This window comes from Leopardus geoffroyi, chromosome A2, assembly GCF_018350155.1.
Source record: "Leopardus geoffroyi isolate Oge1 chromosome A2, O.geoffroyi_Oge1_pat1.0, whole genome shotgun sequence".
Classification (NCBI taxonomy): Eukaryota; Metazoa; Chordata; class Mammalia; order Carnivora; family Felidae; genus Leopardus; species Leopardus geoffroyi.
Genome location: NC_059331.1, coordinates 11,027,161 through 11,091,042, shown reverse-complemented (window position 1 = coordinate 11,091,042; position 63,882 = coordinate 11,027,161). Strand labels below are relative to the sequence as shown.

At 40.6% G+C, this 63,882-nt stretch overlaps 4 protein-coding genes and 1 pseudogene across 4 annotated transcripts; 2 read left to right on the top strand and 3 right to left on the bottom strand.

Moving 5' to 3' along the window:
* Positions 1-7,417: 7,417 nt before the first annotated feature.
* On the top strand, positions 7,418-7,877 carry LOC123607566 (annotated as a pseudogene).
* Positions 7,878-9,625: 1,748 nt separating this feature from the next.
* Positions 9,626-10,495, bottom strand: LOC123604921 (olfactory receptor 7A17-like). Its single transcript, XM_045491067.1, has 2 exons — positions 10,141-10,495; positions 9,626-9,855 (listed from the first exon to the last, which is right to left on the bottom strand). The coding sequence occupies exons 1-2, from the start codon at positions 10,493-10,495 to the stop codon at positions 9,626-9,628; spliced, it is 585 nt and encodes a 194-aa protein (XP_045347023.1).
* Positions 10,496-27,356: 16,861 nt separating this feature from the next.
* Positions 27,357-28,185, bottom strand: LOC123605436 (olfactory receptor-like protein OLF4). The gene is given in 2 exon segments (XM_045492306.1): positions 27,357-27,410; positions 27,412-28,185. Coding segments are annotated over 2 exon segments (828 nt in total).
* Positions 28,186-38,424: 10,239 nt separating this feature from the next.
* LOC123605435 (olfactory receptor 7A17-like) lies at positions 38,425-39,393 on the bottom strand. The gene has a single exon (XM_045492305.1). It carries the CDS (start codon positions 39,355-39,357, stop codon positions 38,425-38,427), a length of 933 nt encoding a protein of 310 aa, XP_045348261.1. The 5' UTR covers positions 39,358-39,393.
* Positions 39,394-52,977: 13,584 nt separating this feature from the next.
* LOC123604920 (olfactory receptor 7C1-like) lies at positions 52,978-54,547 on the top strand. The gene has a single exon (XM_045491066.1). It carries the CDS (start codon positions 53,582-53,584, stop codon positions 54,545-54,547), a length of 966 nt encoding a protein of 321 aa, XP_045347022.1. The 5' UTR covers positions 52,978-53,581.
* Positions 54,548-63,882: the final 9,335 nt, after the last annotated feature.

Sequence of the window (63,882 nt, the reverse complement as noted above, 5' to 3'; positions counted from 1 at the left end):
ATAAAACCCTGGGAGACTGTGCAGACATTTACAAATATTAAAATACATGGGGCACCTGGATGGCTCAGTCGGTTAAGGGTCTGACTTCAGCTCAGGTCATGATCTCACGGTCCGTGGGTTTGAGTTCCGTGTTGGGCTCTGAGCTGACAGCTCAGAGCCTGCAGCCTGCTTCAGATTCTGTGTTCCCTCTCTTTCTGACCCTCCCCTACTAACGTTCTGTCTCTCTCAAATAAACATTAAAAAAATACAGATATTCTTAGGGCACCTGGCTGGATCACTTAGTGGAACTCACAAGCCTTGAGCTTGGGGTTGTAAGTTCAAGTCCCATGTTGGGTGTAGAGATTACTTAAAAAATAATACTTGTTGGGATGAGCACTGGGTGTTGTATGTAAGCCAATTTGACAATAAATTATATTCATAAAAAAAGATAATAGTAACAATATGGCAACCATTAGACTTTTAAAAAATTAAAAAGATAGTGTCTTAAAAAATACACATATTCTTTAACTCATGATTTCTCAGTCTCTGCAGTGTGGACATTCCGGACCAGATCCTTCTCTGTAGTGGGGTGTGTCCCGTGCATTGTAGGACGTTTAGAGCATCCCTGGCCTCCGTGCACCCCTCCCCAGTGTGACAGCCCAAAATGTCTCTGAACATTGCTCATTATCCCCTGGAGGACAAAAAACCCTTTGGTTAAGAAACATAGTTTATCCATTTAAAAATATTTTGTAACATTGATATAATAGTAATTTAATGAGAAAAAATATGTGACACTGTCAAAAGTGTAAATGGCACAGCCACACCATGAAATGTCCTGCCAGTGTTGAAATCATGAATCAGGGGGGCGCTTGGGTGGCTCAGTCGGTTGAGCGTCTGACTTCGGCTCAGGTCACGATCTCGTGGTCCGTGAGTTTGAGCCCTGCGTCAGGCTCTGAGCTGATGGCTCAGAGCCTGGAGCCTGCTTCCGATTCTGTGTCTCCCTCTCTCTCTGCCCCTCCCCCGTTCATGCTCTGTCTCTCTCTGTCTCAAAAATAAATAAACGTTTTAAAAAAAAATCATGAATCAGGGGCACCAGGCTGGCTCGGTCGGCAGAGTGTGCAAGGTGTATGTGTGCATCACATAGAAAAATTTCAAAAGAAATGAAGACTTTTGAAAGAAACAGAAAGAGTGAAAAGGCACTTCGGGTAAGCAGAATGGCTCAAAACCACTGCATGAAACAAAATTGAAGGAAGACCCTAAACCAACTTCTGAAGAAAGCGAGTTAAAAGAATAATAATTTAATGATCTAAATTAGATGGCCAAGGACTTGGGATAAAAGAGTATGAAAAAGTCTTTTCACGTGGAGAGAAAGCGATATCTAAAGTTTTAATTTTATCTCATATAAACATATGTGGACCAATCATGTTTATGGAGGGTAAAAGTGATTCATCAAACATAAAAAAAATGCCTTCCAAGTGATGTACTTTCAATTTTGGAAATAGACCCAATAACAAAGGGCCAAAAAGAACAATAGAGGAATACAGAGTTGTGAAAACTAGTTGGAAATATGTAGAAAGGGTATTTTAAGAGCATAGGTATGCAGAAAGACATTTACTGTCATTTTTGTGGAAAGGAGCTCTGCACAAGTGAAGAATGTTAAGGTGACAGTATACTTCTTTCAGAAAAAAAAAGAAAAAAGAAAAAAAAAAAGAGAAAGAAAAAAAAAAGCAGCGGAGAGAGTATATTATGACTAAGTCACAGAGTTTACCACACAAAATTTACACACTCTCACACATTCTTCACAAATAATTCTACACATCATAAAAAAGCAAAATGTCAAGGAGCCAAGTTGGTGAAAAAAATGGCAATTTTTTGTTTGAAAGAATGGAATAAAAACCAGGAATAAAACCACTCTGGCCCCACTATGCAAACAGCAAGGATTCCCACAGACAATTTTCAATAGAGAAAGTGAGTGGCTAGCTAACCCAGAATATATTCAGACTCATAGGTATTGAGCTAATTGTAAAGGAAGCTCTTTAGCATATCCCTTTTCACACGATTCATTTAAAATTTTTTCTTTTTAAAAAAGTATTTGTTTATTTTGATAGAGAGATAGACAGAGAGAGAGAGAGAGATTGAGAGAGAGAGAGAGAGAGAGAGAGAGAGAGAGAGAGAGCTAGTGAGCACAAGCAGGGAATGGGCAGAGAGAGAGAGAAGGACAGAGAGGGGCTCTGTCAGGGCAGAGTCCAACTATGGGACTTCAATCCTATGACACCTGAGATCACGACCTGAGCCAAAATCAGGTCAGACACTCAACTGACTGAGCCACCCAGGTGCCCCTAAAAATTTTCATTTGAATACTCAAGAGAGAGAAGGTGCTGTGATATGCCTGCTTCATGTAGGCATGATGTACCCCTTTTGCAGGATGTACTTGGGAGAATTCTTTCATCTGGATTTTTCTCATCAGTACGGAAATGTAATCTACTATGTCCTACCTTAAAAATGAAAAGACATGTCCTCACTCAGTGTATGTCCCTCCACAGCTCATACTTGACTTTTCTACTCTGGTTAATTGCAAAGATCCTTGGTCTTAGGTTCTACTTTTATGTTTCCCATGCCCGGTCTGGGTGGGTTTCCATTATTATCATTTAGTTGTTAATGTTGAACCTTGCATTTCTGAGTTTAATATTTACTTCTATTTATAGCATCATAAATACAACAATCAATCAATTTACTAATCAAGCCAGCAAACAACTACAGCAAAGTCTCAGCTCTGGCCAGGCTAGATTGGCTCTCAGGTGACCTCAGGAAAATGTTCTTGACTTTCATTCTCTTGACCTTCTCCTGCAGTACTTACTGGGATGTAAAACTCATCTAGATGGGGTCTCTGAGAGGAGGGTCTCTACATGCAACTGAAAACAGCTACCTCATTGGATGGTGGAGGATGAAGCTCTGTCCCAGACGCGACAGCAGGGATGGGTCAAACTTCCGTGTCCCATCCAGACTTAGGACTGCAAAAGAAACGACCATGTCTTGTCCAGCCCGAGGTTGTACACACTGTGGGGCTGCAACAGAGGAGGTATTTGCAGCCTCTTAATTCTGCTCATTAGGCACATTTCACTGTTGTTTCTCTCACCTTTAGGCACATGATTCCCCTGTGGGACACCTATGTGGACAGAGGTAATTATTCCTGTTGAATTTCTGTTCCTAGGAGACCAGGCGATAAGCCATCCGAAGCCAGTCTTTCTTACTCTTTTTCTATTACTTCTTCTGCCTTTCAGAGATCTAAACTCTCAGTACCTTATCCCAATCCACAATGAACATTTTCTCCTGTTGAAGACTGAGAAATAGGTCTTAACTAAGGTCCCTTGGATTCTTCAAGGCATTGATTGTGGTGGAGACACAGCCCCTGACATCTCTAGAAAGTAACATTTCCCCTTTTCAACAGAGATGTTAAGTTTGTTCCTTTGATACAAAACCTCAGGCACTACACCCGTGGGCTTCATGACAATTTTTCCCAAACAATTAGGGATTTCACACTTATATCACAAGTTCAGAGCCAGTACTTAAAATGCCATTATAAAATGTTTGTTTATTGTAAGAGATATATTCAGATCTTTTTATACACTATAATCTGGATTCAGCAGCTTCTAGGAATTGTCTGATTTAATTTTTATAAAAGTCTACTTTGTGAGGAAGTACTATTGTGAACTCCATTCCCCATGGGGAAATGGGGCTTGAAGAATTTAGTGATCTTCTCAAGGTTATGGTTGCAGAAAGGGGTTGGTGTTGATTGGATTTTGTCAGGGTGCTCCATTTTTCAAACTCTGTCCCATATTTCCCAGCCAGCGATGAGTTTTTCCCCCTGGGCATATTTAACAATGTCTGAGGGATGCTGCTAAACACCTGTGGTGAGCAGGACAGCTCCCAACACAAATAATCATCCTGCCTCAAAGGCCAAATTGAGAATGTGTGAAAACCTACTCTAGCCCAGTGCTCCTCCAACTTCAAGGTGCATATGAATCCCCTAAGATCCTAGTTGAAATGCAGATTTTGATTTTGCAGGTGATGGTGGGCCCAGGATATGGTGTGTCTAACAAGCTCCCGAATGATGTTGATACTGTAGGTCCTGGTCCGTGGACCACTCTTTGAGTAGCAAGGCTGCGGTCCTGGGATAGAGCAAGGTGCAGGTGGTTGTAGGTCTTCTTCACAAAATAAATTGTGTTTGCATAAAATTTGGAATGACAAGCGTATCCGGTCATTCTAGGCGCTGTGATAAATTCCGTGTTTGTTTCTTTTATATAAGGGCCGTTGAATGACACCAAATAAAATACTTTTGGAAAAGACTTTCTAGCAGGCAGAATGAGAGCCTCCTGAAGGTGTCCACATTCCAATCCTTGGAAACTTTGAATAAGTTATTTTTTAGAGTAAAGGGGGAGAATAGAGTAGCAAATAGAACAAGACTGGTAATGAGCTGACCTTAAACTAAGATTGACCAAGATTATGCAAGTGGAACTAACATAATCACCATGGTCCTCCAAACATAGGAGAGGGAGGCAAAATAGTTGGGTCAGAGAGAGATGTGAGGATGCCATTTTGCTGGCTTTGAAGATGGAGAAAGGGCAATGAGCCAAAGGCTGCTTGTTGTCCCTAAAAACCACAATAGGAAAGAAAACAGTCTCTCCTTGAGCATCCATGAAGGAACCAGGCTCTCCAGACATCTTGATTTTAGCTTGTGGAGACTTATTTCAAGCTTCTAACCTCTAAACTGTAAGAGCATAAGTTTGTGTCTTTTGAGCCTCTAGTGTGTTATTTGTTAGAGCAGAAATAAGAATGTAATATAGATATTCATGTAATAAAATTGTTTTGGAGGAAAGTGAATTTCATTCTCTCAGTTAATTCATTTTTCTTTTCTTGGGTGAGGGAATTTTGTGTTGAAATCCAACCTTAACTGGAGGGGAAAAAAGTCAATTTGGAGCTTCTGCTTCATTGCTTAAATGGAATGGAAAAAGTGAACTCCCCATTGCTAAAATATAAACATGACTCACTCACACATTCACTCACTCACTCACTCACTCACTCACTCACTCATTCACTCTATCTATCCATGCATCTATTTATTTATTTTAAACATAATTTCTATGCCCAATGTGATGTTTGAACTCATGACCCTGAGATAAGGAGTCACATGCTCAAGGCACCAAGTTGACTCATCCATGAATCACATGACTCTTGATCTCAAAGTTGTGAGATCAAGCCTCACGTTGTGTGTAGAGATTACTTGAAAATAAAATCTTATAAAAACGAGGTACATACCCCACAAACTGAACCAACTAGGCATCCCTCGATTTTAGTCTTAAATATGAATTCTCACTTTGAGACCTTTGTGCTTTAAGATAAGAAAAAGTAATTCATTACTAAAATTAAGTTCATCCATTCTACTTAAAATTTTATTTTAATGTTTATTTATTTTCAAGAGAGAGCGAGCGAGCAAGTATGATCAGGGGAGGGGCAGAGGGAGAGAGGGAGACACAGAATCTGAAGCAGGCTCCAGGTTTGGAGCTGACAGCACAGAGCCCGATGTGGGGCTCAAACCCACGAACTGTGAGATCATGACCTGAGCTGAAGTCAGACCCTTAACCGACTGAGCCACCCAGATACCCCTCACCCATCTACTTTAAATTTTGTCTAAATTTCTACATTGTTTTAATTCCATGCTAATTCAAACATTCACTGTTTTGATTTCTATCCTCTCCAAATGTCCTTTCAATATAAAAGATAGGGTTATTGTGTCTGTGTCATACATTCATGCGTACGAGTGTATTTGTATGAAGTAATGTACAAATGCATACATATGTACAGGTACATACACTCCCTACCTATGAAAGACTTGTTGGATGCACCAAATAGTTCCAGATACTTATTTATTACTAACAACATCTACTTGAATTAGGTTTATAAATCCACATCACCATCAGAAAGAAGAAAACAGAGGTTTCAGGTTGATTACAGTTTTTACAATTATGTAACAGAGCTTTAAACGTTTGGGCACTTTCTTAAATTATATTTAAAAGGACTTACTCAGTATGTACTCTTAATTTTTGTATGATTCCTTTAATTCAGAAAATTTTGCATTTGGTTATTTTTTTTTTTATGTTAAAAATGTTTATATTTTAGTTTGAAAGAGAGAGAGCAGGGGAGGGGCAAAGAGAGGAGACAGAAGATTTCAAGCAGGCTCTGTGCTGTCAGCACAGAGCCCAATGTTAGGCTCGATCCCATGACTGTGAGATCATGACCTGAGCCGAAATCAACAGCTGGTTACTTAACTGACTGAGCCACCTAGGTGTCCCCAGAAATTGCTGCATTTAAGTATGTTTAATTTATTGTATGTCATTGTATTTCAACAAATTATTTATGAGAAAAAATATGTTATAACCAATAAATGAATTCAGCAGGGCACAAAGTCAACATACAAAAATTGGTTGCATTTCTGTACACTAATAACAAATGACCAGAAAGAGAAATTAAGAAAACAATCCCTTTTACTACTGCATCCACAAGAATAAAATATCTAAGAATAAACTTAACCAAGGAGGGAAAATACCTGTACACTGAAAAGTATACGACATTGCTGAAAGAAATTAAAGAAGACACACACAAAGGATAGGCCCTGCTCATTGATTGGAAAACTTACTACTGTTAAAATGTCCATATACCCACATTCATCTGTGGATTCGGTACAACCCCTGTCAAAATTCCAACATCACTTTTTAGAGAAATAGGACAAACACTTGTAAAATTTGTATGGAATCACGAAAGACCCCTAATATCGAAGCAAACTTGAAACAGAAGAGCAAAGCTGGAGGCATCATGGTCCCTGATTTCAAACTATATTACAAAGCTATGGTAACCAAAACAGAATGATATTGGCATAAAAAACACAGATCAGTGGAATAGAATAGAGAGCCCAGAAACAAACCCACATATATATCATTAATTTGTTTACGACAAAGGAGGCAAGAATATTCAATAAGGAAAGAACAGGCTCTTCAGCAAATGGTGTTGGATAAACTGGAGAGCCTCATGCAAAAGAACAAAACTGGACCACTGTCTTACACCACAGGCAAAAAGTAACTCAAAATGGACTGAGGACTTAAATGTAAGACCTGAAGCCATAAAGCTCCTAGAAGAAAACATATTGGTCTTGGTAATGATTTTTAGGATTTGACATCAAAAGCAAGAGAACAAAAGCAAGAATAAACAGGGTCTACATCAAACTAAAAACTTGTGCTGGCACAGGAAACCATCAGCAAAATGGAAAGAAAACCTCCTGAATGGCAGAGAATATTTGCAAATCATATATCTGATAAGAGGTAACTATCCCAAGTATATAAAGAACTCAATAGCAAAGAACAAACAGGGAGCCTAGCTCAGCAAGATGGCACCACCCATGCTGTTGTGTCCCTTCTCCAAGTTGCTGGATCTGGTCAGGCTCTCAAATGGCTCTTTAATACCATCAAAGTTCTATGTTCAGGAGCTGCCACAGGACAGACCTGACTGGCTGAAAGTTGGACTGACCTTGGGCACCTCCACCTCTTGTGGATCTATCTGATCAAACAACATAATAAAGATGTTTTAGAGTATAAAAGAAGATGTAGGTTAGAATAAGTGATTGAAACACTAATACAATATACTCTGTATAGTGATGGCACCAGTCCTTTTGGATTCACCAACCTGTTGAGTTGTGAAGACGAGAGAAAATGTTGCATGTGGATGAATATCCAATTAGCATTTGTGAATGAAGAATAATGAAGTGAAAAAATAAAAACAAAAACAAACAACCTGATTAAAAAATGGGGAGAAGATCTGAATAGAAATTTTTCCTATGAAGACATACAGATGGCCAACAGGTACGTGAAAAGATGCTGAACATCACTAATCCTAACCTATACAGGATGCATCAGCCAGATCTATTATAGGTACATGAAAAGATGCTGAGCATCACTAATCCCCAGGGAAATAAAAATCAAAACTACAATGAGATATCAACCTCATGCCTTTTAGCATGGATAGTATCAAAAAAACAAGAAACAACAAGTGTTGTTGCGGCTGTGGAGAAGAGGAATCTCTCATGCCCTGTTGGTGGGAATGTAAACTGGTGCAGCCACTCTGGAAAACAGTGTGGAGGCTCCTTGAAAACTTAAAAATAGAACTACCATGTGATTGAGCAATTCTACTTCTGAGCATTTATCTGAAGAAAACAAAAACACAAATTTGAAAAGATATACACACCCCCATTTCATTGCAGCATGGTTTACAATAGCCAAGACATGGAAACAAGCTAGATGTTCATTGGTGGATGAATGGATAAAGAAAGTGTGCGGTACTGGGTAATGTATGGAAGTGTCACTAGACTGTATGCCTGAAAATAATATAACACTCTGTTAACTATACTGGAATTAAAATAAGAAAGAAAATAATAGAAATTGTGATACACACACACACACATATTATTCAGCCATAAAAATTAGTGAAATCTTGGACAACTGATGGACCTTGAGGGTATTATGCTAAGTGAAATAAGTCAGACAGAGGAAGATAAATACCATATGATCTCACTTACATGTGGGATCTTAAAAATAAGACAAAACCAAATCAAGCTTATGGATACACAGAACCCATTGGTAGTAGCCTGAGGTGGGTAGTATCCTGGGGAGTGGATGAAAAGGGCAAAAGTGTCACAAGGTACAAATTTCCAGGTATAAAATGAATAAGTCAAGGGGATGTCATGTACAACCTGGTGACTATAGTCAACAAACTATTATATATTTGAAAGTAGCTAGAAGAGAGGATCTTGAAAATGCTCATGATGAAAATAAGTTTGTAAGTAAATACTGTGATAGATGTTAACTGAGTTTATTGTGATCACTTTGCAATATATACAAATATTGAATGATTACATTGTACACCTGCAACTAATACAATGTGATGTCAATTACACTTGAACAAGATCAACAACATCAATGATGATGATGAGGGACAGTGCATCCATAACATTGGCGCAGGTATGAATCACAAGTATCATGGACCCAGATGTGTACTGCGGGCATTCTTAGCCTGTGGCATCATTGTCAATACATTGAGGCTTACGGGGACAATGATAAAATCAACGTTATCAGGAAGAGTGGTTAAGGAGTAAACAAGACTGATGACAGAGCCAAAGTGAAAATCGTGACTTCCTATTTTCCTCTATGGCGAAATTACATAAACGGACTTAGATGCCAAGTGTAGTTTTATCCATCTGAATAAAACAAATCAGGATTGATTATTCCTTCAGGAAGTCTAGACAAATTGTACTTGGCATGATATATGTCATTTATGAAGTAACCGTTTTTCAGAAATCAAAGTTGTCCTGTAAAAGACACGGAAATTTTCAAATATGTCCGATCCAAAGTCAGAACTGTGGGAAGGTATGAAAATGGACCAAGGGAAAAACTTGTATGTGTCTTAGAGCAGAAAGCTCAGTAAACTGAGTTTTCTGAAATTGTATAGAGAAGCTGACTTCTAAGAAATGGAAATTTCAGGAAATACATAAGAGCAAATTCTGTGTCACAATGATCAAAGAATCATGGCTTTGACCCTGCAATCAAGGGCACTTCTTCACCAGCAGGACGATGGTCCCTTTTGTCCCTGCCATCCCGAAGGATCTCCTCAGAGCCCCCTTTATGTCTTTGTTCCTCAGGCTGTAGATGAAGGGGTTCAGCATGGGCGTGACCACCGTGTACATCACCGAGGCTGTTGCACTTGAGTGGGAGTTCTGCGTAGCAGAGGAGATAAGGTACCCTTCCAGGACCGTGCAATAAAATAAGGAGACAACTGAGAGGTGAGACGCACAGGTGGAAAATGCTTTATACTTGCCCTGAGCTGATGGGATTCTACGTAGAGAGGAAATAATCTTAGAGTAAGAGTAAAGGATCCCAGCAAGGGGACCACCGGCCAGCAACACAGTTGAAATATACATCACTGTGTCGTTCAGAAAGGTATCAGAACAGGCAAGCTGGGTCATCTGATTGAGTTCACAGAAAAAGTGAGGGATTTCTGAGTTTGTACAGAAGGACAATCGCAGCACCATTAAGCTTTGTAACAAGGAATTCAGGACACTCGTGATCCAGGACACCAGAGCCAGCAGTCCACAGAGCCGGGAGTTCATGATGACCGTGTAGTACAGGGGGTGACAGATGGCCACGAAGCGGTCATAGGCCATCACGGCCAGGAGAAAGTTGTCCCAGCCTGCAAAGAGTGTGGAAAAATAGATCTGGCTGATGCATCCTGTATAGGTTATAACTTTAGTCTGTGTCTGTATATTTACCAACATCTTTGGGATGATGGTAGAGGTGATACAAACATCCACAAAGGACAGGATGGAGAGAAAGAAATACATAGGCGTGTGGAGGTGGGAGGCAGAGCTGACAGCCAGGATGATGAGCAGGTTTCCAAAGACACTGATCAAGTACATGGAGAAGAAAAGTCCAAATATGAGGGGCTGTAATTCTGGTTCATTTGATAATCCCAGAAGAAAAAATTCTGAAATTTGGGTATCATTGCCTGGTCCCATGTGGTGGTGGTGGTGGTGACTAGAAATCAGGGAAAAAATATTAATGTTAGCACAACCAGACACTAGTAACAGGGCAAAAAGGCTATAAGTACAATGACATGTGGGAAAACAATCAGGCATAAAAGAAAGCGATGGGGTGTTTTCTTTACAGGGAGCTCAGAAAGATCTACGCACAAGGTGACATTTGAAGAGAGACCTCATTGAGAGAGACCATGTGGTTATCAGGCTTTGCCCACCTCCAGCTACAGTATTTAGGAAAGAAAGGGTATTAGTGAAGCTCTCGACATCAAGTTATCATTACCCTAAAGAAGATAGAAAAATATCCAAATTCCAATTGGTAAGATTCCTATGAACGTGTAAATGTGGCATTCTATTTTAATATGACCATTCTGTCCTGAATTTAGAGAAGTATAAAAAAGCTCAAAAGGAGACAGAGGAAAGGAAGAGGGGGCAGAGAGATCTCATAAACCCAGGTGGTCCCTGAGAGATCTTGATGACGAGAAATCTTCCTTGGTTCTCACTGCTTTGTAACCCTATCAATAGCCACTTGATGTCCAAGATAACTAATAAAGCAGCAAAAACCAATTTCTCTCAAAGAGAGATGAGTGATATACTGATGGTGTCAAGACACCTTTACGTATGAACATCCACTTGAAATTTGAGTAAAAGGAATGAATCCCCAATGGACAATAGGAAATATACAGCATACAAATTAGTGGGGATTTATCAAGGTGAAATGGTGACAAACTTTCCTAAGTGATATTAGATGCACAATTTTGGAATCGGTAAATGAGCTTTGAATCTTGGATCTACCACGTTGGATTCAAACGTTAGCTGTTTGAATTTGGGAAGACAACTAGTTCATTCTAAAATGTTGATATTCTCACTGAAATAGTGGGAGTACTGGTATCTGTCCTCTTAACGTGGTTGACAGATTGAGTGACTATAAATAAAAAGTTCAGCATAGATCCTTCCTGTTAGCATATGAATGGTTATTCTCTTTGTTCAGTTGTGTGTGTATGCATGCGTGTGTGTGTGTGTGTGTGCATCCATGTGGATTTGCATGTTTGCATGTGCACACATGTTTGATCATAATTCAAAGGCATGTCTATTGTGGACACTAAAAAAATTGGAATCCACTGCTATAATGGGAAAAATAGTTTTAGTAGAAGGCCATTGTCTGCTCATGTGGGAAAAAAGCAGTGTGAATGGGGAGTCCATTATAGGAGCCTGGTTGCCGAGAGAAAATGTAGTGAGTGTGGGTGCTGATGTTAAGTCAGACTCCAGGGAGCCCGGGCTGATGACTCCACTTGCCTCGTCATGGTATCCACCTCAGGCCCCTGACCTGATTGTTATTAATGTACCTATTCCCTGTCTATTTGACCACGCTTGTTTTTATGTGTCCCAACAGTGGATGTGGCTGGCCCTTTCCTCACTTTCCTTGGTGGTATTCTTTCCTTTGTTATCTCCGGATAACAACAATAAAACAACAATAAAAACACTCAGAGCCTGGTACAGAAAAGCAACATACTTGCCAAAAAATTTGCATATAGGAAGTAAGTAGCTAACAAAGTCTAAAATCTATTCAGCCTCCTTGGTAACAAAATAATGGCTAAAATGTTCCTTGGCATAGCCCTTCATGCGTAGTAAGTCTGTATTTTTTTTTCTGTTGAATATCAATGGGAGAGTTGATACTGTGATTATATGTCTCACAACCTGCTGTCACAAGGGAGTATTTACCTTCAGGAGCGCATATCCTTCTGATAAATACAGAACAAGCCAAATGCACAATTTTCATGCACAATGAAAAAAATTGTAAAATGCTCCCACTCCACTGCTCGTATCTCCAAGCCTATACTCCGTTTTGCTACCTCCGTAGCTACAAAACTCCTTGAATATGTTTTCATTTCACTGGAACCACTTTATACCCATCCCCCCATTCCTTCCTCAGTCTCATCCAACTGGACTTCCACTCTCACCACTCATTGTCAACAATGATCCCTGTATTGCTGAGTCCAGTGAACACTTATTTTTAAAAATCTTTTAAGTATAAAACATAAAAAGTAAAAATACAACAAAAATTAAAAAAGGGGGCTCCTGGGTGGCTCAGTTGGTTGAGTGCCCAACTCTTGGTTTCAGCTCAGATCATCAACTCACAGTTTGTGAGTCAAGTCCTGTGTTGGCTCCACACTGACAAGTGTGGAGCCTGGTGGGAATTTTCTCTCTCTCTCTCTCTGCCCCTCCCTGGCCCACTCTCTCTGTCTTTATCTCAAAATATATAAATAAACTTAAAAATTTTTAAAAAATAAATTAAGTACATTATTTTCAAATTTCGTAGTCAACCTAGTAAAGAAAAATCTCTCGGCTCTGGGACATGCTGGTTAGGCTCTCAGGTGACCTCAGGGAAAGGTCTCAGGTTCCATTCTCTCTGACGCTTTCCTGAAATACCTGCTGAGCTCTTGGACTCAAGAGTCTATAAGAAGAGCATCTCTGATTGGAGGTCTGGAATTTTCCCTGGATGGTCGATGATGGAAACCAAGGCTCTGTTCCCAGACAGGACAGCAGGAAGGAGTGAAGCATTGGTCCCCCAGCCAGACTTAGGAATCCGAGAGCAACAACCATGTCCTGTCCTGCACAAGGAGCACCATGGTTAGGACGGCAGAGGAGATATTTACAGCTCCCTGTGTCTGCTCATTAGGCGCTGTTTCCATTGTTAGTCCCACGCCGGAGCACCTTGTTTCCCTCTGGGCCACTGGTCTGGACAGAAAAGAATTTTTTTTCCTACTAATTCTCTGCTCCCAGGAGACCAGATTAGAAGTCAGGTGAATCTGGCTTTTGTTATGTCTTCTCCATGCTCTTGCCGGCCTTCCAGAGGTCTAACCTCCTTACACCTTACCCCAATTTTGAGTTAACGTTTTTCTCCAAATCTAAGACTGAGGGACCTGCCCAACCAGGTCTCATGGACCTCCAAAGTATTGTCTTATGGCAGAGACGACTTCCCGGTTTCTCTAGAAAATTGCTATTCTCCTCTCAATAAGAGAGAGAGAGGTATGTTAATGTGCAGTAAGCAAATGGGTACCGTGCTCTTGTGTTCATGATGTTTTTGACTAACCAATGAAGTGATTCATGCTGGTGACACAAATTGAGAGCTGCCATTTGGTGCTCCATGTAAAAAGTTTGTTAATTATATGATATATTTAGATCTTTTTATGCACCATACACTGAGCTCAGGAACCTATGGCGATTCCTTATTTCATTTTTACAAAATCCACTCTTCTTAAAAAAAAATTAGATTTTTTTTTAGTTCACATACAGTGTAATAGTGGTTTCAGGAATAGAATTTGGTGATTCTTCACTTACATAAAACACCCACTGCTCATCTCAAAGCGTCCTCCTTTATCCCTGTCACCCATCTAGCCCATCCCCCACTTTCTTCCCTCCTTCATCCCTCATTTGTTCTCTATAGTTAAGATTCTCTTCTGGTTTGTTTCCCTCTCTTCTCTCCCCAACCCAAATGTGGGTGGAGCTAGAATGCATTATGCTGAGCAAAGTAAGCCAATCACAGAAAGACAAATACTGTATCATTTCACTCATGTGGGATTAAAGAAAAGTCCACTCTTATTAAAGTAAAGTTGTAAAAGTGGGGCTCGGAAGTGTGGAATGACCTGCCCAGAGTTATGAACTGGGGCAGAAGGATCTTTGACTGGAAATCCACCAAGATATTTCCAGTTCTCAAGCGCTGGGTCAGTGGCTCTCAACCAAGGGCGATTTTGCTTTCAGACAACACTTGACAAGATAAGGGAGAAAGTTTTGGTTGTCGTAACTAGGGAGGTGCCACTGGCACCTAGTGGGTTCAGGCCAGGAATGCTGCCCCATGTCATGCAGTGCACAGGACGGCCCCCACCACAGAGAATTATCTAGCACAGTGTCAACAGTGGAGAAGTTGAGAAACACCACGCTAGACCAGAACTTCTCCAACATTAATGTATTTATGAATCACTTGGGGATCCTGTTCAAATCTGGACTCTGATTTGGCAGGACATGGGTGGGGCTCAGAGATCCTGTATTGTAACCATTTCTCAGTAGGTACTGATGCCACCCATCTGGTCTGTGGAGCCATCTTTGAGTAGTAAGGCTGTGGTTCAGTGTTTGAGTCAGGGGTAGGTGTTTTTAGGCCTTTCCTACCAAGAACTGGAGCTCTACCTCCAGGTCTGAGGTTAGGTGGTCCAATGATGGACTCAGTAGGCGAGCTTGTGCATGCTCAAGTTTATATGTGTCTCTTGAGTAATTCCCTCATGAGCTGTGCTGCCTTTGGGGAGAGATGATGCCAGATAGAAGAGATGCACAGGGTAAGGTATGGGGAGAGGGTGTGGAGCTTCCATTCCTTCTCCAGGCATGCCACTCTACCTGTCTCCATGTGTTTACCAACCTGAAAACTCTCTGAACCCTCCTTTTGGGTTTTATGGAAGCTTCATGATGTAGACACAACTGATTATATCATTGGCTATTGCTGCTTAGATTCAGTCTCCAGAGACTCTCCCATCCCTAGAGGTCAGGGGGTGGCATGTGAAGTTCATCTTCTAATCATATGATTAGTCCTCCTGGCAAGCAGCCCCTCTCCTTAGATGTTTTCCCAAAGCCACTCCATTATCCTGACAGAAGACATCTTTCTTTTAAAGTTTATTTATTTATTTTGATGGAGAGAGAGAGAGAGAGAGAGAGAAAACATCCTCATGTTAGAGGGGCAGGGGCAGAAAGGGAGAGGGCAAGGGAGAATCCCAAGCAAGCTCCACACTGTCAGAGCAGAACCCAATGTGAGGTTCCAACTCTTGAATGGTGAGATCTTGACCTGAGTCAAAATTATGAGTTGATGCTTCACTGACTGAGCCACCCAGGTGCCCCTCTGATGGAAGACGACTTCACAACTCTCATCACTTACGATATTGGAAGAATTTTAGGAGCTATGGATCAGAAATGGGGATGTAGACCAGTTTTATATATATATATATATATATATATATATATATATATATATATATATTTGTTTTCTTTTTAATTTAAATCCGAGTTAGTTGACATATAGTATAAAAATGATCAGAAATAGAATTTAATGATTCATTACTTATATAGAACCCCAGGGCTCATCCCGGCATTGCCCTCCTTAATGCTCACCACCCATTGAGCCCATTGCACCACCCACCACCCCACAAGCAACCCTGTTTGTTCTCTGTATTTAAGACTGTCTTTAGTTTTGTCTTGCTCTCTGTTTTTATCTCATTTTTGCTTCCTTTCCCCTATGTTCACTCATTCCACATGAGTGAAGTTATATGATATTTGTCTTTCTCTGACTGACTTATTTTGCTTAGGATAATACCCTCTAGTTCCATCCACATTGTTGTAACTGGCAAGATTTCGTCCTTTTTGATTGACGAGTAACATTCCATTGTATATATACACCACATCTTTTTTTATCCATTCATCAGTCAGTGGGCATTTGGGCTCTTTCCATACTTTGGCTATTGTCGATAGTGCTGCTATAAACATTGGGGAGCATGTGCCCCTGGCACTTTTGAACCCTTTGGATAAATGCCTAGTTGTGCAATTGCTGGGTCATAGGGTAGTTCTATTTTTAATTTTTTGAGGAATCTCCATCCTGTTTTCCAGAGGGGTTGCACCAGTTTGCATTCCCACCAGCAGTGCAAAAGTATTCCTCTTTCTCCACATCGTGGCCAACAACTGTTGTTGCCTGAGTTGTTAATGTTAGCCATTCTGACAGGTGTAAGGTGGTATCTCATTGTAGTTTTTATTTGTATTTCCCTGATGATGAGTGATGTTGAGAATTTTTTTTATGTGTCTGTTAGCCATCTGGATGTCTTCTTTGGAGGAGCGTCTATTCATGTCTTTTGCCCATCTCTTCACTGGATTATTTGTTTTTTAGTGTCGAGTTTGATAAGTTCTTTATAGATTTTGGATACTAGCCCTTTATCTCATATGTCGTTTGCAAATATCTTCTCCCATTCCATCGGTTGCCTTTTAGTTTTGTTGTTTCCTTCACTGTGCAGAAGTTTTTTTTATCTTGATTGGGTCCCAATAGTTCATTTTTTCTTTTGTTTCCCTTGCCTCCAGAGACATGTCAAGTAAGAAGTCGCTGCGGCTGAGGTCCAAGAGGTTGTTGCTTGTTTTCTCCTCTATGACTTTGATGGCTTCCTGTCTTGTGTTTAGGTCTTTCATCCATTTTGAATTTATTAATGTGTATGGCGTAAGAAAGTGATCCAGGTTCATTCTTCTGCATGTCACTGTAGAGTTTTCCCAACCCCATTTGCTGAAGAGTCTCTCTTTTTTCCAATGGATATTCTTTCCTGCTTTGTCAAAGATTAGTTGGCCATACATTTGTGGGGCCATTTCTGGGTTCTCTGTTCTGTTCCATTGATCTATGTGTCTGTGTTTGTGCCAGGACCATACTGTCTTGATGATTATAGCTTTGTAATACAGCTTGAAGTCTGAAATTGTGATGCCTCCAGCTTTGATTTCCTTTTTCAGGATTGCTTTGGCTATTTGGGGTCTTTTCTGGTTCCATACAAATTTTAGAATGGTTTGTTCTAGGGACACCTGGGTGGCTTAGTTGGTTAAGCATCTGACCTTGACTCAGGTCATGATCTTGCAGTTCATGGGTTTGAGCCCCACATTAGGCTCTGTGCTGACAGCTCAGAGCCTGGAGCCTGCTTCAGATTCTGTTTCTCTCTCTCTCTCTCTCTCTTACACACACACACACACACACACACACACACTGTCTCTCTTTCAAAAATAAATAAACATTAAAAAAGGATTGTTTGTTTAACTCTATGAAGAATGCTGGTGCTATTTTGATTTGGATTGCATTGAATTTATAGATTGCTTTGGGTAGAATTGATATTTTAACAATATTTGTTCCTCCAATTCAGAGGCATGCAATTTTTTCAGGGTTTTTTTTTGTGCCTTATTCAATTTCTTTCATAAGCTTTCTGTAGTTTTCAGTGTATAGATTTTTTACTTGCCTAGGTATTTTATGGTTTTTGGTGAAATTGTAAATGGGATCAATTCTTGATTTCTCTTTCTTTGGCTTTATTATTGGTGTATAGAAGTGCAACTGATTTCTGTACATTGATTTTACGTCCTGTGACTTTGCCGAATTCATGTATCAGTTCTAGCAGTATTTGGATTTTCCACATGGAGTATCATGTCAGCTGGGAAGAGTGAAAGTTTGACTTCCTCCATGCCCATCTGGATGCCTTTTATTTCTTTGTGTTGTCTGATTGCTGAGGCTAGGACTTCCAACACTATTTTGAATAACAATGATGAGAGTGGACATCTCTGTCATGTTCCTGGTTGAGGGGGAAAGCTCTAAGTTTTTCCCCATTGAGGATGTTATTAGCAGGGGGTCTTTCCTGTGTGGCCTTTATGATATTGAGGCATGATCCTTCTATCCCTACTTTCTTGAGGGTTTTTAACAAGAAAAATGCTGTAGTTTGTCAAATCTTTTTTTCTGCATCTATTGATAGGATTATGTTTTTTATCCTTTCTTTTATTAATATGATGTAACACATTGATTGATTTGTGGATACTGAAGCAGCCCCGCATCCCAGGAATAAATCCCACTTGATCATGGTGAATAATTCTTTTAATGCATAGTTGGATCCGGTTTGGTAGTATCTTGTTGAGAATTTTTTCATTGATGTTCATCATGGAAATTGGTCTCTAGTTCTTCTTTTTAGTGGGGTCTTTGTCTGATTTTGGAATTAAGGTAATGCTGGCTTCATAGAAAGAGTTTGGAAGTTTTCCTTCCATTTCTATTTCTTGGAGCAACTTCAAAGGAATAGGTGGTAACTCTTCTTTAAATGTTTCATAGAATTCCCCTGGATAGCCATCTGGCCATGGACTCTTGTTTGTTAGTATATTTATGATTACTGATTCAGTTTCTCTACTGGCTATGGGTGTGTTCAAGTTTTCTATTTTTTCCTGTTTCAGATTTGGTAGTTTATGTATTTCTAGGAATTTATCCATTTCTTCCAGATTTCCCAATTTGTTGGCATATAATTTCTCCTAATATTCTCTTATTATTGTTTGTATTTCAGCAGTATTGGTTGTGATCTCTCCTCTTTAATTCATGATTTTATTTATTTGGGTCCTTCCCTTTTTCTTTTTGATCAATCTGGTTAGGGGTTTATCCATTTTGTTAATTCTTTCAAAGAACCAGCTCCTAGTTTCATTAATCTGTTCTACTGGCATTTTGATTTCTATGTCATTGATTTCTACTCTAATCTTTATTATTTCCCTTCTTCTTCTGGTTTTGGGCTTTATTTGCTGTTTTTTTTCTTCCAAGCTCTTTTAGGTATAAGGTTCGGTTGTGTATTTGAGACCTTTCTTCCTTCTTTAGGAAGGCCTGGATTGCTATATACTTCTCTCTTATGACTGCCTTTGCTTCATCCCAGAGATTTTGGTCTGTGGTGTTTTCATTTTCATTGGCTTTCATGTACTTTTTAATTTCCTGGTTAATCCATTCATCCTTTAGTAGGATGTTCTTTCATCTCCAAGTATTCACGGTCTTTCCAAATTTTTTTCTTGTGGTTGATTTCGAGTTTCATAGCATTGTGGCATGAAAATATGCGATGTATGATCTGGATCTTTTTGTACTTGTTGAGGGCTGATTTGTGTCCTAGTATGTGACCTATTCAGGAGAATAGGTGTGTACTTGAGAAAAATGTGTATTCTGCTGCTCTAGAATGAAATGTTCTGAATATATCTGTTAAGTCCATCAGGTCCAGTGTGTCATTCAAAGCTATTGTTTCCTTGTTGATTTTCTGCTTACATGACCTGTCCATTGTTGTTATTGGGGTGTTGAAGTCCCCTACTATTATGGTATTCTTATCAATGAGTTTCTGTATGTTTGTGATTAATTGGTTTATACATTTGGGTGTCCACGATGGGGGCATAAATAGCTACAATCGTTAGATCTTCTAGGTGGACAGACCCCTTAATTATGGTATAATGCCTTTTTTTCAACTCTTGTTACAGTCTTTATTTTAAAATCTAGTTTGTCTCATGGAAGTATTGCTGCTTCAGCTTTCTTTTGACAGTCATTGGCATCATAGATTGTTCTCCATCCCCTTACTTTCAATCTGCAGGTGCCTTTAGGTCTAAAATGGGTCATTTGTGAGCATCATAAAGAGGGATCTTGAGGGGCGCCTGGGTGGCGCAGTCGGTTAAGCGTCCGACTTCAGCCAGGTCACGATCTCGCGGTCCGTGAGTTCGAGCCCCGCGTCGGGCTCTGGGCTGATGGCTCAGAGCCTGGAGCCTGTTTCCGATTCTGTGTCTCCCTCTCTCTCTGCCCCTCCCCCGTTCATGCTCTGTCTCTCTCTGTCCCAAAAATAAAAAAAAAAAAAAAAAAAAAAAAAAAAAAAAAAAAAAAAAAAAACGTTGAAAAAAAGAGGGATCTTGATTTCTTATCCATTCTGATACCCTATGTCTTTTGAATGGAGCATTTAGTCCATTGACATTTAGAGTGAGTACTGAAAGATATGAATTTAGTACCATGTGTTGCCTGTAGAGTTGGTGTTTCTGGTGATGTTCTCTGGTCCTTTCTAGTCTGTGTTGTTTTTGGTCTTTTTTTGTTTTGTTTTGTCTTTCTCCAGTCAAGGAGTCCCCCTTAAAGTTTCTTTCAGGGCTGATGTAGTGGTCATAAACTCCTTTGGTTTCTGTTTTTCTGGGACACTCTTCATCTCTCCTATTTTCAATGACAGCCTTGCTGGATAAAGAATTCTTGGCTGCATAGTTTTCCCATTCAGCACATCAAATATATCCTGCCATTCCTTTATGGACTGCCAAATTTCTGTGCATAGGCCTGATGTGAACCTGATCGGTCTTTTCTTATAGGTTAAGGACTTTTTCCCCTTGCTGCTTTCATAATCTTTTCTGTGTATTTTGCAAATTAGACTATGATATGCCTTGTTGATGATCGGTTTTTGTTGAATCTAATGGGAATTCTCTAAGCCTCTTGGATTTTGATGTCTGTGTCTTTCCCCAGGTTAGGTAAGTTTTCCATTATAATTTGGTCACATAAACCTTCTATCATTTTTCTCTCTCTTCATCTTTTGGGATTCCTGTGATTAGGATGTTATTCTCTTATAATAAGTCACTGAGTCTTGTATTGTGATCTTTTGCCTTTGTTTCCCTCTTTTTTTCTGCTTCATTATTCTCCATAATTTTATCTTCTAAATAGCTGATTCCCTCTTCTGCTTCATCCATCCTTGCCATCGTGGCATCCTTTTGAGATTACTTCTCATTATAGCTTTTAAAATTTTAGCCTGTCTAGATTTTGTTTCTTTTATCTCCACAGAAAAGGATTCTCTGGTGTCTTCTATGCTTTTTTCAACACCAACTAGTATTCTTATTGTGGTTCTAGATTGTAGTTCAGACATCTTTCTTATATCTGTATTGATTAAGTCCCTGGCTATCATTTCTTCCTGTTTTTTGTTTTGGGATGAATTCCTTCATTTTTTCATGTTGGAGGTAGAAAAAAAATTAAAAGATTAAATTGAAAAAATTAAAAACAAAACAAAAAATCAAATAAAGAAAGTTAGATCCTAGTGTGTTTTGGTTTGCTTATTGAAATAAGCTTGATAGAATAGAGATAAGCGGGAAAGGAAGTGGAAAAAAAGGTAAGAAAAATGAAAAAATTAAAAACATTTATGTAATAGAATAGAATAAAGAAACGGAAATAGAATAAAAAATTTAAAAAATAAAAAATAAAGTAAAAAATAATTTCCTTTCTTTATCCAAGTTATAGTTAGAAAAGAAAGAATAAAAAAAACAATTTAAACAAAAACAGAAACAAAGAAAATGAACAAATAAATGAACCAGCAAACAGAATGAAACCCAAATGGGGTTTCACCTAGTTTCCCCTAGAACTGAAACTAGAAAGTACTCTATAGTCTGTACACTAAGCAGGTGGAGTGACTGGGGGATGGGCTTGGAGGGTGCAGTTGGCAGAGCTTTTTGTAATGGCTTTGTTCTCCATTAGGTTGTGATGCTTGGCTTATTGTGGTGGATCCAGGTGTGAGAGATGGAAATTGTTTCCACCTGCTTCCCTAGTTTCTGTGGCAGGAACTTCGTGCTCTCATCCACCTGCGATCAGGAACCTCTCCTTTCTCAGGCCTCTGCCCACTCCTCCTCTCTACCCTGTCCCTGTCCAAGCTGCCTGCCTGTCAGGCAGCACCTCCCTCCAGAGTTTTGTCTCAGATGGGGTTGTGTTTCAAAACTTCACACTTTAGAGACCCTTGTGTCTTTGACCCACTCTGACTCTCTGGGGGAGGATCTCACTGAACAATGACTGGGTGCTGTTCATGTGACTGTGCAGTGATAGAGTTTCAGAGATTTTGGCAAATCACAACATACAGCCAGTGCCAGATGTCACTGCACTCTGGCATCTTTGTCCCAGTACCAGCAAATGTGGCTGCTCTCCAGGCTCTGCTGGGACCTTTGCCTATGGGGAGGCCGTATGGCCTCTACCAAATGCACTCCAAGCAGGGGGATGACTTCTTCCTGTGTGTGACACCCCTCAGGCCCACTCCTGATCCTGGGAATTCATCTTGCTTCCTCACCAGAGCACCCCCAGACACTGAGCTCCAAAACTTCAGACTCTGCACTCCACTGTATACAGAATCCTTATGGTACCAAAACCCTCTCTTTTCTTTGTGTCAATAGTTCGATTGTCCATTCCCCTGAAAGTGTTTTCACTCTTTCTCTCTCTTTCTTTCCAGCTGCTTTTCTTGCACCATCCTGATATGCTGTTCTCTTCCCCTTTCCCTTTTTCTCTCTGTCTTCTCCCTGCAAATGGCTCCCTACCCTCTGCAGCTTTTTTTTCTCCCCCGGTTCACCTCTCTGCCCCACACACCTGCTGAGTTCTGTGGCTCAAGTCATGCAGACTGTTGTGTTAATCATTGGATCCATTTCCTAGGTGTTCAAAATGGTTTCGTGCCGATTTAGCTGCGTTTCAGGGATGAGACAAGCTCAGGGTCTCCATGCTGCTCTGCCACCTTAACTCCTCTCCCCAAATATATATTTTTATTACAAATCCTAAGACCACAGTTATAAATGTAATACTGGATGAATCCTTAATTGGATTTCTCTCATGATACTTCCAGTTCTCAAACCTCAGCACCATGGTTTTCAATCAGGCATGATTTTGCCTCTGTGGATATTTGGCCGTGTCTTAAGGGATGCTGTCAAACCTCTATAACCCAAAGGACAGCACCCAGCACAAATATTTACCCAGCTCCAAATGTCAACAGTGAGTAGGTGAAAAATATGGCTCTATCTTCATTGTGTGTACAAACCACCAAAGTTTGTAGTTAAAATGCCCTGACCTGGTTCATCAGGTCTCCGGGATTCCAGGGAGTTTGTCCTTCTACAAACAACCAGGTGGTGATGATATTGCATGTTCTGATCTATGGATCACAGGTAGAGAGCAAGTCTGTGCTCCTGTGTTAGAGTCACATGTAGGTAGTTTTAGGTCTTCTCCACCAAGAATCTTCTGTGTTTGTCATTTTGAAAGAAAAATTGTTTTCTTTTAATATTTATCTTTATTTTGAGAGAGAAGGAGAGAAAGAGAGAGAGAGAGAGACAGAGAGAGAGAGAGGCTCTAGGCTGTCATCATAGAGACAGCTGTTGGGCTTGATTTCACTAACCATGAGATCATGACCTGAGCCAAGGTCAAGAGTTGGACAGTTAACTGACTGAGCCACCCAGGTGCCCCTGAAAGAAATGTTTTTCACACAATTCTATAGGTGTTGATGAATTCTATGGTCAGTGAGTGACATCAATTATTTTATATTTGAAAAAAAACACTTTGTAGGCTTCCAAAGGTGTCCCAATCCAAAGAACTTTTGAAAATATTTGTTTACAGAGCAAGGGGAATGTGGCCAGTAGATGGCATAAAGCTGCTAATCACTGATCTTTTTTTTTTTTTTTTTCAACGTTTATTTATTTTTGGGACAGAGAGAGACAGAGCATGAACGGGAGAGGGGCAGAGAGAGAGGGAGACACAGAATCGGAAACAGGCTCCAGGCTCTGAGCCATCAGCCCAGAGCCCGACGCGGGGCTCGAACTCCCGGACCGCGAGATCGTGACCTGGCTGAAGTCGGATGCTTAACCGACTGCACCACCCAGGCGCCCCTAATCACTGATCTTTATATAAAAAAAGATTGGCCTGGATTATCTGGATGGAACTAGTGTAATCACAGGTGTCCTCTAAATGTGGGAGGGGGAGGACAAAGATTTGGAATCAGAGAGACATTTTCAGACTCTACGCTGTTGGCTTTGACGTTGGAAGAAGGGCCATAAAACAAGAAATGCAGGTAGCCACTAAAAAGGGAAAAAGGAAATGGAGTGAATTCTCCTCTAGAGTGTCCAGAAGGATCACAGCCCTGCAGACCTCTTGATATTAGCCCAATGAGACCCATTTCAGGCTTCTGACCTTCCACAAACTTCGGATAAATCTTTGTGTTAAGCCACGAGTGTGATCACTTGTTTCTGCAGCAACAGAAATTGATTACAGACATTTGTTTGGAAAAATATTGCTTGTAGGAACAGAGTTTGAGCATTTCAGCTCATTCAGTGAACTTTCCCTAGGGTCAAGGCATTTGGTATGGACATCCCACATTAAATGGAAAGAGAAAACTAGTTTTAGTTTGGAGATATATTGCCTCATTCTCTGGACAGTGATATCCCACTGCATAAAGGTAAACGTGGTTTTGACTCGGAGGCCTTTGAAAATTTGAGATAGAAAACATTTCCCTATTAAAATTAAGGTCTTTCACTCTACTTTAAACTTTTGTGTCAAAATTCTACATTCTTTCTATTTTATGCTGATTTGAATGTTTATTCTTTTCAATTTTATCCCCTCCAACTTTCAGGTTTTCTTTCAACATAACAGATGGGATTTCAATAACTCTCTGGTGTCTACCTGTATGTGTGTGGATACATTTATTTGACAGAAACATGTATACAAATGTACACACACATATACATACTGAGACTCCTAACCTTGAACATTTTCTTTGGACTCGAAGAAGTGCTTCTACACGTTTCATTTATTCCTGACACCACCTGCCTGAAGTTAGGGTTCATTGCCCCACATTCCCTTCAGAAATAGGGAAATTGAGGCTCAGGGTGATGAAATGTTAACAATAACATGACAAAGCAGTTAAAACTTACTGTGCATCTTTTTGAATTATACCCAAAGGGAGTCATGTAGTATATAATCTTTTTTTTTTAACATTTCACCTTTTATTAAGGCGAGTGTGTGCAAATAATTTCATACAACCAGATCTATTCATGAACTTTCAGCTTAAAACGTTTTTACAAAAAAAAAAGTGTTTTATAAAAGTTTAAATGTTATTTGAATCCAAGTTAGTTAACATATAGGGTGATAATGATTTCAGGAGTGGAGTTTAGTGATTCATCACTTACATATAACACCCAGCGCTCATCTGAACATGTGCCCTCCTTTATGCCCATCATTCATTTAGTCCACCCCCCCCCCACCCACCTCCCCTCCAGCAACCCTCAGTTTGTTCTCAGTATTTAAGAATCTCTTATGGTTTGCCTCCTTCTCTCTTTTGATCTTATTTTTCCTTCATTTCCCTTACGTTCATCTGTTTTTTTTCTTAAATTCTACATATGTGGAACCATAGGATATTTGTTTTCTTCTGAATTATTTTGCTTAGCATGGTACTTTCTGGTTCTGTCCACGTGTTGCAACTGGCAATATTTCATTCCTTTTGATCACTAATATTCAATTATATATATATATATATATATATACACACACACACACACATACACATACGACACATCATCTTTATTCATTAAACAGTTGATGGGCATTTGGGCTCTTTCCATAATTTGGCTATGGTTGGTAGTGCTGCTATGAACATTGGGATGCATGTGCCCCTTTTAATTAGCATTTTTGTGTCCTCTGGATAAATACCTCGTAGTGCCATTGCTGGGTTGTAGAGTAACTCCAGTTCTTATTTTTGAGGAATCTTCATCTTATTTTCCAGAGTGGCTGCACCAGTTTGCATTCTCACTAGCATTGTAAATGCATGCCCCTTTCCAGGAAATCTCTTTCAACAAGGCTTTGGGAGACACCTGGGTGGCTCAATCAGTAGAGCGTCCACTCTAGCTTAGGTAGTGATCTGACAGTTTGTGAGTTCGAGCCCCACATCAGGCTCTGTGCTGACAGCTCAGAGCCTGGAGCCTGCTTCGGATTCTGTGTCTCCTTCTCTCTCTCTGCCCCTCCCCTGCTTGCGCTGTCCCCCAAATAAATAGATATTAAAAAAAAGAGAAGTTTTTGGGATCACCATTGTCACCTCTCCTATATTGAAATGCAACTGGACTCAATTCCATGAAACTTTCATCTCCTTCATAAGTAGTATGTCACTCTTCTGTTCCGTCTCCTGGTCCTACTTGGCACTCATCAAATGGGTTGTGGGATGCCCCTCAGGAGGGCATCTGCAACAAGGACAAAGTGTGAGCAGTGGCACAGAGGCCAGGGTGTCCCCTTTCTGTGTCCTTCGCTGCAGGAGTCTCACCCCTCGCCCTGCAGAGACAGCCCCATGTTTCCCTATAAACTTAATTTTTATATGCCTCCTGTAATTCAGCAAATTGTATACATTAAATATATGCAGCTTATCGTATGCAATTGTACTCCAGTGAATCATAGTTTTAGGGAGACATGGACGTTTTCAGGAAGAAACAGGAACACAAGGAAATAGGAAACATAAGTATGCAAATGATTTTTGGCCCCAGTGATAGACCCCCTGACACACGGATGCCAGTCTCACATCGTCATTAAGCAAATGTATAGCAGGAAAACATTCGTTCGCATAGTAACAGATGCATGACTGAAATTTTGCTTCATCTCTGACTCTGTGGCCATATTATGCCAAATTATTTCTTGGAATTTGTGTTTCTATGTAGACTACACCTGGAGACATGTATCTGAGTATCGCTTTTGCTAGTGATTACGTGAACACTGAATAAGAAAACAGTATCCTAAGGAGGAGAATAAAGCCCAATGACTTGTTATAAAACACACCATAGGTTAAAGTCTACATTTTCAGGAAGAACAGATATCTAAAGGAATGATGGACACAGAAGTGGTGAGTTGTGCTTTCAGATTTTGTCTCTTATGGAATTTTATAATTTGGGCCAAATGTGTTTTTTTTCCATCGTGTAGTACAACTCATGATTATTTTTTAGTAAAACAAAAGAAAAACTGCTCAGGATGATATATTTCATTTAAGAAGAGGGTATTCTTAACAAACCCATAGAATCTCACAGAATAAGTGGGAATTTCCAATATCGTCCAAAATTGGGAATGAATTCAGAAGAGGAGGAAAACAACTAAGGGAAACACTATTAAACACCAGAGCGCAGAAAGGGTAATATAGTATGTTACCTAAAGTGTACAGAGAAGTTGATGTCGAAGAAAGAGATGTTCCAGGAAATCAATAGAAGTAGCAACTTCTACTTCCACAATCTGATCAAAGAATTGCCATTTCTGGCTCTCAAGCTTTGAGTTCTGCCATCAGGTGCAATTGCCCCAGGGCAATTGGTCCTTTCATAGTTTCCTTTCCAAAGGATTTTTTCAGAGCCCTCTTTATGTCTCTGTTCCTTAGGCTGTAGATGAAGGGGTTCAGCATGGGCGTGACCACCGTGTACATCACCGAGGCCGTGGCACCCGAGTGTGAGCTCTGGGTAGCAGCGGAGCTAAGGTACACACCTAGGCTCGTACAGTAAAATAAGGAGACCACAGAAAGGTGGGATGCACAGGTGGAAAATGCTTTATACTTGCCCTGAGTTGATGAGATGCCACATATGGAAGAAACTATCTTAGAATAAGAGTAAAGGATCCCAGCAAGGGGGCCCCCACCCAGCAACCCAGCTCCAAAATACATCACCATGTCATTAAGAAAGGTGTCAGAACAGGCAAGTTGGACCACCTGTTTAATTTCACAGAAGAAGTGAGGGATTTCCAAGTCTGTACAGAAGGACAGTCGCAGCACCACTGAGGTTTGTAACAAGGAATGCAGGACACTCATGATCCAAGACACCAGAACCAGCAGCCCACAGAGCCGGGGGTTCATGATGACCGTGTAGTGCAGGGGGTGACAGATGGCCAAAAATCGGTCATAGGCCATCACGGTCAGGATGTAGTTATCCAATCCCGCGAAGAGTAGGAAAAAATACATCTGGGTGATGCAGTCCTCATAGGTTATGACTTTGCTCTGGGTCTGGATGTTCCAGAGCATCTTTGGGACGGTGGTGGAGGTGAAGCAGATGTCTACAAAGGACAGGTTGGCCAGGAAGAAGTACATGGGCGTGTGGAGGTGGGAGTCAGAGCTGACGGCCAGGATGATGAGCAGGTTCCCAAACACAGTGATCAGGTACATGGAGAGGAAAAGCCCAAATATGAAGGGCTGGAATGCTGGTTCCTCTGAAAATCCCAGAAGAAGAAATTCTGACATGGCTGTAAGGTTCCTTGGCTCCATGGGTTGGAGATGACTACCAGGATACAGAGAAATAAATGACTAATTTTCACACAAGCTAGTAACTTAGTGTGAGTACTACCATTTATACTTTAGAGTCATGAAATTCGTTTCTTTTAAAAAATTTTAAAATATATTTTATTCTCAAATTGGTTTCCATACAGCACCCAGCGCTCATCCCTACAGGCGCCCTCCTCAATGCCCATCACCCACTTTCCCCTCTCTCCCAACCCCATCAACCCTGAGTTTGTTCTCTGTATTTAAGAGTCTCTTATGGTTTGCCTCCCTCCCTTTCTGTTTGTAACTCCCCCCTCCCCCCCCGCCACCTTCCCCTATCCCATGGTCTTCTGTTAAGTTTCTCAAGATCCACATATGAGTGAAAACAATATAGGTGTATGGTCTCAACCCCATTAGGGCATCCCTAGCACCATTTTTTATTAAAAATTCCATTTCTACTCTCAATCGGCTCCTTGAGCATAATGTATGGTCTTGTTTTATGGAGAATATTTTTACCCCTTTAAAGAGTACATACTGATTATTGATCACGTTCAAGGCACTGTATATGCAATGAATATAGGGTGCTGAAAAACAAAATTCCTTATCATCCTAGAATGGGGAAAGAATGATAAGCAAATAAAAATAATCAAATAACATGTCAGATGGTGACAGGGGCTGTGAAGAAAAGGATGACATTTGAACAGGACCTCGAGGGAGATAGGAAGGAAGTTGAGGTGATCTCAGAAAGTGTGTGCCCAGCAGGGGCAAAGGTCTGTGCAAAGGGCCTGAGGAAGGGGCTTGTTTCAGAAAATCATGTGTCAAAAGAAAGCCAGGTGTCAAGGGGAAAGAGCCAGAAGGAGTGTGGTGAGAGGTGGTGCCAGTGTGTGTTGAATGGAGAGGCCAGCCCACAACAGCTGACACTTAAAGACACAGCAAATCCCTCACTTATGAGTTTTTTGAAGGACTTTATTAATTTTGTTATAAAAGTGTCTTGTGAGTTGAAATGGACATCCCCATTAATAACTTCTGTTGACTGAGTTCTGGCCCCTGTCAATAAGAATTACCTTGGAATACGCGAGCCCTGGCATCCCTGCTCTGAGGATTAACCTCAGTTCACAACACACACACATACACACACCCCATGACCCACTATGGCCTCGTGGGCTACTGACTGTCATGCCTTTATCACACCCAGCTACACTAGTTAGGCCAGCAATAGATACACCTCAAGCTGGCCAGATCTTGTTATCTGTCCCCTACAGAATGTGGAAATGGTACCCAGAAATTCCTACGGGCAAATAAACTTGGGGCTCCCCATCAGTATGCTCATTTTCTACTTCACATAAATTCAAAGAAAACATGGGCAATCTGTTCAGTAAACACAGAGAAAAGAGAGAAATGAAATGGGCATGAGGAGGAAACCACAAAAGACTCTTAAATACAGAGGACAAACTGAGGGTTGCTGGAGGGGAGGTGGGCGAGGGGATGGGCTAAATGGGTGAGGGGTATTGAGGCCGCTTGTTGGGATGAGTGCTGGGTGTTATATGCAAGTGACAAATCCGTAGTATCTACTTCTGAAACCAATACTACACTATATGTTAACTAATTCAGAAGTTGGGCTATTTTGAAATCAAGGAGCTGAAGGCTTGCTTTCCTTCTGGCTGGTCTGCATGTATTTGACCGATTGATTTATATGGCCTGGTTTTGGATGAAGCAAGTTTCTTTCTCACTCTTCTTATGTGGCACCTTTTCTTTGTTATTCCCGTTCTTTGGGTTTTTATCTTTTTTGACAAGACACTGTAGAGCGTTTGAGAAAATAACAAGAAGGATTTACCTTTCACACCCATCTCCCAGGAAAGCCTGAGATGGGCTGCCATGTTGATTGGGGACGGAACTTCTTAACTGGCAGTGACAGGGGCACTCTCTAATCATGCTGGCAGAAATGGGAAGCGTGGAAAGATGGGGAAGCAATCTGAAGGCAGCTATAAATATTCAAAATACAGATTTTCTTCAGCTTAGGGTTTCTCAATCTGTGCTCTGCTTGACATTCTGGGCCACATCCTCCTCTGTGGTGGTGTCTACCTGGGAATTCTACGTTGTTTAGCAGCATCCTTGACGGCCGCCTGCCCCTCCCAGCCTCACAGTGACAAATATCTGCATATCACTTCAGCGTTCCCTGGGGGACAAGATTGCCCCAGGTTGAGAAGCATGGTCTTAACTTAATAGTCCCCAAATATTTTCATAGCAGTGATATATTAAGAAAAAAGATGAATGACCGTTGCATGTGTGAGTTGCACAGCAACGTCTTGAAGGTGACACAGATGTTGAAATAAGGAGCCAGCATTATATTAGTGGATGGGAGGCAAGTCCACGAAGAATTATTAAGAAAGGAGGAAAAAGGAGGGGGGATGCCTGGGTGGCTCAGTCAGTTAAGCGTCCAACTTCGGGTCAGGTCATGATCTCACGGTTTGTGAGTTCGAGCCCCGCGTGGGGCTCTGTGCTGACAGCTAGGAGCCTGGAGCCTGCTTCGGATTCTGTGTCTCTCCATCTCTCCGCCCCTCCCCTGCTCATGCTCTGTGTCTCTCTGTCTCTGAATAATAAATAAAAACGTTAAAAAATTTTAAAAAATAAAAAAAAAGAAAGAAGGAAAAAGGAACACAAGGTAGAAGAAAAGGCCGCACTGAAACATAAAGATGTGCATAGCATCTTATTGAAGCATTTGTATGCAAGTGTGTGAATATGTATACATGCATAAAGTGGAAAAGAAATTTTAAAAGAAACTAAGAACTTCTGGAACAAAGATTATCAGTGAGAATGACATTCTGTTAAGTCTATTGTTTCTTTTTTTTTCTTTTTTTTTTTTTAAACACGTATTCATTTTTGAGAGACAGAGAGAGAGCACGAGTGGGGGAGGGACAGAAAGAGAGGGAGACACAGAATCCGAAGCAGGCTCCAGGCTCTGGCCTATCAGCATGGAGCCCGATGTGGGGCTCAAACCCACGAACCGTGAGATCATGACCTGAGCCGAAGTTGGACGCTTAACCGACTGAGCACCCAGGCGCCCCGAGAGTAGATCTTGAAAGTCCTCATCACAGAAAAATATTTTGTGACTATGCACAGTGACAGCTGTGGTGATCATTTTGTGATATATACAAGTATGGGATCATTATGTTGTATGCCTGAAACTAATAGGATGTTGTATGTCAGTTATACCTCAAGAAAAATTTTTAAGCAATTGAGAGAGCCCGATATGACTGACTGATAGATTTGACCACACAAAATTCATAAACTTTCATACATTCCTCACAAATACATTTATACATACATAAAAGAACTAAATGGCCGACAGTTTGTATAAAAACTCCAATTCTTTGTTACGAGGTGTCAAATTTTTATTTTTGTTTTTTCAAGCTCTTATTTTCAAGCAATCTCTGCATCTAACGTGGGGCTCAACCTCACAGCTCCAAGATCAAGAGCCACACACTCCATCGACTGAGCCGGCCAGGTGCCCCAAGGATTAAAAAGAAATCTAAACACTTGTAGAACACCATCCAAAAGGAAAGGATTTGCACAGACAATTTTTAACAGAGAAGCTGTCAAATGACTAACAAACCCACAAGTACATTCAGCCGCACAGGTTATAAAATAATGCAAAATAAAGCTCATTAGCAAACCTAATTCCATGTATTAATCACAATTTTTTTCCAATACCCAGAATGAGAGAAGATAATGTGTGTATGTTTCGTGCACCACTATTGCAAGGATGTATTTGCAATTGTTCCTTGCTCTGGATCTTTTCATCTATATGGAAGCATAGTCTAAGATGTCCCATTAAAATAAAAAGAAATGCCCTTGCTTCACTGCATGTCTCTCCACAGCCAATACCCTGTTTGTGTACTCCCATTAATTAATAAGATCCTTGTACTTATGTTTTACTTTTCCTGGAAGCACTTTGTGCCTTCTTCTTTCCTTCAAATTGGGCTTCCATTATTATCATTTTAATTACCAACATGGATCCTTGCATTTCTGACTGCAATATCCACTTTTTAAAGCATCATAAATAAACAAAATAATTGTTTTGGTAACGCCAGCCAACAATGACAGTAATCTCTGGCATCTGGGCTATGCTGGATTTTTCTCAGTGACCTCCAGTACGAGTTCTTGCCTTCCATTTGCTTTGATCCTTTCCTGCAGTGTCTGTTGGGCTCTTGAACTCACCTGCACGTGAACTCACAAGGCAAGTTCTCCCTTTGGAAGTCAAAATTCCTCCCTGGATAGTTGACGATGGACATCAGACTCAGTCCCCAGACAAGGCACCAGGGAGGCATCGAGCATTGGTCTCCTGGCCAGATGTAGGACTCCAAGAGCAACAACCATGTTCTGTCCAGTGAAAACGCACATGCTGAGGTTGTGCAGCAGAAGAGATATTTACAGCTCCCCGCATGTGCTCGGGAGGCATTTTTATCTCTTGGTGCTCCAGCCTTTAAGTGCATGATGTCTCCTAGGGATACTGGTCTGGACACAACGGAAATATTTCTGGCAGATTCTCTGTTCCTAGGAGACTACATTGCATGCCAGGTGAATTCCGTTTTTATTACATTGTCTCCATTAGTTTTCCTGTTTCCGGAGGTCTACACCTCCCAGCACCTCATTACAACCCTGGCTTCAAGTTTTCTCGAAAATCTAACACAGAGGAATTCATCAGACTACTTCCCTTAGGTCTTCAATGCATTGATCTGTGGTGGAGGCACACCCCTGATATCTTTAGAAAATTACTATTTCCTTCTTCAAGAAGGGGGAGAAATTTGTTCCTTTAGTGTATAACCTTGGGTACTACACTCCTTGGCTTCATGATAGTTTAGCCAAAACAATTAGGAATTTCATAGATCACAGGTTAAGAACTGCCATTTAGTCCCTCACCCTAAAGTGTTTATTAATTATAAGAGACACATTTACATTTCCTGCACCATAACCTAGCTTACTTAGCACATTGTAGGGAGTGTCAGTTTTTTTTTTAAACGTGCTTTCTGTGAGGCTATACTTTTAGGAACGCCATTCTCGGTTGTAGAAATCAGGCTCAGAGAGATTTAATGTGCTGCTTTAATGTATAAAGCAAGTAGGGAATGGAGTTTTGATGAGAATTATGTCAGGGTGCTTTCAGTTCTGAAATTCTGGCCCAGTGGTTCTCAACCAGAGATGACTTCGCCCTGGGATGTTTGGCCATGTCTGAAGGGATGCTCTCAAACTCCTCAACCCACAGGACAGCACCCAACAAAAGTAATTTATCCAGCAGTCGAAAATGCAAATTTTGGGGGTGCCTGAGGGCTCGGTAGGTTAAGTGTCTGACTCCTGATTTCAGCTCAGGTCATGGTCTCATGGTTCATGGTATGGAGCCCTGTGACCGGCTCTGTGCTGACAGCATGGATCTTGCTTGGGATTCTCTCTCTTCCTATCTCTGCCCCTCCCCGCCCCCCATGCACTCTCTGTCTCTGAAAAAAAAATTAAAAAACAAATTCCAGGGGTGCCTGGGTGGTTCAGACGGTTGAGCGTCCTACTTCGGCTCAGGTCACAATCTCGCGGTTCATGAGTTCGAGCCCTGAGTCGGGCTCTGCGCTGACATCTCAGAACCTGGAGCCTCCTTTGGGTTCTATGTCTCCCTCTCTCTCTACCCTTCCCCTGCTCGCCCTCTGTTTCTCTCTATCTCTCTCAAAAATAAACATTAAAAAAATTAAAAAAGAAAAGACACCAATTCTGATTCATCAGGCCTCTGGTGGGCCCAGGGGCTCCGCATTTCTAACAAGCTCCTGGGTGGGTGGTATTGATGCTGGGGATCCCGGTCTATGGGTCACAGTTAGGGAGCGAAGCTGATGTCCTGTGTGAGATCCACGTGTAGGTGCTTCTAGGTCTTATCCACCAGGAATCTATCTTCCTTGCACGTATTTTTGAAAGAGTAGTATTTCACTCACTCTTTGGGCGGTGAAAGATTCTACGCTTGAGTTTTTAAATAGAAGGGCTCTTGAGGGATATTAAATAATATATGAAAAGGAAGATTTTGTGGTAGGCGGAATAAGGGCCTCCAAAAGATTCATCTTGAAGAACGTTTGAAAATGTTAGCTTACGTGGCAGGGTAATTAAGATAGCAGATGGAGTAAAGCTCTGAATCATTATCTGAGGATAAGAAGATCAGCCTGGTTGGGGGCGCCTGGGTGGCTAGGCTGGTTAAGTGTCTGACTCTTGGTTTTGGCTCAGGTCACAATCTCATGAACTGTGAGATTGAGCCCTGCGTCAGACTTCTTGCTGACATTGTGCAGCCTGCTTGGGATTCTCCCTTTCCCTCTCTCTCTGCCCCCACCCTCCACGCTGCGCTCTCTGTCTCTCCCTCTCTTTCAAAATAAAGAAATAAACTTCAAAATAAAGAAGCTTAAAAAAAAAGGAAGGAGATAAGCTTGGATTATCCACACTGGTCTGGTGTAATCACAACGGTCCTCTAAATGTGGAAGAAAAGGGAAAAACATGGGAGTCAGAGAGACATTGGAAAGTACTGTTCTGTTGGTTTCCAAGATGGAGGAAAGGCTGTGAGGTAAGAATTGTGGGCCCTGTAGACTGTGGAGCAGGGAAAGGGGCTGTTCTCCTCCGGAGCATCCGTGAAGATCGCCACCCATGGACATCATTATTGTAGCCCAGTGAGATCCCTTTCATGCTTCTGATCTCTAGAACTTTCAGCGAATTATTTGTCTTGAGACGTTAGTATGACAACAGCAAAAGGAATCTAATCCAGATATTTATCCAATAAGATATTGTTCACAGGAACTGCGTTTGAACTTCTCAAATCATTCAGTTAACTTTCCTTGGGCCAAGGTATCAAGTGTTGAAATCCCACATTGAGTAGAGACCTAGAGTTCATTTGGAAGTGTTTGGTCCACTGCATAAATGTAAATATGGTTCTGATTTTGAGGTCTTTGTGGCATTAAGATAGGAAGAGTAATTCATTATTTAAAAATAATTACCCAAGGGGTGCCTGGGTGGCTTAGTCGGTTAAGCGTTGGACTTCAGCTGAGGTCATGATCTCACGGTTTGTGAGTTCAAGCCCTGAGTCAGGCTCTGTGCTGACAGCTCAGAGCCTGGAGCCTGCCTTGGATTCTGTGTCTCCTTCTCTCTCTGCCCCTCCCATGCTCATGCTCTGTCTCTGTCTCTCAATAATAAGTAAATGTTAAAAAAATTAAAAAAAATAAATCACCCTAAGTTTTTTTTTTTAAATTAAGTCACTCATGCTACTTTAAAACTTTGTGTCCAGGGGGTCCTGGGTGGCTCAGTGAGTTAAGCGTCCGACTCTTGATTTTGGCTCAGCTCATGATCTCACGGTTTGTGGGACCGAGCCCCATGTTGGGCTCCACACTGACAGCAGAGGGTCTGCTTGGGATTCTCTCTCTCCCTTTTTCTCTGCCCCTCCCTCTCTCTCTCTCTAAATAAACTTTAAAAATAACTAAATAATTTTTTGTGTACAAAATACTACATTCTTTCAATTTCACATTGATGTAAACATTCCTTTTCATTTCAATATTCTGCAACTTTCTCTCAAGTTTCCTTTCAACGTACTAGGTGGGCTTATAAATGAGTCTGTGTATATGTGCACATATGTGGGTGAGTGTGTTTATTTGAAAGATGTATGCATGTGCACACACTCATGTACATACACAACTTCTTCACTCTTAAATGTTTTCTTTGGAGTTGACCCGATGTATCCAATACTTTATTCAGTCCCACAACATTCATTTCGAGTTCCACGTTACCTTCAGAAATTGACCTTCAGATGAATTGCATTTTTAATAATAACATAAAAATGCAGATGAAGCTTACTGTGCATCTTCTCAAGTTCTTACAAATTGACCCAAGCAATATGCACTCTTAATTCAAGTATGGCTCCTTTAACTTAGCAAATTGTACATTTAAAATATGTGTAGTTTAGGGGCACCTGGATGGCTCAGTTGGTTGGGCCTCTGACTCTTGATTTCTGCTTGGGTCATGATCCCAGGATTGTGGGATCAAGCCCCATGCTGGGCTTTATGCTGAGTGTGGAGCCTGCTTAAAATTCTCTCTGTCTCTCTCCCTCTCTCTCTCTCTCTGTCCCCTCCGCCCTTTGCTCCCTGCTTGCATTCTCTTTCCTTTTAAAACAATAAACATTAAACAATTAAAATATGTGTAGTTTGTGGTATGTAATTATATTCCAATAAATTAGTTAGGATTTAAAATTCTAATGGTATGTGACACACATTGGATCAAGAGTACATGTAGCTGAGTCCCACCTGACAGGTGGGACAAATGTCTTATAACTGGGAAGAAGGCAGAGTGTCATATATGGATATAGAAGTAGCAAAATTAAATTAAGGCAATTTACATTTGATAAACTATTTTTTCCATAAACGATAAGATTAACCTACATATACAAATGGAGTAAATATCATGTATTAGTTGAAGAAGGAAGTGAACTACAGCTCCACACACCTTTGTGGATGATCTTTAGAAATACAAAAGGGGCTCCTGGGTGGCTCAGTTGGTTGAGCATCTGATGCTTGATTTCAGTTCAGGTCGTGATCCCAGGGTCACGGGATCAAGCCCCACATTGGGCTTCATGCTAATCATGGAGTTTGCTTAGAATTCTCTCTCTCTCCCCCTCTTCCCCTCTCCCCTGCTTGCATGGTTTCTCTCTCTCTAAAATAAAAAGAAATTTCTTTTTATAAAAAAAAGAGAAAGAAATGCAATGTAGAAACTGTTAAGCAGTTCAGAATAGATCAGAACAACTCCCCACAAGACAATCCCATATTATTGCCAATTATAAAGGCATTATAGTAAAACACGTGTTTTCAAGAATGGCTTGTTTCACAATGGCTTGATACAATTGCTTGTGTCCTAGCAAACAGGTATATAATTATAAAAGCCACCAGAACTGAGAGAAATTATAATAATCTACATCTTCCCATTCTAGGCATTTGTGCTGATATTTGGGGACAGAATTCATTAGCACTCTGCTATTAAAATTTCTTTCAGTGACTTGATTAAAAAGAGACTTTATTAGGGTTCCATCCAGGTAACCAAGAGAGGTTGGAAGGGCATACCTCTTTGCACCAAAGTTGTGACCTGAATCATATGGCTGGACAGGAATTCAATCTCTTTAATGAGTCATCTTTTGATCATGAGGATATATATGTCTGATGTATAATGGATGATATCGATATCGTTCAACCAGAAGCCCATTTCATGGTTATGGCAAAATTTAGAAAAGAGGAGATATTTCATTCAGAGCAGTGGAAAGAGTCCTATTTGTATGTAGCAGAAAGAGGAAGGTGATTCAGTAAAAACACCATAAATATGCCAACCAATTCTTCACTCCAGTGGAAAAAACCCAAGTCTCGTACAAGGACACCAAACTCCATACTTCAATAGGTAGACGGGCTGTATGAAATGAAATATTTTGCTCAGTAATACAAAGTATAATTTCAATTTTTCTTCATTATATGTAAGATCTTCCATGGATCAAAGACCATATGAAGTTTATTTATTGAAATATATGTTCCTGTGTAGATGCCACAGGGAGACGTGTATTTGGTAATATTTGTCAATCACTGTGGCAGCATACACCTGCATAGGACCACATGATTATAATAAGGAGAATGGAACCCAATGGCTTACTATAAGATGAACTATAAGTTAGTCTACGTTGTCAGAATGACAAGTCAAGACAGTGATGTACAAAATATTGATGTGCACAAGTGAAAAACTGCAGTCTCATACTTTCCTGTATTATAAAATTATGCAAATAGCCTTGGTTATCAAAAGTAGTTTTTTTCTCTATGAATAATATAACTCATGACTATCCTTGTAGTAAAACAGGAGAAAAATTACTTGGGATGGTATATGTTGTTTGAGTAGAAATTATTCTTCAGAAATCCATGTTACCCCATGACATAAATGGGAATTTACAAATATTTTTGATCAAGGCTAGAAAAAACTTTGAAAAAGAAGGGATTGGACAAAGAGGAAACTGTATGTCAGACAGAGCAGAAGCTTAATAAAATGGGTTATTTAAATTGTATGGAGAAGCTGAATTCAAATAAATGGAAATGCCAGGAAATAAACAGGAGGAGCACATTCTACTTCCACAGTCTTATCAAGGGATAACAACTCCTGGCTCTGAGGCTTTGAGCCCTGCAATCATAGGCACATCTTTAGCCCCAGGAAGATTGGTCCTTACATCGCTGGAATCCCAACGATTCTTTTCAGAGCCCTCTTTATGTCTCTGTTCCTCAGGCTGTAGATGAAGGGGTTCAGCATGGGCGTGACCACCGTGTACATCACCGAGGCTGTTGTACTTGAGTGGGAACTGTGGGTAGCAACAGAGCTAAGGTACACTCCGAGGCCTGTACAACAAAATAAGGAGACAACTGAGAGGTGAGATGCACAGGTGGAAAATGCCTTATACTTGCCCTGAACTGATGAGATCCCACGTATGGAGGAGACTATCTTAGAGTAAGAGTAAAGGATCCCAGCCAAGGGAGCACCACCGAGGAGCACAGTTGCAAAATACATTACTGTGTCATTAAGAAAGGTCTCAGAACAGGCAAGCCTGAGGACCTGATTGAGTTCACAAAAAAAATGGGGGATTTCCATGCCTGTGCAGAAGGACAGTGGCAGCACCATTGAGGTTTGTAACAGTGAGTTCAGAACACTGATGATCCAGGATACCAGAACAAGCAATCCACAGAGCTGGGGGCTCATGATGATGGTGTATTGCAGGGGGTGACAGATGGCCACAAATCGGTCATAGGCCATTGCAGACAGGATAAGGTCATCCAACTCTGCACAGAGTATGAAAAAGTACATCTGTGTGATGCAGCCTGCATAGGTTATGACTTTGCTCTGGGTCTGGATGTTCCAGAGCATCTTCGGGACAGTGGTGGAGGTGAAGCAGATGTCTACAAAGGACAGGTTGGCCAGGAAGAAGTACATGGGGGTGTGGAGGTGGGAGTCAGAGCTGACGGCCAGGATGATGAGCAGGTTTCCAAACACAGTGATCAGGTACATGGAGAGGAAAAGCCCAAATATGAGGGGCTGCAGTTCTGGTTCCTCTGAAAATCCCAGAAGAAGAAACCCTGAAATTTGTGTATCATTGCCTAGTTCCATGTGGTGGAGTTGACTACTAGGGAAGAAAAAAAATAACATGATTAATTTTCAAGCAAATAGGTTTTGTTAACTTATTGCCCTTTATTTCTTTTTTATTTTTTAAAGTTTTTATTTAAATTCCAGTGGGTGATGGGCATTGAGGAGGGCACCTGTTGGGATGAGCACTGGGTGTTGTATGGAAACCAACTTGACAATAAATTTCAGATTAAAAAAAAGAAAATAAAAATAAAAAAGTAAAAAACAAAAACAAAAATAAATTCCAGTTAGTTAACATACAGTGTAATATTAGTTTCAGGTGTACAATACAGTGATTCAACACTTCTATACATCACCTAGTGCTCTATACATCAAGAGGGTGCTCCTTAATTACCCCCATCAGCTATTTTACCCACCCACCCCCACCTCCCCTCTGGTAAGTTTGTTCTCTATAAAAGAGTGTGTTTCTTGATTTGTCTCTCTCTCCCATTTTCACCTTGTAATGCCCGAAGTTCCTAAACCTCCCACAAAAGACCACCAGAGTCGTGAGTCAAAGCCAAGCGGCAAGGGTCGTTTATTGCAGGTTCGAACCTGGTCCTCTGCGCACTCGTCGCCGGTGACGCAAGAGGCCCTGATCAGAGTTGGTATAGGGTTTTTATAGACAGGGACAAACAGCATAGGTGAGGTTTCAAATTATGAGGGGCCTGATTAGTCGATTTTAAAGTACGGACATTTGTGGTTTTCTGATTGGGCGTCCTTTGTCTGTCCTTTGGCGGGAAGGCTTTGTCCGTTACTTGTGGTGGGAGAGAAAGAAAGAAGAAAAAAAAAAAAAAGGGGAAGGGGATAGGTGAGGAATGTGCTAAGCAAGCAGGTTTACAGAAGCGAGAAACGCCGGTTAGTTTATGTACAACCACTCATTCCATTACATTTAGGAAGGTTTACAACCCATTCTACTACACAGCGGGTTACATTCAGGAAAGGTCTCACAATGCTCATAGCAAACAGCAAGCAAAACAGACTTCTCAGCAATTGTATTTCTTATCGAAGATCCATAATAAGCAGAAAAGAGAACCTAGCTTTAAACTAAGGTAGGGCTGTCATTTGGATTGTTCCTTTCAACCTTTGCTCATTTGTTTTGTTTCTTAAATTCCACATACGAGTGAAATCATATGGTATTTGTTTTTCTCTGACTGACATCTCACTTAGCATAATACGTCCTAGTTCCATCCATGTCATTGCAAATGGGCAAGTTTTCATTCTTCTTGATGGCTGTATTCCATTGTATATATATACCACAGCTTCTTTATCTATTCATCAGCCAATGGACACTTGGGCTATTTCCATAATTTGTAAATAATGCTGCTATAAACATCTGGGTGCATGTATCCCTTTGAATTTTTATTTTTGTATTCTTTAGGTAAATACCGAGTAGTGTGACTGCTGGGCCATAGGGTTGTTCTTTTTTTTTTTTTTTTTTTAACTTTTTGAGGAATCTTCATACTGTTTTCCACAGGACTGCACCAGTTTGCCTTCCCACCAATAGTGTGAAAGGGTTCCCCTTTCTCTAGATCCCCACCAACATCTGCTGTTTCCTGTGTTAAGTTTAGCCATTCTGACAGGGGTAAAGTGATATCTTATTGTAGTTTTGATTTGCATTTTCCTGATGATGAGTGATGTTGAGCATCTTTTCTTGTGTCTGTTAGCCATCTGGATGTCTTCTTTGCAAAAATGTCTATTCATGTCTTCTGCCCATTTTTTAACTAGATTATTTGTTTTTTGGCTGCTGAGTTTGATAAGTCCTACATATATTTGGATGTTAACCATTTATCAGATATGTTTTTTGCAAATATCTTCTCCCATTCCATAGGTTGTATTATTAAATACTTTCCCAAAGGATAGAAAAATACTAATTTGAAGGGATACATGCATCCTGATGTTTATAGCAGTATTATCTACAATAGTCAACTTATGGAAAGAGGCCAAATAGCCATTGACTGATGAATGGATAAGGAAGGTGTGGTACACACACACACACACACACACACACACACACACTAATATTACTCAGCCATAAAAAAGAAGGAAAAGAATGAAATCTTGCCATTTACAATGATGTAGATGGAGCTAGAGAGTATTATGCTGAACAAAATAAGTCAGAGAAAGACAAATACCATATGATTTCACTGATATGTGGAATTTGTGAAATAAACCAAATGAACATGGGGGGGGGGAGGAAGAGAGGCAAACCAAGAAACAGACTCTTAACTCTAGAGAACAAACTGAGTGTTGCTGGAGGGGTGGGGGGATGGGTTAAATAGGGGATGAGGACTAAGGAGGGCACCTGTGATGAGCAGGTATGTAAGTGTTGCATGTAAGTGTTGAATCACTAAATTCTACACCTCAAACTAGTATTACACTGTATGTTAACTAGCTGGAATTTGAATAAGAACTTGGAGAAAAAAAAAAGAAAAATCCATACAATCCAAGTCCATACAGCCCCCTGTCAGATGGTGACAGGTGCTGTGAAGGAAAAAAGTGGGCATAAAAAGGAGTGGATGGGGAGGGCTCTTTTTTTTAAATAGGTGTTTAGGAAGACTGCAAAGAAGGTGACACTTTAACAGAGGCTTCCAGAAAGACTTAGCAGGAGGCAGGAGGATATTGGGGGAAGCGCGTGCCCTGCAGGGAAAACAGAGCCAAGACCCTGGAGAAGGCGTTTAGTCCAGATATTCAAATCTCACAATGAAGTCAGCGTGGGGAGGGGATGCACAGGGATGAGAGGTGTTGGCCGAGAATACTGAGGGGCAAGGTGGCTCTCCCGCCACTGTTGAAACTTCAAGACACAGGGAGTCCTTCCTTCCATGGTGTGCTTGGCATTTTATTAGTTTTGTTCTAAGGTATTCTGTGAATTGAGATAGATCCCTTCCTTATTTCCATCTATGCTTAACATCCTGGCATTTAAGGGTCACATATTGGAGTATATGAACTCATAGCCCTGAGGACTGCTTGTACTTCACAACACACACTGCACACACACGAACACACAAAAATACAGAGTGCACTATGGACTTCGGGCACTGCGTTACTATCATGCTTTTCTCACCCCCAGCCATCATAATTTTAAAAGAAATGATACAAGGCAAACTCAACATAAGATTACCTTTACCCTAAAGAATGCGTAAATAGTACCTAAATTCTAGTTAGTAAGCTTCCCATGGACATGTAAACATCAGGCTTCATTTTAATATAATCATCATGTGTCCTGTATTTAAAGAAACATAAGGAAGCAGTTCCAAAAACACAGGGAGGAAAGAAATGGACACAGGGGAAAAAAAGATCTAATAAGCTCCAATTGTCCCTGAGAGACTGTGATGAAAGGAAAGCTTCCCTGATTCTGGCAGCATTCCAGCCCCAGATACATACCCTTGATGCCAAGAATAATTAACAAAGCTGGAAAAAAACCCAGTGTGTCTTAACAAGAAATGGGTGGTATTTTTTTTTTTTTACAATTTTTATGATTGAATATTCCTCTAGAAAAATGTGCAAAGGGAATAAACCTGAGTATGACAAAAGAAATTATACAATGTATAACAACCAAAGGGGATTTTTTCAAAATGCAATAACAAAAGAGTTTTCCCAATGATCTTAAGTGCAAAACTTTTGGAATCAGAAAACCAGGTTTTGAATGTTAGACCTACCACATATAAGCTGTTTGAACTTGGGAAAGACAATGAATCCATTCCAGATGTGAAGATCCTTACTCAAATAGTGGGGATAGCACTGTCCATCCTCCTAAGGTGGTAGACAGCATTAGTCAGTGTATGTAAAAAACTTACAATAGTTCCTTCTCGTTAGTAAATGAATGATCGCCACTGGTGAAGAGATTGGCTGAGTTTTTTCTTCTACCTTGAACAAATGTCTTCCTGGTTTCCACATCTCTCGGTAATGAAGAATCACAAAGTAAAGCTTGTTAGCATACCCCCTTTTGCATATTAAATATAATTTAATATGCGAATATTTGATGCAAAAGATGATGCTGAGAAATACGTGTCTCAAGAAGTGCTGTTGCAAGGAAGCAGCTACCTCCATGGCTCTGGGTCTTTCTATAAATACAGAACGTGCTCAAAAGCACCACGTCTTAAAAAGCTCATGGCACATGCCTCTAAGCCTAATACTCTGTTTTCCTACTCCCCTTAGCTGCAAAACTCCTTGGATATGTTCTAATTTCACTGGAACCACTTAATACCCCTCCCCCCATTCCTTCCTCAGTTTCATCCAACTGGACTTCTGTTCCCATCACTCATTGTCAACAATGATCCCTGTATTGCTGAGTCCAATGGATGCTTCTCTTTTGGACATATTACATAAATTAATTATTAATGAGTTTGCCTGGTCTCAGGGGACCTCAGGTAAAAGAGCTCAGGTTCCATTTTCTAGAACCTTTCTGGAAATACTTGTTGAGCTCTCGGACTCACCTGGAGGGAGTCTATAAGATGAAAGTCTCCATGTGGAGGTCCAGATTCCTCCATGGATGGTTGATCATGGAGACCAAAGCTCTGTTCCCAGACAGGACAGCAGGAAGGAGTGAAGCATTAGTCCCTTCTCCCCCAGACTTGGGAGCTCCAAACCAACAACCATGTTCTGGCCAATCCAAGGTTTCACATGCTGAGGTTCTGCAGTGGAGGAGATATTTATAGCTCCCTATGTCTGCTCATTAGACACTGTTGCCATTGTTACTATCACCTGGGAGCACATCATTTCCCCATGGGCCACTGGAGTGGACAGAAAGGAAAAGTTTCCTGTTGATACTCTGTTCTTGGGAGATCAGATTAGAAGTCAGGTGAATCCAGTTTTGTACTACTCGCTCTCATGAACTTGCCTGTCTTCCAGAGATCTAACCAGCTTACACTTTACCTTCACCTTGAGCTGATTTTGAATTCATTGAGTTGAGGATTTACTTTACCATATATAGCTTTGAAGTAATTTTAATAAACAAGCCACATGATCCTCTTCATGTATGGTTTTGAAGAAAAAGTCTAAGGACTCACTCTAAAGTCTGAAATAAAGTCTGTGTTTGATTCCTTAATCCGAGAGACCCCTGAGTTGGCCTCAAATATAACCCGAAAAAGACTTAGTAGGCAGAATAACATCCCCCCAAATATTTCCACATTTTAATTAAAGACTCTTGGGCTATGCCTTGTGTCATCACAAGCAAGAATTATGTTTGAAAATGGTACCAACATTTCCAGTCAGCTGGCCTTAAGATAAACTTGTTCTGATTATCCAGGTGGGCTCAATAGATCACAAGGGGCCTCCAAATGTGGAAAAGGGAGGCAGAAGAGTTGGACCCAGAGAGATTTTGAGATGCTATGTTGCTGGCTTTGAAGATAAAGGGAGGGACTGTGAGCCAGGGAATACAGGTGGCTTTAGGTCTCCCAGACCTCCTTCTCTGCAGACAGAGTGCTTTTTAGCCCAGGAAGACTTATTTCAGACTTCTGACTTCTAGAACTATCAAAACATAAATTTAATTGTTTTAAGCCAGCAGCATGGTAATTTTTCACAACCACAAAAATGTCTATTTATATATAAGTGCATATGTACTATCTACATTTAATAGGCACAGTTTAATGTATATAAGTATATTCCAATGATATAGTTAAAAGGAAAAAAGTCTAGTAGAGCAAGGCGGAGGGTAGGATCTAGAGTATTGGTAGCTGATTCACATCAAACGGGGGGGGGGAGAGATCTCTCTTCCAACTAAAAAGAAGGCAAAGTGTCTATATGGATACAGGACCAGTGAAATTAAGTTAAGGCAATTCACATTTGATATGCCTGCTCTAAGTCACTATCAGGTACTGATTTTACATTCAATGTACTCATTCCTAAAGAAAAAAAAGCCCAACATGAGTAGAATAAAGGAAATAATAAAGATCACAGCAGAAATAAATGACAGAGAGACTAAAAAAAAAATCAGTGGAACAAAGTCAGTGAAACAAGAGCTGGTTCTTTGAAAAAAATAAACAAAATTGACAAACTCTAGGCAAATTAATCAGGAAAAAAGAGAAAGGACCCAAATAAATAAAATCAGAAATGAGAGAGGAGAAGTAACAACTGACACCAGAGAAATACAGAGAATTGTAAGAAAACTATGAAAAATTATATGCCAACAAAGTGGACAACTTAGCAGAAAGGAATGAAGTCCTAAAAAACATACAATTTTCCAAAAGGGAACAGGGAAGACATAGAAAATCGGAACAGACCAATTAACAGTAAGAAAATTGAAATGGTAATCAAAAAGCTACCAAAAACTAAAAGTTCAGGACCAGGTGGATTCACAGGTGAATTCTACCAGACATTTAAAGAAGAGTTAATATCTATTCTCCTCAAACTCTTCCAAAGAATAGAAGAGGAAGGAAAGCTTCTAAATATATTCTGTGAGGCCAGCATTATCCAGAACCAGACAAAGACACCACAAAAAAAGAAAACTACAGGCCAATATCCTTGATGAAGATAGATGCAAAAATCCTCAAGAAAATATCAGCAAACTACTTTCAATATATTAAAAAGATCATTCACCATGATCACATATGATTTATTTCAGGCATACAAGGATGTTTCAATATTTGTGAATCAATCAATGTCATACACCACATCAACAAAATGAAGGATAAAAATCATATGCTCATCTCGATAGATGCAGAAAAAGCATTTGACAAAATTCAATATTTGTTCATGATAAAAACTCTCAATGAAGTGGGGTTAGTGGGAACGTACCTCAACATAATAAAGGACATATATGAAAAATCCACAGCTAACAAACATCATACTTAATGGTGAAAGCTGAGAGGTTTCCCCCTAGTGTCAAGAACAAGACAAAGATGTCCATTCTCACATAGTATGGTATTCAACATAGTACTGGAAGTCCTAGCCTTAGCAATCAGACAAGAAAAGAAATAAAAGGCATCCATATTGGTAAAGAAGTTAAACTGTCACTATTTGCAGACAACATGATTCTATACACAGAAAATTCAGGAGCGCCTGGGTGGCTCAGTTGGTTGAGTGTCTGACTTCCACTTAGGTCATGATCTCATGATTCATGAGTCCGAGCCTGGCATGGAGCTCTGTGATGACAGCTCAGAGTCTGAAGCCTGCTTTGGATTCTATGTCTGCCTCTCTCTCTCTGTCCATTCCCTGCTCACACTCTATCTGTCTCTCTCAAAAATAAATAAACATTAAAGAACAGAAAATTCAAAAAACTCTACCAAATAATTACTAGAAGTAATAAATGAGTTCAGTATAGTGCAAGATACAAAACCAATACCCAGTAATCAGTAACATTTCTATACACTAAGAATGAAAGAAAAAAAATATAAAACACAATTGCACCAAAAAGAATAAAATACTTAAGAATAAACTTAACCAAAGAAGTGAAAGACCTATACTCCAAAAACTATAAAACACTGATAAAAGAAATTGAAGATAGCATAAAGAAATGGTAAGATACTCCATGCTCATGGTTGAAAGAATTAATATTGTGAAAATGTCCATATTACCCAAAGCAACCTACAGACTCAGTGCAATCTCTATCAAAATACAACAGTAGTTTTCACAAAACTAGAACAAATGATCTTAAATTTGTATGGAATTATGGAAGGCCCTGAGTAGCCAAAGTAATACTGAGAATGAAGAACAGAGCTGGAGGTATCACAATAGCAGATTTCAAGATATACTCCAAAGCTATAGTTATCAATGCAGTATGGTATTGGTGCAAAAATAGACACATAGGTCAATGGAACAGAATAGAGACTCCAGAAATAAACCCATGATTATATGGTCAATTAATCTATGACAAAAGAGGTGAGAATATGGGGAAAAGACAAGGTTTTTCAATAAATGGTGCTGGGAAAACTGGACAGCTATGTGTAAAACAATGAAATGGGACCACTTTCTTACACCATACACAAAAAAAAGCTAAAAATGGATTAAAGGCCTAAATGTGAGACCTGAAACTATAAAAATCCTAGAAAAGAACACAGGCATTAATTTCTCTGACATCAGCTATAGCAACATTTTCCAGGTAAGTCTCCTAAGACTAGGGAAACAAAAGTAAAAATAAACTGTTAGGACTAAATCAAAATTAGAAGCTTTTACATAGCAAAGGAAACAATAAAACAAAAAAAGGCAACCTAGTGAATGGGAGAAAATATTTCAAATAACATATCTGATAAGGGGTTAATATCTAAAATACATAAAGAACTCCTACAACTCAACACCAAAAAACCCAAACACTCCAATTAAAAAATGGACAGAGGATATGAATAGACATTTCTCTAAAGAAGACGTTCAGATAGCCAACAGACACATGAAAAGATGCTCAGCATCACTCATCATCAGGGAAACACAAATCAAAACCACAATGAGATATCACCTCACACCTGTCAGAATGGCTAAAATAAAAAACACAAGAAACAACATTTGGTGAGAATGTGGAGAAAAGGCACCCTCAGGCACTGTTGGTGGGAATATGAACTTGTGCAGCCATTCTGGAAAACAGGATGGAGTTTCCTCAAAAAATAGAACTACCTTATGACACAGCAATTGCATTACTATGTATTTATCCAAATGATACAAAAATGCTGATTCAAAGGAGCACATGCACTCCAATATTTATAGCAGCACTATCAACAATAGCCAAATTATGGAAAAAGCCCAAATGTTCGTCAACTGATTAATGGTTAAAGATGTGGTATACATACAGAATGGAATACTACTCAGTGATGATAAAGAATGAAATCTTGCCATTTTCAGCGATGTGGATGGAACTAGAGGGTATTATGCTAAGTGAAATAAGTCAGCCAGAGAAAGACAGGTATCATATGATTTCACTGCTGTGTGGAATTTGAGAAACACAACAGATGAACATAGGGGAAGGAAAGGAAAAATAAGATAAACACAGAGAGGGAGGCAAACCAGAAGAGATTCTTAAATGCAGAGAAGAAGCTGAGGGTTGCTTAAGGGGAGGTGGGTGGGAGAATGAGTTAAATGGATGATGAGCATTAAGGAAGGTGCTTTTGGGGATGAGCACTGGGTATCACATGTAAGCAATGAATCACTGAGTTCTACTCAGAACATACAGACTATACTGTATGTTCACTAACTTGAGTTTAACTAATAATAATAAAAAAATAGAAGTTAGGATGAAGTTTCAGGGAGGATCTTATCTGGGATGGATGTGGTCAGGCAACATAGCCATATCTCTGAATTGGACAATCCAGTCCAATCTCTGAATTGGAGATCCAGTCACTCAAAGCAGCTCAGAGGCTCACGGGGTGATGTATTTGATGCGCCCGCATAAGAGGTTACATGCATGGGAGAGATGTCCACTCCAGGGGAGATGGATCCATTGGTGGAAAGGGAATATGCACCTGACTCCCAAGGTGGACACATGGGGACTGAAATGGCAGAAAAGTTTCCTTTATTTATGGTTCCTTGGCTTCTGATAAGCTAAATTGCTTAGAGAATTGAGCCCCACTAAGGGAATACAGGCAATATGGGGCTCTGAGAATTCAGCCTCTGAATCGCCTCTGCAGAGCTCACCAGCTGCTCATCAGCCATAGGCTGAAAGCATCCTCACCATGACCTTCCTAGATATTCAACTAATCCAAAGAACCAGCTCCTGACCATCCATTTCTTGCTCTTTCTACATCAATTGTCCCTGGAAGGAAGGATCAGTAGAGCCAAATCCATTGAGTGATGCATCTGGGGAAGCCAGAGTAGTCCAGTAAGTACTCCAGAAAAGTGGTGTGGAAGGCAGGAAGGCTTTTCTTAACCATGCCTTTCTTAACCAATGATTCCAAATCCTTCTCATTTCAGTCTGAAGAAGACCCTTCTACCTTCTCAGATCCATTCTTCTCACTTCTCTTCTCCGAGCATCATTCCAGGGCCTCTCTCTTTCTGCAGCAGGAACTGTCCCTCCCTTATGTCTGTTCACCTGTCTCAGGTTCTGCTTTATTCCCAAGTTAGCCTTTCCTCTTGTTTGTGAAGCACTGAATGTGTGAGGCAGCCCCGCAGAGTGAGAAGGGCCTTGAGTTGGAGTCAGGCAGATGTGAGTTGGAATTTCCCCTTTCCATCCAGTGCCTGATAGACCTTGGAAGTGTTTCTTCTATTCTGTGTATCCTTTTTCATCAGCACAAGAGAGAGTAGAAGGAGGTGTCACAGTATGCTTATGGGAGGACCGATATGATGGATCGAGTGTCCAGGACATGGTGCCATCTGAAAAACACCATTTCTTTATTCACTTACTCATTCACATGACACATTCCAAAAGAATTTTGGGGAAATTACACAATACTTAGGACAAAATGCCTTAAGTGTATATGACAAGAGAAATAACATGGCCAAAGGAAACGAGACCCAAACCCAGAGAAATAATTACATGAGTAAGTGAAATATCTACCATGAAATGTTACCATGGGTGCCAAAATTCGGCCCCTGATATGACTCTGAGAATTCCATTGAAGACAAAGGACTCTTTTTGTGCTGTTAGGATTAAATTTGGCTGTATAAATGGAAAGACTAAGAAGAAAAAGGGTTCATATTCAATTAGGGGTATTTGCCTCCCCTCTTCAAGGAAGTGGCACGATGACTTTATGCTAACGTGAGGAACAAGGGTTCATTCCATCTCTGCTTCCACATCCGTGGTGTGTGGTTTTCCAAGATATGTCAGCTGTGGGGTCATGTGTGAATTCTAGGCAAGGAAGAGACAGAAAAGAGAAAGTCTTCTAAAGAGCACTCCAATATTCTCACTCAATAACTTCTCATACTTTCCACCAACTATCCATGATTGAATGAGAAGGTGGGAAATATAGCATCTTAGCTGAGCGTATGACCGCCTCCAAATAGAGTCAGGTTCCAACAACAGGAAAGAAGAGAATAGATGTGTTACATAGGCAATCTCTGGCACAATGATTAATTACAAGATTCATATTATCCATAACATTAAAATAAAATTGTTGATAGAACCTGACCCTTCTTGTTACTAAGGCAAAAAGACAGTGATCTCCCCAATTCTCATGAAAGTCACATTGTGTGGTGGAAAGAGCAGTGTCTCCAGCCAATTCAGGTTCTTGAAATGTTTCTGAATATAGGCTAGAAGCATCACACATGGTAATAGCCACACCGTAGGATAGGTGAGGCAGGAACATTGTTATCATGGCTCAAGTATTTCGTCCCTCACACTTGAAATGATTTCCAGTTTTTGGGTCCTCCCTCAGTGGATCGACAGAAGAGACATGGCGACGCTCTTGGGGTTGTCTTAGGTGATGTAGGGCACAGTCAGGGGGATATCCCCATATCTCTGAAGGAGGGTAGCAGAATTTCAATGGGCCTCAAAACAATGGGTATCTCATTCCTTCTGAGTGTGGAGAATCTCCAACTCAGGGACTCTGGGATTGTTTCTTTGGCCATCTTTCAGAGTGGAGGCCAAAGCTGAAGAAAGAAGTGCTCCTTCTAAGATAAAGAACCCCTGTGCTTATGGATTCACCTAAGTAGTGAGGGAATTTAATGAGTAACCAACTAAACCATCAACTACTTTTTAAAATTCCTGGTGAAGTTGATGCTGACAATATTCCTCAGTATTTTCAGTGCTTTTGTGAAGTGTTGGGCCTATGGAGTTCTCTGCTCCATCATTTTCTCTGACATCAATTATTTTGTAAGCTCTTTTTAAAGATTTTATTTATTTATCTATTTATTTATGTATGTATGTATTTATTTATTTAGAGAGACTGTGATTGGGGAAGGGGCAGAGGGAGAGAGACAGAATCCTAAGCAGGCTGAACACCCAGGGTAGAACCCAATATGGGGCTCGAAATCAGGAACTGTGAGATCATACCTAAGCCGGAATCAAGAGTTAGATGCTTGGGGCTCCTGAGTGGCTCAGTCAGTTAAGCATCCGACTTCAGCTCAGGTCATTATCTCATGGCTTGTGGGTTCGAGCCCCACGTTGGGCTCTGTGCTGACAGCTCGGAGCCTGGAGCCTGCCTCGGATTCTGTGTCTCCCTTTCTCTCTCTGCCCCTCCCTGTTCATGTTCTGTCTCTCTCTCTCTCTCTCTCTCTCTCTCTCTCTCTCAAGAATAAATAAACATTAAAAAAATTTTAAAAAGAGGGGCACCTGGGTGGCTCAGTTGGTTAAGCGTCCGACTTCAGCTCAGGTCATGATCTGGCGGTTCATGGGTTCGAGCCCCGCGTCGGGCTCTGTGTTGACAGCTCCGAGCCTGGAGCCTGTTTCAGATTCTGCGTCTCCCTCTCTCTCTCTGCCCCTCCCCTGTTCACACTCTCTGTCTCAAAAATAAACATTAAAAAAATTTTAAAAATTTAAAAAAGAGTCAGATGCTTAACTGACTGAGCCACCCAAGCACCCCATTGTTTCAAATATTTTAATTAATTAATTAGTTTGCTTATTTTTCTGGAGAGAGAATTTTGTAGGTTCTCTTTATTTTATTTTATTTTTAAAAAATTTTTTTTCAACGTTTATTTATTTTTGGGACAGAGAGAGACAGAGCATGAACGGGGGAGGGGCAGAGAGAGAGGGAGACACAGAATCGGAAACAGGCTCCAGGCTCTGAGCCATCAGCCCAGAGCCTGACGCGGGGCTCGAACTCACGGGCCGCGAGATCGTGACCTGGCTGAAGTCGGACGCTTAACCCACTGCGCCACCCAGGCGCCCCTTGTAGGTTCTCTTTAAACTGCATGTGTGTATATATGTATGCGGGGAATAAGCTTAGGAATTCCCTGGGCTTGCACGGATGGGTTAACAAGGCATCAAGAATTAGAAAGCCACAGGATGCTCACAACCAAGTTTGGGTAAACAAGATTAGGTACATAGGTATAGAGAGGGCTGGGCAGAGACCCCAGTATAGAGAGGGCGGGACAAAGTCCCCAATACAGAAGATATATGAGGTAAACAAGATTAGGTATTCAGGGAGGAAGCACCCCCCCCCCCCAACTTAGTACAATAGCAGAAAGCTGCTTTCCCAGGAAGGAAGGACCAAATTAGGTAAACAGGTAAATAGGGCTATAGACCTCTGCAGGGTGAAGTTGCCCGGAAGTTGCCCAGAGGAGCTAATTAACAAAAGAAAGGTGCCTTGTTGACCCTGAGGTAGCATGCTCTGTCTTTCTTGTCCTCTAGACCAATTTTGGTAAACAGAGGTGGTGCCTCATGTCTGTTGTAAACAACCTTCCACCCAGCCTCCCGGGGCCAGGGTTTTGTTTTGTATTAACCCAAGCCCCTAACCCCACATATCTTCAAAACCCCCTTTCCCTCCTGTCCATGAGTTAATGTTCACAGTTTCATTGTCTCTTTGTGCACGTCCATCACCATGTCTGTAAGCCTTCTGATCCTAGTAAAAACAGAGCAAGGACCCTTAACCGGGGTTCTTGTCTTCTCCTGGACATTAGCCATCTCTCTCATTTTAATCCTGCATCCCGCTTTCTTGCGAGACAAGAACTTTAGACCCACAGTCTACAACATATGTATGTGTATAAAAGCTCTGAATCTTAACCTTAAAAACAAAAAATACCCAAATGTAACATCAGCCTAATATGCGGTGCTTGTATACCTTTTATAGATATTTGCATTGAAAAACTAAATTCAGGCTTCATAAGCAGTGTTTGGAATAGTTAAGGCCAATGAATGAAACTATGAACTCCACACGGATGGCAGAAAAAAGCTCTATTAATTGGGCTCCAATTTTTGCCTACATATTAAGTAAGGAGGCTTGACCCAAGATGTAGAAGAAAATAAAAGTGGGGAGATAAAAGTTGAAGGACCTGATGCCACAGAGGTTCTAGACCAACACTACGCAGTCATGAATGAACAGGTGAGACTCTGAGACCTTGTTGCAGTGTAGCTTCTGATTCGGCTTCTGAATGTGGCCTGGGACTCGGCATTCACATAAGCTCTTGGGCAATGTCGATCCTGCTGATCCACGGACCACACTCTGAGTAGCCAGGCGATGAAGGGGGACAGCTGCTTTGGAACGAGGATTACATTTCCAGCGAGTAGCGAGTAGCGGTAGCAAAGGAAGGATGAAAGCATTGAAAACTCCCCAACTGAAGCAATGATATAAGGGGCAGTACTTTATTAATCCATTCACCTGAAATCGAAGGCAACCACATTTCTGTGCCATCAAAGTGACGGTAATTGAATGTTGATTTTTTTCCCCCTCTCTTTCCTGGTAGTGGTTTCATCCACATGGAATCAGGAAATCAAACACGTGCTTCGGAATTTCTCCTCTTGGGATTTTCAGCAAAGTCAGATATTCAATTTGTGCTCTTTGGGCTGTTCCTGTCCATGTACTTGGTCACGGTCACTGGGAACCTGCTCATCATCCTGGCCATCTGCTCTGACTCCCTCCTCCACACCCCCATGTACTTCTTCCTTTCCAACCTGTCCTTGGCTGACATCTGTTTTACCTCCACTACTGTCCCGAAGATGCTCTGGAACATCCAGACTCAGAGCACAAACATAACATATGAAGGCTGCCTCAGCCAGATATTTTTTTTCATTGTGTTTGGATGCCTGGACAACTTACTCCTGACCGCGATGGCCTATGACCGCTTTGTGGCCATCTGTCACCCCCTGCACTACTCAATCATCATGAACAGCCAGTTCTGTGGGCTGTTGGCATTGGGATCCTGGTGCCTCAGTATCATGGGTTCCCTGCTCGAGACCTTGACCCTTTTGAGGCTGTCCTTCTGCACAAACGTGGAAATCCCACACTTCTTTTGTGATCTTCCCGAAGTCCTGAAGCTTGCCTGTTCTGACACCTTCGTCAATACCGTGGTGGTGTATTCTGCAACTGGCCTTCTGGCCGTGATTCCTTTCAACGGAATACTTTTGTCCTACTATCAAATTGTTTCCTCCATACTCAACATTTCCTCAGCTACTGGCAAGTACAAAGCCTTTTCCACGTGTGGGTCTCACCTCTCAGTGGTCTCCTTGTTCTATGGAACAGGTCTTGGGGTCTACCTCAGTTCTGCAGTGACTTCATCCTCTAGGACAAGTCTGGTGGCCTCAGTGATGTACACGGTTGTCACGCCCATGCTGAACCCCTTCATCTACAGTCTGAGGAACAGGGACATGAAGGGGGCTCTAAGGAGACTCCTCAGCAGGGTGGTGCCTCTCAGCCGTGGGGTCTCCGGAGGAGTCTTATCGTAACTGGGTGCACAATATGGAGGCCCAGAAATCTGGCTTGCTTCATCCAATATCTTTATTTTTTCCCCAGTTGTACCTGTTTTAAAGCAGTACTTTCCTGGGGTCTTCCCTGCCCTCTCGATTTTTCTTCAGGCTATATCTTGAGTTCCCCTTTTCACTTTATAACCAGTCATTTTAACTTGGTGTGAACAGAACCTGATATTTTCTCAGTTATATTTGGTAATGGGTTGGATTTCTTTAAAAAAAAAAAAGAATCAAATCTCATGTATTTAATATCTATCCTCAGAGGGATGGGATGTGTGCCTATTTTGGAAATGTCCTGAAAACTCATTTACAGAGATGTTTTCTCAGGTCACATGAATAAAATGAACCCAAAGATTTGATCCCCTCCACGTTTTTTTCCTGATCTACTTTCCTTCCAGTCCCATCAACGTTATTAAATTTCTCAACTTGTCCACTCTACAGATTTCTTGAGTTTCAGAACTGTCTCTTACCTATCTTTACAGTGCCTGGTATAACTCTAATGACGGAGTTTTAAATCCAAACCCTACACTGAGGTTTATTAAGTTTTCCTTAATATTATAATTTCACTTCATTTGATTGTTACAAAGTTTAGCACATTTTCAAGTTTGTATATTTATTTGCATGTTTTCTTCCTATAGTTTGGTTTGCATCTTTAGACCATTTCTCAGGTATTTTTATTCTAATTGGGTTAAAATAATTTTTTATATGTCTACACTTTATGCTTTGTAATATCCAACGTGTTCTAAATATTTTCCCTAGTTTTACACTTGTTTGTAAATTTTCTTTATTGTTGGACCTACAGATTTCAAGGCACTGGAATCCATTGATTATGTTCTCAGTTCTTTGCTTTTTCTTCCATCTGGTTTATGCTCGGAGGATTAACCTAATCTTTCTTCTAGATGTCCACTGCTATGTTTTTTCTACAAGTTCACTTTATTCATTTTGCTTTTCTACATGTTCACTCTCTTTATGCCAACAAGCGGTTGTCATTAAGATAGAAATTTAATGTTATTTTGCTTCTAACTAATAACAAATTGTCCAAACACCTCTTATTTCAAAAGCCTTGCTTCCCTCATTGTTTTTTTTATTCCACTTTTATAATATGCCAGATTTTATGGGTCACCTGGGTGGCTCAGTAGGCTAAGCATCCGGCTTTGGCTCAGGTCATGATCTCGCAGTTCATGGGTTCGAGCCCCACGTCGGGCTCTGTGCTGACAGCTCAGAGCTTGGAGCCTCCTTCAGATTCTGTGTCTCCCCCCTCTCCTCCCCTTCCCCAGCTCACACTCTGTCTCTCTCTCAAAAATAAATAAACATTAAAAAATTATAATATGACATATTTTATTTTATAGGATTTGTGTTTTCTTATTCTCCCGTCAATTTCACAGTTTGGTGAAATGGAAGTTTATTACAGGTTCTAATCAAGAACAGAGGCTATGTTGCCTTTCCAATATTGATTCTCCCCTTTTTCCTAGTAGCAGGATATTGATGGGGGTGGCAATATACTCAAAACATTAATAAAGGGGTCATCATGTGCTTTGGCTTACTGTTGCTGTTGTAACCAGCGATGGCAGACTTGGTGGCTTAAAAAGAACACAAAGGTATTAGCTTACAGTTCTGGAGATCAGAAGTCCAAAATGGGTCTCCCTGGGATAGAAATCAAGATGTCTTCACAGCTGCATTCCTTTCTAGAGATTCCAGGAGGACAACCCCCTTTCTTGCCTTCTCCAGCTTCTAGGGAACATCCTCCTCCCTTGTCCTATGGCTCCATCCTGTGTCTTCAATGCCAGCAGTGGCTGACTGAGTCTTTCCCTTCTCTCATTTCCTGGACCCTTAAGCTGCCTCCTTTTTCTCTTCATGGACCCTTGGGATTACAAGGGCTTCATCCAGTTAGCCCCAGATAACCTCTATCTTAAGATCAAGTGATGAGCAAACTTAATTCCTTCTATAACTTTAATCCCTTTTCCCTTGTAACCTAACATTTTCACAGCTTCTGAGGATTGGGAAGCAGACATTTTTGGAAGGCCATCATTCTGCTGACCATACCATGTGACACAAGTTTGCCCAAACATATGTGAGCTGAAATCTGTTAGTGGAGCTTCTAGAAAACATGTATTTTCCCAATTAAAAAAATAGATCGTCAAAACGGTGAAATTGGAGTTTTCTCACATCTTTTCCCTAAGAAAAGACAGTAACTCATTGCTGAGAGTATCTTCATGGAAGTCCAGGGGCCTGATGAAGAAACTCAAGCCCAAAGTTGGAGCAAAAAACACTCGATATTGAACGCATTGAGGAGAGTAAGAGGAACAATTATACTTTACCCACATAAGCTCTATCCCAAGGCAGCATGCTTAGTGCCCCAGGAGATCTCAGCCAGGGACTTCACCCAGGGATGAATGTAAGAGTGTGCCAGTGAGTGTCTGCCCCCCCCCCCCAGTTGTGTCGGATGCTGCCATCTACACCCACTGCATTCCCAACCCACCCAAAAAACTGCCCCTGAAGCAGAATAATCCTGGACTCACTTCCTGTCCCAAGAGACTTTTTTGGAGGGGCGTGTCATCATCAACTTAGTCAATGTGGAACTTAGAAGGTCACAGTAGCCCCTGTGGATTGAGCACCTTCTCTGTGCCAGGTAATTCCCTGTGAGATCTAAAAAATTACTAACTTCTCAGGGTGTCTGCATGGCTCAGTTGGTTAAGCATCCGACTTTGGCTCAGGTTATGATCTCATGGTTCGTGGGTTCAAGCCCTGCATCAAGCTCTGTGGTGACAGCTCAGAGCCTAGAGCCTGCTTTGGATTCTGTGTCTCCCTCTGCCCTCCTCTACTCATGCTCTCTCTCTCTCTCAAAAATAAATAAACATTAAATTTTTTAAAAAGATATTACTAACCAAAAGGATTCTCACGCCATATGCTTAGATGGAATTTCTCTAGTTTACAGATAAAGGAACAAAGGCTTGGAAGGTTCATTTCCTGTCATGAGGAAAAAGAGGCACCTGCAAACTTGTGTATAAAGAAGCTGAACCACTGAGTCCCACATTTGACTGCCTAAGGTCAGATCTGAGGTAGGTAGGGGGATTCTTATAGAAGAAAACCCCAAAATACTCACACTTGATTCTACCACTGGACCACAGTCTTAATATGCAAAGGTTGTCTACAGACCAAGATCGTCAAAGTAACAACAGGGAGCTAGTTACAAGGCAGAATTTCTGGGCCACCCTGGGCATGTCAAATTAGCAGGAGCACTTCCTAAGCTATGACAAACAAAACTTTCTCCAGGTATTTTCAAGTGTCCTTTGGAGGCAAAATCATCCCTGGCTGAGATCCACTGGTCTAGAGCAAGAGAACTCAGCATTCCAATAGAAGCACATCAGTTCATAATGGTCCAGTCCATAATTCTGGGGTGACCACTCAACCCTTCCAAGTCACATCTCTGCAAATGTGGAATGAGGCTCCTAACATTATGGCCCTCATAGAATGGCTTTTGAAAAAATAAATGAGACAATACATATACAATTTCAAGCTCAGCCCATGGTGCCTGAAAAGATCTTTTTTTAAATGTTTCAAGGTTTTTTAAAAAATGTTTATTTATTTTTGAGAGAGAGAGAGAGAGAGAGAGAGAGAGAGAGAGAGAGAGAGAGAGCACAAGCAGGGAAGGGGAAGAGAGAGAGGGAGACCCAGAATCTGAAGCAGGCTCCAGGCTCTGAGCTGTTAGCACAGAGCCCGACATGGGGCTTGAACTCAGAAACGGTGAGCTCATGACCCGAGCTGAAGTCAAATGCTCAACTGACTGAGCCACCCAGGCACCCCTCAAGTTTTTATTTAAATTCTTGTTAGTTAACATGTAGTGTAATATTTGTTTTAGGAGTAGAATTTAATGACTCATCACTTACCTACAACACCCAGTGCTCATCACAACAAGTTGCTCCTTAATCCCCATCACCCATTTAACCCCTCCCCTGCCCACTTACTCCCCAGCAACCCCTAGTTTGTTCTCTATAGTTAAGAGTCTCTTATGGTTTACCTCCTTCTCTCTCTTTTCTTCCTTCCCCTATGTTCATCTGTTTCGTTTCTTAAATTCCACGTGTGAATGAAATCATATGGTATTTGTCTTTCTCTGGCTTATTTTGCTTAGCATAATGCACTCATTGCAAATGGAAAGATTTCAGTCTTTTTTATGCCTGAGTAATAGTCCATTGTATATGTAAACCACATCTTCTTTATCCATTCATCACTCAATTGGCATTTGGGCTCTCTCCATTATTTGGCTCTTGTAGATAATGCTGCTATAAACATTGGAGTGCATGTGCCCCTTTGATTCATTACTTTTCTATCCTTTGGGTAAATATTTAGTAGTACATTTGCTGGATTGTAGGATAGTCCTATTTTTAATTTTTTGAGGAACCCCCATACTGTTTTCCAGAGTGGCTGCACCAGTTTGCATTCCCACTTACAGTGTAAGAGGGTTCCCCTTTATCCACATGCTGGCCAACACCTGTTGTTTCCTGCATTGTTAAATTTAGCCATCCTGACAGGTGTGAGGTGATATCTCACTGTGGTTTTGATTTGTATTTCCCTAATTATGAGTGACATTGAGCATCTTTTCGTGTGTCTGTCAGCCATCTGCATGTCTTTGGAAAAGTGTCTGTTCATGTCTTCTGCCCAAATCTTCACTGGATTATTAATTTTTCAGTGTGGAGTTTGAGAAGTTCTTTATAGATTTTGGACACTAACCTTATATCAGATATGTCATTTGTAAATATCTTCTCCCATTCTGTAGGCAGCCTTTTAGTTTTGTTGATTGTTTCCTTTGCTGTGCAGAAGCTTTTTATCTTGAAGAGGTCACAATAGTTCATATTTGCTGTTGTTTCCTTTGCCTCCAGGCATCATGTCTAATAAGAAGTTGCTGCAGGGGAGCCTGGGTGGCTCAGTCAGTTAAGTGTCCGACTTCGGCTCAGATCATGATCTCACAGCTCATGAGTTCAAGCCCCTCAATGGGCTCTGTGCTGACAGCTCGGAGCCTGGAGTCTGCTTCAGATTCTGTGTCTCCCTCTCTCTCTGCCCCTCCTCCTTTGCTCATGCTCTCTCTCTCTCTCTCAAAAATAAATAAACATTAAAAAAAAAGAAGTTGCTGCAGCTGAGGGCAGAGAGATTGCTGCCTGTGTTCTCCACTAGGATTTTGATGGTCTCGCATTGAGGTCTTTCACACATTTTGAATTTATTTTTGTGTTTGGTGTAAGAAAGTGGCCCAGTTTCATTCTGCATGTTGCTGTCCAATTTTTCAACACCATTGTTGAAGAAACTGTCTTTTTTCTATCAGATATCCTTTCCTACTTTGTCGAAGATTAGTTAATCATATAGTTGTGGGTCCATTTCTGGGATTTCTATTCTGTTCCATTGATCTATGTGTCTGTTTTTGTGCCAGTACATTACTATCCTGATGACTATGCTTTAAAATATAGCTTGAATTACCGAATGTTTCATAAATGTCAACTTTTAACCTGTATTAAAGATACAAACTCTTAACTGATTTGTCAAAATAATTATGAAGCCAAGGATTGTTGTACCCATGACTGTATAGGAAAGGAACACACCTTTGCTTGTTGAAGAAGGAATAGGGATTTTTCTAGAGCTATCAGGAGCTGTGTTCCCACCACAAGTCATTGTTTTGGAGAACCAAGGGACATAGTCAAGACAAGTTCCTGAGTTTTAGATTTGGAAAAAAACCTTTCACTTAGGGCTGTGAAAAGTTTCAATGTTAGAGCTCTGGAAGCCAGGAAAGTTCAAGAAAGGGTAATAAAAATTGGATATGCCTGATTCTAATCTGATCTTTTGGGAACAGAGAATCTACAGGAAAAAAATCCATTCTGTCCATATAAGTTCCCCTAGGGAGATGTGCTCAGGGGTTGGAGTAATAATGGGAAATGTGTCTAATGAGCAGGTATAGGGAGCAGATACAGCAAACATAAGGAGCTGTAAATATCTCCTCAGTTGCAGCCCCTGACCTCCTGCTCCAATCTTAAGCTGGAGGACACATGGTTTTTGCATTTGGATTCCTAAGTCTGGCTTGGGGACCAATGCTTCACTCCTTCCTGCGGTCTGGGAACAGAGCTTTGGTTTCCATCATCAACCAATGGGGAGGAATTTGGACTTCCACATGGAAACCTTCCTCTCAGAGACCCCATCCAGGTGGGTCTCAGATCTCAGCAGGTACTTCAGGAAAGGTTCAGAGAGAATGGAAGCTGAAAGCTTTTACCTGAGGTCACCTGAGAGCCTAACCAGCCTAGTCTGGAGACAAACTGGTGTGGTGAATTCATTCATTTACAATCAATTTATTTAATATGTTTAAAAAAGAAATGTCTGGTGAACTTGGAGATGCAAGGACTATTGTCCACAATTAGGTGGTGGGAATAAAAGTCCAGTTGGATGAGACTAAAGAAGGAATGGGGATACTGACTCCCAGGAAAATGTGAACACTTCCAAGGAGTTTTGCAGTTAAAGGGACTATGAAAAAACACTATTAGGTATGGAGAGCATTGCAGTGCAGTGAGGGAATTGAAAAAATATTTTTAAGATGGGGTATATTGGAGCATATTCTGTATCCATTAGAAAGATCCAGACCAACAGAGGGAGCCACAATCTTGCAACTGCAGTTCTGAAGACATACATTTCATAGAATCTTCTCTCACATTAGGTATTCATTTAAAATTTTTATTTAAAAGACAAACAGACATATGCTAGAGGGCTTTATTTTCCACTTATTTCATTACCTGGAGCCGGAAAATATTTTTGGGTTCGTTAGCCATTTACTTTCTCTGTCGTAACTTATTTGGGAAAGTTCTTTGCCTTGTATCCTGGGGTCTGAACATTCTTATTCTTGCTTTTGTTTGTTTGTTTGTTGTTCTTGCTGAATCATTTTCCTTTTGCTCTTTGATTGCATTCTTTCAATGAATAATTCTCCTCCTACAACCGATATTAAACTATATGCTAACCAACTAGAATGTAAATAAAAACATGAAGCAAACAAAAGAAATAATTGCAAAATTTTAAGCCAAGTTTGCTATTTGCTGTTTAATTCTTGTATGTATGTTCAGATATACTTTCTGGGTGGTGTGAGAGTTTATAAACTTTGAGTGGTCAAGTCTATCAGTCATATTTTGTCTCCCACCCATTGCTTTTTATGTGCCTTGTAGTAATAAACTGCCTTTTGTATGTATCGCCACCTTCCCTCACATCTGTGATTCCTCACTATCTTTTGCTTCTTGTGATTAGATCCGTTCTCAGAGCTAGCAATCATCCTTCTACCATCCTGTGGAAACATGAATTCCTCTTGCATTCAACTTATATCTTTCTCACAAGAATGTGTGACTCCACTTATGTTTATATAGGATGAAATTATAATTTTAGATAATGCTCCCTGCACTACTTTTAAATGAATGATAGTTATAAATTATATTTTCACATCTGCTTTTGGTTGTTGCCCATTCCATTTTGATATAGAGACCTGTGTTAATGCGATGAAATTATTGTTATTTTTAATCTTTTCTTGCAGAAGACAGTCTTTTAAAATTCAATTTCAATTAACAAGGTTGTTTTGAATCCACTATGTTTATCCTGGTTTTCTTGTTCCTGTTGTTCTTTTTATTTTATAAACTCCACTTTCTTTTTTTAAAATTTAATTTAATTTAATTTAATTTAATTTGTCAAATTGGTTAACATACAGTGTGTACAATGTGCTCTTGATTTTGGGGGTAGATTCCCATGATTCATTGCTTACGTACAACACCCAGTGCTCATACCAACAAGTGCCTTCCTCAATGCCCATCACCCATTTTCCCCTCTACCCTGCCCTCCTACCTCCCCATCAACCTCAGTTTGTTCTCTGTATTTAAGAGTCTCTTATGGTTTGGCTTCCCTCCCTCTCAGTTTGTAACTATTTTTCCCCTTCCCTTCCCCCAAGGTCTTCTGTTAAGTTTCTCAAGTTCCACATACGAGTGAAAACATATGATACCTGTCTTTCTCTGACTGACTTATTTCACTTAGCATAATACCCTCCAGTTCCATTCACGTTGCTGCAAATGGCAGGATTTCATTCTTTCTCATTGCCAAGTAGGATTCCATTGTATGTATATACAGCATCTTCTTTATCCATCCATCAGTTGATGGACATTTGGGCTCTTTCCATAATTTGGCTACTGTCGATAGTGCTGTCGATAGTGTAAACATTGGGGTACGTGTGCCTGTATGAGCCAGCACTCCTGTATCCCTTGGATAAATTCCTAGTAGTGCTATTGCTGGTTCGAGGATGTGGCGAAATGGGAACACTTTTGCACTGTTGGTGGGAACGCAAACTGGTGCAGCCACTCTGGAAAACAGTGTGGAGATTCCTCAAAAAATAAATTCCATTTTCTAGAAGTGTGTTTCTATCTCAATGCACACCTTTATCAAATGGCAAAAATGAACAAAGGAGGTGAGGTCCTGCTCATTTGGATCTTACATTAAATGAAGAAAGTAGAGTGAGTGACATAAATGTGTGTGCGACATAATGTACTCAGGGATATACAGATGAAGAAAGGAAATAGGTTTTTGAGGCACGTACAGGATTTTATAGGGTAGACTGTAGGGATGCCTACACACATTGGACAAAAATCAGAAACAGGAGGAGAGTTGCCCGATGAGTTTGCCAAAAAAGAGATTAAAACCCAAAGCCCAGGAATTACAAAGGAATGTGAGGGAAGGGCCAGCTTCATCTGTTCCTGGGCCATATGAGAATAGATTTGTTGCTATTCCAAGTTCAAAGAGCAAATATGTGTAGATTCCAAATTTGAAACCTAAGTTTCTGATTATACAAGTTTGGAATTATATATTTTTTAGAAAAAGTTTTTTTAAGCAAATAATCCTTGAAAATCTCCCATTTTTTTGTACTCTGTGTATTTCCTTTTGTGAATTGTTGGTGTCTTTCCTTGCTTGTTATTCTGGTGGGATGTCTTGATAACATGAAGACATTCCTACTTTTTCTTTTGGATAAATTGTTTTTGGTGTTTTATTATTCTAGGCATCAAGGAGATGTGCCTGGGTTGGGGTGTCACCAGAACCAGGGACACCTTTCTCATCACCATCGCTAGGGGCCACCTGAGCTCATCAGATCTTTCTCCCCACTTTTCTTGCTCTCAGTTTTTGAATTTGATTTTTTAGTTTTCTTTAAACACTGGACATGAAATGATCTTATTAAAATGGAGACCCATGTTTACATGCTCATGGAATTTGGACACATTTTTACGTCTTTAGAGGAAAGACAATCTGATGTTGACAGCCTGCCT

Coding starts and splice junctions, on each gene's coding strand:
- LOC123605435 (XM_045492305.1), bottom strand. CDS start 39,357: ATGGAACTAGGCAATGATACACAAATTTCAGGGTTTCTTCTTCTGGGA.
- LOC123604920 (XM_045491066.1), top strand. CDS start 53,582: ATGGAATCAGGAAATCAAACACGTGCTTCGGAATTTCTCCTCTTGGGA.
- LOC123604921 (XM_045491067.1), bottom strand. CDS start 10,495: ATGTACTTGATCAGTGTCTTTGGAAACCTGCTCATCATCCTGGCTGTC. Junction 9,856..10,140: donor TCTGGTGTCCTGGATCACGA/GTGTCCTGAATT, acceptor CTCACCTCTCAG/TTGTCTCCTTATTTTATTGC.